Below are 72089 nucleotides of genomic sequence, written 5' to 3'. Positions count from 1 at the left end.
AAATGCCATTGAGATGCTTTGTGACAACACTGGTGCCATTGCTATCACAAAAGACCCGATGGTTACCAACAAGACTAGACACATTCAATGAAAATTCAATTTCATTCGTCAGGAATTAGAATTGGGAAATGTACGCATTGAAAAGATTCATACAGATGATAATCTAGCAAATCCGTTCACAAAGGCTCTACCTGAAAGCAAGTTTCAGAGTAATGCAAAAGGAATCGGTCTACGATTAGCTAGTGATTGGATTTAAATCTGTACTTGACTAATATCTGGATATTTAGAACTATGTATCAATAATATGTAATATCCTCTGAATATGAGACATCACTTTTGTGTTGAATATTAGTGTGCTCTATATTAGCATGTTATTCAATCCTTGAATAATGTAATTATTCAAAATTTGTCCATAGTCAGTCACAGTTACGGGAGCAACAGTGAATTAAGACAAATATAAATCGGCTTGGTTGATTTCAAGAGGTGAAATAGCAAAGTGTTGCATCCATATTCATATGTGCTTGTTAGAGAACAACAATTGGATATGACCCACATCAAGAATCACTTCATGGATCGATATCATAAGTGAATCTTGATCACAAGTAAATATCTTTATGTCTTTCAACTTAGATGCATATAAGAGAACTCAAGTATGGGGATTATTATACTTTGACATGGTTAAACGTTGTTCGTAACCGTGCAGTTATAAAACCCTTCGTGAGGTACATCATGAACTATATGAGAGTATGTATGTGGTCAAGATGAGATTTGTTCCTCTTATGTGTTGAGAGTTAGACATCTAAGGCGCCTTTCTTAAAAGTTGGATGTCAAATAAGAATGATCACGTTCTATGTCTCATATCCAACATGATGTCTGTAACAAAGAGAATATTGATACGCTTACCTTATACTTTAATTGTAGCTGGTGAGCTCCTGGAATTGGATGTTGATTGATGGCACCCCTTCGTGTGTTATTAGGGGCAGTAGCCCGTTGCTAGACGTCAGCTACTGTTTATGTCAGTCTTTAATTGAATCTTGTGCAAGTGGGAGATTGTTGGATCTATATACCCAATAATCATTATTAAGTGACATTGCTAATGACATATGATCCTATAGGGTCACACCTTAATCAAGTTGGTACTTATTGAATAATGCTAGTTATAGGTTTCATGCATTGGATATTTTTTATTCCATGTATAACTAGAGAAAACTTAGATCCAAAGCATTAGGGTTGTATGTGCACCATAGGGATGTTAGAGTACATAAAACCCAACAGTGGTATCAGATCCATGGGTTGTTTTCTGTTATATAGATGCATTAGTTAATTTTCAAAGCTGAAAATTTTCAATTTTTGTTGTCTGACTGCTGGACTCGACGAGTCCCATGAGTGGAGTCGCCGAGTTGGATCATCTGGGGATGAACTCGTCAAGTCCATTCCCTGACTCGACGAGTTGGGTAATCTGTTGGCAGAATTTTTCGAGTTTTTGGCCTTTTTTGGATTAGGATCATTACCACAAACTGTTTTGGTTCATAAAATTTAATTTTGTTGGTATGGTAATGAGTATCCCCATCCAATAACATGACGATTGCCAAATTTTAAGATAATTAATTGATTTTGTGAAAAACTAATTATTTGTAAAATTTGAATCATTTTGCTACAAGAGTTGAATTAGATCAATTTAGTAAAAGATAAAATGATATGATTATTTTATTAGTTTAAAGTTTGATCCAAATCTTTCTTGAAGAGTTTCATAACTTGTCCTCAAGTTATGGAACTTGAAAAGTCTCATTCATGAAACAAATTAACTCCTTAAGTTATGGAATTCAAGAGTCTTGAAAGGTTACAAAACTTGCCATCAAGTTTAGGAATCTAAAAGGTTTTGAAGAGTTTAAAACTTGCCCTCAAGTTTTGGAATTTAGAATTTGATTAAAAGTTTTAATTGTGAAATATTAAATTCTAAACCTTTTGGCCTCATAACTTAAATTTAAACTTAAAAGTTTAATTATGGCTTTGTTGATAATTAATTAAAAGATTAATTAAAAGAGTATTAATAAATCCATAATTATATGGTTTGAGTTTAAATAAATTAAAAGTCTAGTTTAATTAATAGATTAAACCACCTAGTATTTTAAAAGTATAAAATACACCCTTATACTATATAAAATTAAAAGTTTAATATATTATATATGTATAAGTAAAATGCCAGTCTTACCCTTAGTAGGCCTCATTCACGAAGCTGGTCTATAAGGGCTGTTTAAGGAAGCGGCCTGTGAAATGACCGTCATTGGGTATACACTCTTACCCACCGCACCCTTGACCAGTGGAGGGTCGTTAGCCGAACGTGTTTGATAGGACACTTAAATCCTCATTAAAAGTATAATGAAATACAAAGTAACTAAACACTTTATAAATTCCCAATCTTAGTTACTTGATGCTAACCCATGAAATTGCACATTGCACCTTATTGGTCAGTTAGTGGAGTGTGTGTGATTAACCGACACACTAATGTGCACAAATGAAGGATGGAAATGGGTTTTTCGTAAATTATCATTGATCAATGGAGCGTGTGTGGTTAACCGGCACATTGATTAGGTGATTAATGTCATCGAGAGTACCAAACTAATTTGCATGGTTATTCACACCTTGTTTGTGATCCTCAGTATCCCAGTCACAAACTTGAAGGGCATAATCGAGATTAAACATGCCATTGAAAAGTTTAATGAATCTCAAAAGAATCTAGGAATTTCAATTCATTTAAAACCTAATATTCATTTTCGTTTTTCATGGTGGAAATTGGTAAATCATCATTTACCTACCTTCAAATATTTTGCAATTGGATTACGACATCCCTCTTCCGAATTGCAGAATATTGTGTTGGATCCTAGCCTTAATATTACATTTTGGGTGTTATATTAAGGACTTTAATCAACTAACTTGAATTTCTCCCTTGTAGATGTCTAGTTCTGACAACTATGATCTTCCTGAATCTTTTAGAAATAGCTTTCCTCATGAAGATGATGTTTCACGATTCGATCATGAAAATAGAAGTCATACTTCACTTCCTCCACCTCCTCCAATTATTCTCTCTGACCCACATATTCGTCGACTTGAAAAGTTCAAGGTCACTCAAACCTTATTGGCTAGCAAACACAAAGATGGAAAGTCTATGTGTGCACACGTCTTGGAGATGAAGTCACACATTGACAAGCTGGGAATGTTAGGTGTCGTTGTCACGAGAAAGTTGGTTGTTGACTTGGTTCTTCAATCACTTCCTAAGTCATATAGTGAGTTCATTAGAGATTACTATATGACAGACCGCGACATGACCCTTATTGATCTTACATGTTTGCTAATTGCTGCTGAATCAGAAATGATTTGGCGCACTGGTAATGCAAATTTGATTGGAAGATCTACTTCCAAAACTTCCATGGACATTAACAATTGACACATTGGAAGTCCAGAAAAGTCTTCTTTTCCCAATGGAAAGGGATCGACCATGGTCGAACCATTAGACCAAATAGTGAAGAGAAAGGCTAAGTCTGAGATTGTCCCGTGTGCCATTCTGAAAGAATCGGTTTGCTTCTACTGCCAAGAGAAGTGGCATTGGTTGCGAAGCTGCCTTATTTACCTGAAGGATCACAAGGATGGTAAATTCAAAGTGTTTGACTCATCTTCAGGTAAGTCCACTATCTAACTCTATTAAGTTCCTATTTGTAGATTCTTAATACATGATGTGATAAGATCACATTTTGATGTTTTGTAGGATCGAAGAAGAAAAAGGAAGCTTAAAGGAAGAGTAAGCTGAGTCTGATCGCAAAGAGATGGATTTCGATCACAAGGTTCGATGATCGGATTTTTGAGCTGCTACTTAAGAGTTATGATAGATTGCTTAGAAATATATAGTAACATAGTTTTCATTTGTAATTGCATTGTAAGGACAAGTTTTTTTCCGCAATTTTATAAATAAAGAAAATTTTGATTTTATCTTATTTTATATTTCCTTACAATAGCATTTGTTAAATTTGATGTTTGTATGTATCTACTTTTAGCAAAATGGATTTGATTCTTTCGTTTGTGGTAGTGTCAAAAAATTTACCAAATAAGGAAAGATTATCATCACCCAAGTTTCAATTGGATAGAAACTTGGAATCATGCGACTTGTATTATGTGATGAATGAGAACCTTCATCTTTGGGAAATTAATACTAATTCCTTGTTCACATGTATATGTGAGTTAAGTGAAGGACTAGGGGATTGGGTACACTTGGTTGTGCACTGGTCAGGTCCATCACAAAGAACAATAAGACTATTCGTCATGATTTACTAAAAGTTTAGTGAATATGATTATGCTTACAATATTAAGTATAATTCTGAATCATTGAAAAGGTTTCAATGTATAGCAGAACGAATAAGAAGAATCAATTAGACAGAAAGATAAAAGTTTCTCCAATCTGAAAGGAAAGGATAGTACTTTAGTATCGTGTTTTATGATCATCTTAATGATTATAAAAACCATATCACAATTGATCCTCAAAGGACACCTTAGTGCACTTGTATGGCTAAAAAGAGGAATGGGGAATTGTTGAAATGGTTAAATCAATTAAGGTGAGTCATACTTCGTTCCAATATCAAGTCTTAGAGTCATACTCCAAGATTATGCCTTGAGTGACATATCTTAAGTAGGTTTATAGCACATTTGTAATTGGTAGTTGTGATAAAACAAAGACCAACTAAGACCAATTGTGTGAAGTGTTTGTCTTGATAGGAATCCACACTAACTCTTGGATATTAGTTAGTCAAGGAATGTTTCTTGACAAGAGAAACTTATATGCCAAGTAGTGAGTGGGAGTCTTAAAGATCTTGAAAAGTTTCAGGAACTAATCAAGAATAAACCTATTATTCATCGCTCGCACACGACTTAAGGTTTGTAACCTATCGTGTTGACATATTCTTGTTTTTGTGCCCATTCCAGTTAAATTTGACTATGCATGTGAGTTCTATGAGTTCTCATCTCTTTGCATAAGGCAACGCATCTTGATCAGTGAAAGTTCATTGATGAGTAAGGGTGAGTTGCTGAACAACCTGGAAGCAATGGTAGGCTCTTGGGCTACTAAATGACAAGAAATTAAGATTGAACAAGTTTAGTCCATATGAGTTTGAATTTGTCATAGACCTTGTCTTATGATAATGGTTGGGAATGACAGATTCACACGGATAGGAACACATACACCATAAAATCTAAGTGTCATAAGGTTTCTCTCCAATTCATGAAAATGATTGTGAGGAAACGCTTTCATTAAGTAGATTTTAAGGAGATAGCAGTTGTCTTAATTGCGTTCTCAAATTCGATTATGATTACGGCATCCCTCTTCATAGTTCGAATTGTGAGAAATGGAAAATAGTTTGAACATTCGGGACTTACTGGCATAAGTTCTGAAATAGTTTAGACACACATATGAGCTTTCTTATAAAAAGTGTATGAACTTACATAAAGGATTATCGAAGCATCTCGTATCAGAAATCTGGACTATGGAAAGAAATTCAATAAATATTGATTTCTGGAAGTCCAGCTGATTTATGGATACATGTCAAAGCTAGTGGGAGCATAAATGTTATGCTAGTAACAAAATAATTGTTATGCTATTGGGAGCATAATTATTATGGTAAGTGTTGCGAGTTAGCAATGTTATTTATAAGAAACAAAGTTCTAATTTGCAAAGTTGCAAAGGTTGAAAAGTTGTTTCGCTATAGTAAAGGAGAGGATACTTATACTTTATTTCAAATCTAAAAGCTTAGATTGAAGTATTAATCAAACTTAGTCATGAGTATATATGAATATCTGAAAATTCTATATATGGAAATGTTATAGCAAGAGACTGGTCAAGCATCATGTCTTTATGTAAGACATTATGAATCATATCCCATATGCTACGGGTATAGGATCGATTACATATTCTATAATATTCATGTGTTCTAATTTTCCAAATGCCTAGGGCATTAAGAGGGAAAAGGGACTAGAACCGGATATGACTAAAGTGGTTAAACAACAGTCAAGGACAATCTAAGGTTCGCTAAGGATCAGTTGCTGATGGACAGTTGGAAGTATAGTAATGGATGGACCATATTGACATTATTATGAATAGACAGAATTCTATTAATAATGCATTGTCATATGGCAAATATGGAAATGTTTTCATAATGGGAGTTGGATATTAAGAATCTATGTGTAGGTTAGAAACCTTTATGCAAGAAGGATGTTCAAAGGAATGTACTTTGCATTTGAGACTTTGCTTCCTTGGAATTGTTTTGTTATCAATCTCCAGTGGAAAGTTTTGTAATCTCGTTGGCAAAGTCTCTGGGACTTTGGTACCTCGACATTACAAAAGATACATTGCATGATAGCTTAGAATCTAACAAATTCTTATAGTGGCAAGAATTAGGTATTCTTACACTAAGTAATAAAGATTTGGAATTGTGAAATGAGCATCATTGAAATGTTTTCAATTGATCTATTTCATAAAGTAAGGACCATATATAAACATAGTGTGCATTCTTGGAGCATGGGATAACTATTGTTTTAATTCAAGTATTAAGTTTATTAATCGAAACATTATACAATGAATAATGTGTAATCAATATGGTGATTAAATAAAAGGTGTTTTATTTATATTCAAAAGTTTTGAGACCATATTGAATTCGATTATTCTTGTGTTTCACTTTGCATGTTTTGACTTCCCAAGTAATAAGATTATTCAAACTATCCACAGTCGATCATACTTTGGAAGTAGGTATTGAGGTAAGACTGTCATGAATCCGTCTGTAGATTGTCTAAAGTGTTTAGACATAGCACACGTTTGCTGCAGTGTTCATGAGTAATCCTGTAATAAGATTTGAGTATTGGAGTAAACCCACGCTCATCTGAATCTCTTCATGGATTTCATCACGAGTGGTTGTGAGACAATAATATCTTATATTCTTGAAACGGAGACATATAGTTGCAGTTTACAAGTCGGTTGCACATTGATGATATGTAAACGCACCAGTAACTTGGTGTTATAAAACATATTGTTGTGTGTGATTTGATAGTAAATAGAGCAAGCATATGAGTCGAAGTTTATCCGTTCCTTTTACCCTAAGAGGGATAAAAGCGATATCTGTGGGCCCCTCGATGATGTAGTGATGACACCCTGAGCGCTTGGCCAAGTCTGGACTGATTTGATTTGTTCAATTAGTCAGTTGCCATAAATCGGAAATCGGGAAACAACACATGGACAGAGAGAATCATTATAATTCATGTCTCATGTCCATACGATATCTAGAATGGAGGAATATATGATCCCTTATCTAAAGGATGTGTCGGAGTTCGTCAGCGGCTTTTAAGAGCTACGATTGCTAGTCGGGTTTTGAAGTCGTACTTGCAGTTATAGTTATTAGACTTATCCAAGTGGGAGACTGTTGGATTAGGTGTCTAAGCCCATAACTATAATTGTTATGTACTTGAGCCGAGAGTCGCATGGTCCTTTTGGGTTGCATTCACTAGGGCAATTTGATAGGATGGATATTTGAGAAAGAAGTTATTTGTGATTTATTAATATATTATAAGTATAATATATTAATTGAGGAATCATATTATTTAATTAGTATTGATCAAGAATTAATTTGGAATTAATTTAGTGATCAAAAGAGACTAATTAAATTAATGGGGACTGATTATGTAAATCAGTGATACATATGGTTTTTGCAATTGATCCATGATGGACTAAGTTTATGTGAGAGTCCATGAAGAGTTAGTCCATATGAGTTATTGGATCATAAGCCTAAGTGTAAGAATTAGGGTTTACATATGACTCTTAGAATTTTACACTATATATGTATTCCTTAAACCCTAAAATTGTGACTTGTATATTCCATGAAGAGTATCGCCGATTTTTGGTGTGTCTAACCTCTCTCTCAACGTCCTCCATTTGTTCATGGTGTGTTGTGACTCCATTAGAGGTGCAACATTTGGGGCACTAAGCTCTTGAAAGGCCAAAACTCTACAAGCTACAACAAAGAGGTAATTGTCTAACTTGTTTTTATGTTTCAAATATCAAGTTGTATGCTAGTTATAGGTTTCATGCTTTGGATATTTTTTTGTTGCATGTATAACTAGAGAAAACTTAGATCCAAAGCAATTGGGTTGTATGTGCACCATAGGGATGTTAAAGTACATAAAACCCAACAGTAACTTCAGATCTAGACTCCCCTGGGTCCCTATAGCCATAAAGTTATGAGATTTGGCATGCTTGGGCCTTTCCCTTTAAGTTAACCTTTCCCTTAGTCTAGTTTTGGCATTTAGGACCATGCATGTACGTAAAGTTTGCAACTTTACATGGAAATCATGCCGTAGGAGTTTGGATCTGCAATATGGAGCTTTGGGGTGGCTTAAAAACATCTGTATAAGAAATGGACTGCATGAACTCGACGAGTTGCTTATCTGACTCGACGATTCGCATGAAGGTTGTCCGTATTTGATTATGCATGAACTCGGCGAGTCAGTAAGAGGACTCGATGAGTCAGTTACGGTTTTCGGCGACATCTGGACACACATGGACTCGACGAGTTGATTGAAAACTCGGCGAGTCAGTCAGGGTTTTATGACTTTCCTGAGTTCTTGAATAAGTTGACGAGTTGCTAGATGCACTCGACGAGTCGGGTCAACATGGACCGTTGACTTTGACCCTTGACTTTGACTTTGACCAAGGGATGACCAATTGGACTTTCGAGGGTATTTTGGTAATTTGGGAATTTATGGAAGTTGATCATTGGTGGATATAGGTGTTGGACATGGAGCTGCATTTGGTGGAGTTTGACTTTATCACTTCGAGCTACTCGTGAGGTGAGTTTTCCTCACTATATCAACAGGGTCTAAGGCAACAATGTCGGCCCTTTTCGGATTTGTATCCGGGTTATTACATGATATGCTTATTGATTTACATCCTGGTAGTTAGGATGGTGATATGCTTAGTGACCTGGTTAGGTCGGTATCCTGGTATATAGGATGATGTTATGTTAGTGACCGGTTTGGTCTGTATCCTGGTTATAGGATGTTGCTATGATGGTGATATGTTAGATCGGTTTGACTGTTATATATGCTAGCGTATGATATTTATGTGCACATGTTTGTTTGATTGGGGGTTGGGTTGAGGCGGTCCTGCTTTGTGCTGAAGGCCAACATACCCAGGGCGGTCCGGATAGACTATAGGCCCGGGAGGGCATACTAGTCAGGCCGAAGGCCCGAAGAGCGGTCCGGATAGGCTGTAGCCCCTGCGAGGTGGTCCAGACGTGCCGAAGGCTCGGAGAGCGATCCAGATAGGCTGAAGGCCTACGAGGCGGTCCAGTCAGGCTGAAGGCTCATTATGCATGGTGTTTGCTTATATGGTACTGATATGTTTTATGGGGTTGGTATTTTGGGGGTAACTCACTAAGCCTTAGAGCTTACATTTATCGATTATTGTTTCAGGTACTTCTGATGATCGCGGGAAGGCGAAGGCGTGATCGTGCACCTCAATATGTTTTATGATTTTATTCTAGGAAAACTCCGACATTAAACCATTTTGAAAACATGTTTGTAATAATTATTGGTTTTTGAATGACTTAAAAAGTTTTAAATTGGCTTGAATTTTATGGATGTTACACCGAATCTGATTTTTCAGACAATGAACTTACCAAAGAAGAATATGCTTTGATGGTGTCTAATCCCAAAAAGTTCATCAAAAAGAATTTTGGTCGATGCAAGAACAGGAACAGGCAGGGAAGCTTTAGTTTAAAAAAGACAAGAGAAGAGAGCTTCAAGAATTCTCAAAAGGATGAGGACAAGCAGAGAAAAAGCTTCTGGGAGATTTAGGCTATGACTGCAATTTCTGTCATGGCAAGAATCATTTTGCCAAAGAATGTATGCTGAGAAGGATGAATGAAAAGAAAGAAAAATAGAAGGACGAAGCTTACTATCTTCAAAAGATAGAGGAGCTTAGGAAGAAGAGTGATGTGAACGCAAAGCCAGCTTTGATTGTGCAGGAAGGTGGTGATGAATCTGGACATGTTGAAGTATGGTCCACAGATTCAGAAGATGAGGAGGTTCAAAAACCCACACATGGTGGGTGTTTTGTGGCAAAGTCTGAAGTGCAGGAGTACGAAGGAAGATGTTTGATGGTTCAGAGTAGGATTTTGGAACAGAAGGGCTATGCGACCGATGGCGGCCAGGTGAAAGAATGTGAGAAGGTCATCAATAAGGAACACTCCATACTCCAATATCTTAATATTCCTGTTACTCGTTATGAAACCGAACTAGACGATTTGAATTATATTGTTTCTAATATTAGCGATATTTTAAATCAAACTCGTCTTAGTAATGCTAATTTAACTGATCAAATCAGCAGGGTAACAAATAAAAGTGAAGAAAGAAGAATGTGGATAGAGAAGTTGGAATTAGAGCTCACTAGGTCAAAGGATGATGTCACTTATCTTAAGAGAGTCAATTTAGCTCTTTTGAAATAAAGAAATAGTTTATGTTTAATTGCTAAGAGTTTATATTTCAATATCACTCAACTGCATCTTGATTGTGAAATAGGTAAAAGCGTACACAAAATGATTTTACCATTTCTTGAGTTGAAAGAGGTTGAAATCAATGCAGAACGCTATAAGTGTGAATCTATTTTTTCTTCTGATGATGTTTCCGATTCGTACAAAATTGGGATTGACAAAATAGAAGCATACATTCAGTCCAAAGAACATAAGAATGTGTTGAAACAAATGTTGAATGATAAGGATAAAGCACAAATTAAATATAATACTGTGCAAAAATTTTACTCGTTGTGCTCAAAATTAAGTTCAGAAAATACTTTTGATACTGAAAACGTTTCTGAATTTGATGAAAGCGACATGAGTGAAATTTGTGTAGAGGATGAAATAGATTGTTCTGAGTTTGTACAAAATGAGGTTGAACCAAAGAAAAAGTTGGTTTCTAAAAATTCAATTGAATACGTTCGTGTTGTTTAAAATAAAGGTTCAGAATTTTTAAAAGCAAAAGCCACAGTTTTTCCGAAAGTAAAAACAGTTCCGAATCAAGTTTTCGTAAAAACAGGACTGAACAAAAAATGACACTTCATAACTAACGTCCCTAGTAGATAATGATAATGGAGAAGGGTGCGATGAATTCTTTTGGTCAGGACCTATTGACAATGCAGATGAAACCAAATGTCTTTCTGAAATGACCTCATGGAAAACGAAAGTGAGATATGTTGCAGAACCTCTGAATCATGTGAATCATTGTTACGATAAGGCAGAGCCATGTGGCACGAAGGATATTCCTAATGAGATCTCTTCGGAACAAACTGACACTCCAGTCACAAAAGAGAAACCTAAAACAAACATCCATAAGTCAGTGAGGAATTGATTGCTAAGAAACGACAACTGAATGCTAGATATAGGAAGAACTTGCAAGAAAGAAAACGTTTCTGGAAAAATAAGAATTCCAATCAAAATTCTGTTAATTCAAAAAGATCTTCAACTCAAAATACAAATTCTTCTCCAATTCAGAAACCGAAATCAAAACCTTTTTCCAAACCTCAGGTTTCAAAACCACAAGTTTCTAGACCAATTGAAAATCCTAAATCCAATTGTCCTCCTAAAACACATATTTCAAAATCTTTCAACACATCAAAAGATTTTAAGGGAAAAAGTAAAATGGTTTCGGAACCTGAGATTTCTCTCGAGGAATACGAAGCTAACTTGAAAAAGGAGGAAAAGGCATTTGCGAAAAAAGATGGCTAAGAAAACCAAAGAATTTATTCAATGAAAAGCTAATATAGTTGAAACTAATCTTGGTGCGCATAAAATGAAGGTTTTTAAAATATTTAAATCGGAGAATAAAGTTTTGCTAAAAATATCTTTTTGGGTTGATAAGAATAAAATTTTTCCTGTACTTAAGAAATCCTCACAAGGACCCAAGAAGGTTTGGGTTCCTAAATCTCTCTGAATTTTATAGGTAATACGTGACGAATAGTACGACTCTGAATGGTACATCGACAGTGGCTGTTCGCGTCACATGACAGGAAAGAGAGAAGAATTGAGAGAATTTTGATCGTTGAAGGATGGTGGCAGAGTAAAGTTTGGAAGGAACACTACAAGAGAAATCAAAGGCTATGGGATGATTACGAATGGAGAATTCTCCATTTGGAAGGTGGCATATGTAGAAGGCCTACAATATAACTTAGTAAGTGTTTCTCAATTGGTTGTAGGTACTGGGCTGAAAGTGTCATTCGATGATGAAGGGTCAGAGAGAATAGAGAAGAAATCAAAAGCAGTGCTTCTGAAATCCAAAAGAAAGGGATAGATGTATCCTTTGAACTTGAAACCTATCACAGGGAAGCCAACCATTTTCCTTCTTACGAAAGCATCTACAGATGATAGTTGGTTATGGCATCGAAGGCTCTCACATCTGAATTTCAAGGATATCAACAAAATAGTACTTGGCGATCTTGTGCGAGGACTCTTTCTTCTAAAGTTCGAGAAGGAACATTTGTGTGCTGCTTGTGAGCTAGGAAAGAAAAGTAGAAAGAGTCACTTGACAATCATCAATACCAAAATAATCGAGCCACTGGAACTTTTACATATTGATCTTTGTGGCCCATCTGCCATCAAAAGCATTGGTGGTAATAAGTATATTCTGGTTATTGTTGATGACTTTTCAAGATTTACGTGGGTTTTTTTTCTTATACAAAAATCAGATGCCACTTCGAAGCTGAAGGATTTCATCAAGCAGATCGAGCTTCAATTGCGAAAGTCCGTTCGGAAAGTTCGCAGTGATAACAGTTCTAAATTCCAAAACCAAGTGTTTGAAGAATTCTTGATTGAAAAAGGGGTTGCTCATAACTTCTCTGCTCCTTACACTCCACAGCAGAACAATGTTGTTGAAAGAAGAAACCGCTCTCTTTGCAAAGCTGCTAGGACAATGTTATCCTTTGCGAATCTTCCGCTTTACTTTCGGGCTGATGCTATCGGAACTGCATGTTTCACTCAGAATCGCTCTCTGATCAATAAAAGATTCCTAATCACACCTTATGAGATTCTAAATAAACAAAAACCTAATGTTAAGTTCTTTCATGTCTTTGGTTCCAAGTGTTTTATATTCAATTCCAAAGAGCATAGGAACAAATTCGATGTGAAAGCAGACGAAGGAATCTTTTTAGGGTACTCTTTTACTTCGAAGGCATTTAGGGTTCTGAACAAGAAATCCAAAAAGATTGAGGAAACCTATTATGTCACCTTTGACGATAATTATCAGAAGAAGTATCAGAATGCTGGTTGCCAATCTAACGAAATATTTCCATCAACTCCGTCTCCGACGGTTCCTCTGATGAACTTATATGAGGAATTCAAGAATTTGTTTGATGAGCTAGAAAAAGCTATTTCTTCATAATCAAATAGAAAAGAGCCACCAATTCATGAGGCTTCTGAAATTCTACCTCAACCACAAGCTACTAATGCTCCAGTTTAGGGGGAGGGTTCCACTTCAACCTTCACAATGGATACACCTATTCCGGGGGAGAATTCAGACCCAGAAGTCAACACTGATATTCCATTCCAGGGGGAGGATCCAACTCCGAACATAGAGTCCCATGCATACTTCCAGGGGGAGGATCCGATTCCGATTGATGATTCTGATCCGATTTTGAATGAAGATTCTGATGTACAATCGCAATTTGAGGAAGTTGTTTCGGAACTCAATCCATCATATGATGCGAACTATCCACCTATGTCCAGTTGGACTAAAGATCATCCAAAAAGTCAAGTTATTAGAGACTCATCCTCAGGTGTTCTTACGAGAGCTCAACAAAAAGACAAACAAACTGCATTATTCTCCAAAATGGAATTTTGCATGTTTAATTCATTTATTTCCAAGATAGATCCTAAAACTGTGAAGATTGCTCTTGATAATTCAGATTGGGTGCAAGCTATACACGAAGAACTCCATGAGTTTGAGCGCGACAAAGTTTGGCGATTGATCCCAACTCCAAAGGATGCATCAATGGTAGGATTAAAATGGGTATTTCGGAATAAGCTTGACAAGGACGGAAACGTGATTCGGAACAAGGCACGATTAGTTATTAAAGATTATTTCCAAGAGGAAGGTATAGACTATGAAGAAACATTTTCACCGGTTGCAAGGCTGGAATCTGTTTAGATTTTCCTTGCCTATACAACTCACAAGAATTTCGAAGTCTATCAAATGGACGTGAAATGTGTGTTTCTAAATGGTGAACTATAAGAAACAGTTTATGTGGAACAGCCACCAGGTTCGTAAATGAGAAATATCCAAATCATTGCTACGTTTTAGATAAGGCTGTGTATAGGGCTGTAAATGAACCGAACGAACACGAACGTGGCTTGTTCATGTTCGTTCGTTTAAGTTAACCGAACAAATGAAAGAACATGAATGGTTAAACGAATGGGTCTTCTTGTTCATGTTCGTTCGTTTAACAAATTACATTGTTCATGTTCGTTCGTTTATGTTCGTGAACATGCTAAACGAACAAAAACAAACGAACAAAGATAAACGAACATATATGAACATAAATGAACATATAATATAGTAATGTAATCAAACACAATTAAACATATATGAAGATAAAAGGAACTTATATGAACGAACATATACAAACATAAACGAACAACATAAACGAACGTTTATGAACATAATTGAACGAACGAGACCATTGTTCATGTTCGTTCGTTTAACTAAACGAACGAGAATTTGTGTTCATGTTCGTTCGTTTATTAAATAAACGAACTTCCCGCCTAACGGTTCACGAACAGTTCGTTGAACGTTCAATTCGTTTACAGCCCTAGCTGTGTATTGTCTAAAGCAAGCACCTTGTGCATGGTATGAAAACCTAACTCGTTTTTTAAAACAATTTAAATTTAAACAAGGATCAATTGACCCAACCTTCTTTTGTAAGAAAGATGGTGACCATTTAATGATCGTCCAAATTTACGTTGATGATATCATTTTCGGATCTACTAATCCTATATTAACAGCTGAATTCCAAAAACTGATGAAAACTAGATTTGAGATGAGCTCAATGGGTCCTATTAACTTTTTCCTTGGTTTAAACATTAGACAAAGTTCAGAGGGCATTTTCATTAACCAAGAAGCCTATACGAAGACCTTGCTTGCGAAATTTGGCATGGTGGATGATTAAAAGGTCAAGGTTCCAATGGCGTTCAGAACGAAGCTAAACCCATCCTTGGACAAGCCATTAGCTGATATGACTCTTTATCAACAGATGATTGGATCCTTAATGTATCTAACATCAAGTCGTCCTGATATAATGTTTGTTGTTTGTTATTGTGCTAGGTTTCAGGCGAATCCCTGTGAACCACATATGATTGCTGTGAAAAACATCTTCCGATACCTCAAAAGAACAACCTCTCTCAGAATTTGGTACCCTTCCAACTCAGGATTCTTTATGCAAGTGTACTCTGATGCTGATCTTGGTGGATGTGGTCTCCATCATAAAATCACTTTTGGGGGATATCAGTTTCTAGATAGCAAACTTGTCAGTTGGCAATCAAATAAGCAGACATGTGTATCCCTATCTACTGTAGAAGTCGAATACATCGCAGCTTCATCAGGCACTTCACAAGTTGTATGGATTCAAAATCAACTCAGGGATTATGGGATTAATATGAAGAGAATCCCTCTGTGTTGTGATTCAAAAAGTGCGATAAGGATATGTAATAATCCAATGCAACACTCAAAGACCAAACATATTGCACTAAGATATCATTTCATTAAGGATCACGTTGAAGATGGAAATGTTGAAGTACACTTTGCTAGATCCTCTGATCAACTAGCAACTTTCAGTTCCGAAATCCCTCTCTTAATCGGAATTTACTGTTCACGTTTCAAATGGTTCCGAGCTTCGGAATGATTCAGAATTCATTTTCAAATTCCGATTGGTTCCGAGCTTCAGAATTATTCGGAATCTACTGTTCATCAAGGGTTTCGGAATTAGTTGTATCCTTTGTACACTAAATGTCTTCCGATTGATTGTGAGCTTCGGAATAGTTCGGAAGATACTATTCACTTGTGTTTCTATTTTATCTATTTCTGTTTTTATTCTTTTTTAGAAAATCCAAAAATCACAAAACTTTTTATTTTATTTTATTTCTGCTTGTGTTTATTTTTCAGAAAAATCCAAAATTACAAAAATATTTTCTTTTTCTTTGTTTTGTTTTCTTTTTTTAGAAAATCGAAAGTACCAAAAAAACAATTTTCTTGTAAGAGCTAACATTAGTTTCAGGTACACCGTCATTGTAACATACCGAGTTCCAGGTATGAAATTTTAAGGATTTTGAACAACACATAAGACCTACTCGACGAGTTGGAGGGCCCCACTCGTCGTGTAGAAACTAATTAGGCCGCGTGGTTTATGGAACCTACTCGATGAGTTGGAGGACCCCAACTCGACGAGTTGAAGCTGTGCATGAAAACCCTAATTTTAGGGTTTGCACCCTATTTAAAGGACCTTAAGTCCCCTCACCAGCCTCCTTTACCACCTTATCGTCCAGAGAGAAACCCTAGCTGTTTTTTGTTACTTTCTTGAGTGTTTGTGAGCTTAAAGAGTGTGATTTGCTGCATTTCTTGAAGAAGCTTGAAGAGACTAGTACATAGCCAAAGGAGGAGGATGTAGATCCGACATTTACACTTAGTTAGCAACCATTTGGAGTTAAAAAGTCTTTACCTTGGCTTTCCATTTCTGAGATCTTCTCCTATGGAAGTTTAGTGTCTTTTGGCTCATTTTGGATCCACTTATGGAAGATGATCATGATTCGAAGTTGTAACTTCAGATCTGGACACCTCTAGGCCCCCTAGGCCTAAAAACTCAAGCTTTATCAAGATTTGGCCATCCTCCATGTCCTAAACCTCTTATTAAGCCTAGTTTTAGTGTTTTAATCCTTTTGATGCCTTGCATACACGTAAAATTAGCAACTTTACGTGGTATCTCAGTCCTAAGAGGCTAGATCTATAGTTTGGGGCTTTGGATTCGACTCGAAAGGACTGAATATGAAAAGGCTGAAGGAACTCGACGAGTGGCTTAGCCAAATCGACGAGTTGGGTTGGGTTTTCCCGCTTTCTGGATTTTGAATAAAGTCGACGAGTCGATGAGATAACTCGACGAGTTAGTTAGGGTTTTTCCCGATTTCCTGAGTTCTTAAGGAACTCGACGAGTTGCTAGCTACACTCGACGAGTTGGGTCAACATGGACCGTTGACCTTGACTGTTGACTGTTGACTGTGACAATGGTTGACCAAGTTTGACTTTAAGGGTATTTTGGTAATTTGGGTCTTAATGGAATTGGTCCTATGGTGGTTGTAGGTGTTTGAGTTTGGAGTTGTGATTCGAGAGCTTGATCTTTTCATTTCAGTTCGACATTGTGAGGTGAGTTCTTCTCACTATATCAATAGGGACTAAGGCACCAAGGTCGGCCCTTTTTGGATTGTATCCTGGTTATAGGATGATGCTATGTTAGTGATCTGTTAGATTGGTATCCTGGTTATAGGATGATGCTATGTTACTGATCTGTTAGATTGGTATCCTGGTATACAGAATGATGCTATGATTAGCGATCTGTTAGATCTGTATGAAAATCTATACATGCTAGCTAGCGTATGATATTTATGTGTTTATTGTATGATTGGGGGTGGGTTGAGGCGGTCCTGCTTTGTCCTCTAGTCCAACATACCCAGGGTGGCCCGGATAGACTACAGACCCACCAGTGTGTACTAGTTAGCCCGAAGGCCTAGAGAACGGTCCAGACAGGCTGAAGGCCCAGGAGAGCGGACCAGACACGCTGAAGGTTCTGAGAGTGGTTCAGATGGACTAAAGGCCCGGTGCGGGCGGTCCAGTCATACTGAATACTCTATATGCATGTTGTTTGTTATGATATTGTTCTGATTTGTATGGCGTTGGTATTTTGGGGGAACTCACTTAGCTTCGGGATTATAGTTTTGGTTTTTGTTTCAGGTACTTCGGATGATCCCGGGAGGCGAAGGCTTGATCATGCACCTCCTCGCATTTTACGATTTTGATTTCTGGGATTCTCTGATATGAAACTATTTTGAAAACATTTTGTAATAAGAAATGGTTTTTGAATTCTTGAAAAAGTTTTAAATTTTTATGAATTTTATGGATGTTACAAGTTGGTATTAGAACCTTGGTTTGAGTGAATTGGAGGAAAATTCGTGTGAATCCAGTCTCAAACTAAGGAAAAGATTTTCAAAATGATTTTCAAATGGTTTTCAAAATACTTAAGGAGGACGCAAAATGTACGATCAGCCGGAGCCAGTAAGTAGACCCCAAAATACCATACAGTTATTTATATTGTGATATGTTAGAACAACATGCTAGTGATAGGCTAGGGATCTTCAGGAGTTGCATGATAGAATTGTCTGATTATATGATGCCTGATAGCCTAGGGTTCCTCTTATATGAAATTGACATCATTATTGTAGTTGCTTCGTGTATGCATCACGGTTGTATATAACTTAGATCTTATAGCCTGAGAATGTTTGGTTTGGCCTTATTTCCTGTTCTTATTTGATGAAGGGCTTAGGGTAGGATCATGTATTCGAAAGTCTATAGGGTCCAGCGTTATGTATGGCTAGCATACACTAGTGTTGCAGGGTTGGTGGAAGTTTCATGGATGAGTTGTGCGGGGTCAGTCGGCCAGTTATGAGATATTTTGTCTTCCTCTAGGAGTGAGGATTGAGCGCTCGCCTATGTTTATGTATATTGTTAGGGCATTGTGATGATACTTGAGACAAATATGGGTAGGTGTGGAAGGTAGTATGGGCCCGTACTACTGAAAGCACAGGACCTATATCCGTAGCAAGGAAGTCACAACCCGTAGGGATTTGTTGGGAGTTGGTTCCCCATTATTATATGGAATGTATGATATCTTCCTGGTATATTTTTCAACATGGTGGTTACGAGGCGATTTGTGATCGTATCCGGTTCAGGATCAGGAGATGGCAGTCAGGGGGGACCAGCAGTGCCTGAGACCATTAGTCAGATGAGACCATATGATTTGGATGCCAGGATTAGGGAGATCTTGCATGATGGGGTTGCTACACTGTTCCGGGCTCACTTGTCGGAGATGTTTAGGTCTATTAATACCGCTATGGTCGAGTACTTTGATGAGCGTTATGAAACCATTGCTAAGATGGCTGCTACTGCAGCTTCCGCAGCCATAGCAGCTGCAGGTGGTGGGGCCAGTCGGGTTTCCAGTACCAGGACTTCGATAACACGAAGCCCCCGCCTTTCGATCGGATTCAGGACCCGATGATAGCCATGAGGTGGCTATCTGACGTGGAGGGATGTTTCTTCACATGCTCATGTCCTCCTGACCAGAAGGTCAGGTGTGCTCTGAACCTGCTAAGGTCCAGAGCAAAGGACTGGTGGAGACTGATGACGGGGTCATATTCTGATGAGCAGTGAGCGACGGTTACTTGGGATCAGTTCAGGGAGATGTTCCATGCTCGCTACATTCCACGGGTTGAGCGAGAGCAGTTGGCACAGGAGTTTTTGGATTTGAGACAGGGATTGGAGTCGGTGACGGAGATCACCCGTATGTTTACTGAGAGGGTGATGTTTTGCCCGGAGTTTACTTCAAAGCAAGCTCAGATGACACGTTATCTGAGCATGCTTAAGACTGACATCAGAGTGTTTGTTGCTACCCAGCACTATGATACATTACTAGAGTTATAAGAGGCCGTTTGGCGGCATGATCTTGAGATTGAGCTGCAGTTGAGAGAGCATAGGCAGGCCCTGGCGCAGTCATAGCCGGCGCCGAAGCAGTCCAAGACCGTTGATTCAAGGTCTGGAGGTCAGCGCGACCACACTTGTGGAAAGTGCAGGAAGGGTCATTCGGGAGTTTGTCGATCAGGTAGTGGGTGCCACAAATGTTGCAAGTAAGGGCACTTTGTGAGGGATTGTCGCCAGTTAGCCCCGGTTCAGGATATGAGGATTTTCTACCACTGCAATGAGGTTGGTCACGTGAAGACCAACTGTCCATTGCTCACTGCAGGCCGGCCCAGGCTCCAGCACTGGCTACACTGAGGATTACTGACTGGAGTCAGGGTGTAGCAGAGCCCCCGAGGGCTCGAGGATGCGCCTTCCAGCTTACAGCCGAGGAGGTCAGGACAGCACCAGATGTGGTGACTGGTATGCTTCTATCCTTTCTCTTATTTATTATATCTGTTATATGCTTATGTGTTTGTACCTATGTTAGGTACGTTCTTAGTAAACTCCTTACCTGCTATGGTATTGTTTGATTCAGGGGCGAGCCGGTCTTTTATCTCGCAATCTTTTAGTAGGGAGTTTGGTTTTCCCTTAGGAGAGCTAGAGTGTCCGTTGCGAGTCTCCATAGCCAACTAACACGATATTTCTGCTTCTTCCGTCTATCGGGGTTGCGTTCTGGAGATCTTCGGGGTATCTTTTCTGATTGACTTGATTCCGATTCTCATGGGGGTGTTTGTGTGATAGTGGGTATGGACTGGCTGAGTCGTTTCGGTGCCATGATCGACTGCGAGGGTCAGCATGTGGTAGTTTGAACCCCAAGTGGGGGAGAACTGGTTATCTACAGTGAGGGCACCAGATTAGGTTCAGGGTTCTGTTCAGCCTCCAGGGCTCGGCAGTATATTCAACACGGGTGTGCGGGTTATTTGGCGTATGTGGTGGATACGCGGGTCGAGGATCAGGTCACGGTTTTAGAGTTCCCGGTTGTCAGAGAGTTCGCCGATGTATTCCCGGAGGAGTTACCTGGAGTGCATCCAGAGAGGCAGGTCGAGTTCAGGATCGACCTTGTGCCAGGTGTGGCCCCTATTGCTAAGGCGTCGTACCGATTGGCACCACCAGAGATGCAGGAGCTGTCATCTCAGCTACAGGAGCTGCTAGGCAAGTAGTTCATCCGTCCGAGCAGTTCTCCGTGGGGAGCACCGATTCTCTTCATGAAGAAGAAGGATGGTTCACACCAGATGCGCATTGATTACCGGGAGCTGAACAAGTTGACGGTGAAGAACCGTTATCCACTTCCCCGGTTTGACGATCTCTTTGATTTGCTACAGGGAGCATCTTGATTCTCCAAGATAGACTTGAGGTCCGGTTATCATCAGGTCAGGGTGAGGGAGGAGGACATGGAGAAGACCGCGTTCCGGACTGGTTACGGACATTACGAGTTCGTGGTGATGCCGTTTGGGCTCACCAATGCGCCGGCAGTGTTTATGGACCTGATGAATCGGGTATGCAGATCGATGCTCGATCGCTCGGTCATCGTGTTTATAGATGACATCTTGGTGTATTCCAAGACCAGAGAGCAGCATGAAGAGCATCTCCGCGAGCCACTGGGAGTTTTGAGGCGAGAACGGCTTTATGCCAAGTTCTCAAAGTGCGAGTTTTGGTTACGAGAGGTTCAGTTCCTTGGGCACGTCATTAACCAGGAGAGGATTTTGTTCGATCCGGCTAAGATCGAGGCGGTTATGTAGTGGGAGGTTCTGAAATATCCCTCGGATATCAGAAGCTTCTTGGGATTGGCAGGGTACTACCGGAGATTCATTCAGGATTTCTCCAAGATTGTATTACCCCTCACTCGTCTGACGAGGAAGGGGGTGGATTTTCGGTGGGGCCCTGAGCAGCAGACGAGATTTGAGACCCACAGACAGCAACTTTGTGAGGCTCCAGTCTTGACCCTCCCTGAGGGAGTGGAGGATTTTGTGGTTTTCTGTGATGCATCTATCACAGGACTGGGAGCGGTCCTCATGTAGAGAGGACGAGTTATATCCTATGCGTCGCGGCAGTTGAAGTCGCATGAGACGAGATATCCCATGCACGATCTGGAATTGGGAGCGGTGGTATTCGCTCTCAAGATTTGGAGACATTATCTCTACGGGGTCCGTTGTACCATTACACAGACCACACGAGTTTGAGACACATCATGGATCAGACGAACCTGAACATGAGGCAGCGCAGGTGGCTGGACGTGGTCAAGGATTATGACTGCGAGATCCTTTACCATCCGGGTAAAGAGAATGTTGTGGCGGATGCCCTGAGCCGCAAGTCGGCTGGATCTTCTAATCCAGTGACATGTATGAGGATATCGGTGGATTCTCCACTTGTGAGCTTGATTAGGGAAGCTCAGGTCGAGGGTGTACGACAGGAGAATTGGAACCTGGAGAGAATTAGGGGTGAGATTGATGGGTTTTGAGCATTCTAACACTTCCTAAGTCTACATGCAACCCTAATAACCTTGGATCTATGTTTGTCTAATTATCATGCAAAGTTGAATTCCAAGGTTATATTCCTATCTAGCATACATGGGGAACATTTTTAACTTGAATGGAAGATAGAATAACATACCTTGTTGTTGATTATGATCCTTGAAACCTTGTGAGCCTAGCACCCCAAGTGTGATGCCTCAAATGCTTCATACAACACCAAATGCAAAGGAGTAAACTTTGAGAGAATCTTACACTTGCAAAATCGGCTCTAGTCCTCTTGTTTCTTAGTGTCACCGATTTTGGGGAGAACACATTTGTTTATATAGTGTGTTGCATTAGGCAAACCCTAATGTAACATGACTCTTCATTTCATGATCCATGGGTTAACTCCATGGAGCATCCATGGAACATCCTATGGGTGGAACCCAACTTGATAATCCATGGAGCCTCTTAGCCCACTATATAAGATATGGAAGATTTACATAATCTACCCATATATTTAATTAGTTATCTTTTGATCACTTAATTAATTCTAAATTAATTCATGATCAAACTAATTAAATAATATTATTAATATATTAGAACTTATAATATATTAATAAACCATAAGTGTTATTTCTCTCATTTTAGTTTATCCAATTGCATGGTGCCATGCAACCCAAATGGACCATGTCGGGTCGGGTCAAGTACATACCAGAAATAGTTATGGACTTAGACACCTTATCCAACAGTCTCCCACTTGGATAAGTCTAATAACTATAACTGCAATACTTCAGGAACCGATCGGCAATCGTAGCTCTTTCAAGGTATCTCGGAACTGAGAAGATGATGATATGCCATTTAAGATAAGTGATCATATAATCCTCTGTTCTAGATATCAGCCGGACAAATACATGGAACAATGTCTTACTTATTGTCCAACAGTTTGTTTCCCGATTTCCGATTTGTTTGACAAAGAACTTAATTGAACACATCAACTTAGTTCTGACCGGGCCCGGTACGTAGGTCAAAACAAAATCATCGAGGGTCCCATATATCAGCTTCTAATCCAAGAAGGAACAGATAAACTTCGACTCATATGTTTGTTCTACTACTCATTGGATTATACACAAGAGCACGTTTTATAACATCGAGTTACCAATGCGTTTTCGTACAATCAATGCATAACCAACTCATAAGTAACAAATCATATATCTAGGTTTGAAGACGTATATGATATTACCGTCTCATGATCACTCGAGATAAATTCCATGAAGTGATTCCAGTGAGCGTGGGTTGAGTCCAATGCTCAGAACTTATGAGCACTCATGAATGTTGTAGCCATGTCCAACAACTTAGACCTCTGCAACCAATCATGACAGTCTTGATTCATACCTACTTCCGACATATGACCGACTGTGGAGGTTCGAATAATATGATATACCAAACATAATTATTCTGGAAGTCAAAACATGCAAAAGAAATATAGTAAACGATCGACAAGAGATAGCAACACTTTACTCATAAATAAAACACCTTTTATTCATCATCTAATGTCAATTACACTTTACAAATTTCAAGGTTATCTAACTACTAAATCTAATATCATCCTTCAGCCCTATGCTCCGAGCATGCTGGAGATGCTTAACCCGAGTCAGTCCCTTCGTGAGGTGATCTGCTGGATTCTCATCCGATGATACCCTCTTTTCCATGAGGAGTCTTTTTTCTACTCGATGTCTAATGAAATGGTATTTTCTGTCGATGTGTCTGGATCACCCGTGATCCCTTGGTTCCTTGGCTAAGGCAACTGCACTTTCACTATCACACAAAATTTCCATTGGCTCTTTAATAGCTGGTACAAATCCAAGGTCTCCAATGAAGTTCTTCAGCCATATCGCCTCCTTTGCTGCCTCGCTAGCTGCTATATACTCTGATTCGCAAGTTGAATCAGCCACTATCTCTTGCTTGGAACTCTTCCAAGAAATTGCTCCTCCGTTCAAGGTAAAGACCCAGCCTGACTGAGAGCGGAAATTATCCCTATCAGTCTGAAAGCTAGCATCACTATACCATACAACTCTCAAGTCTTCACTCCCACCGAGGGTAAGGACCCAGTCCTTAGTCCTCCGTAGGTACTTGAGGATATTCTTTACCGCAGTCCAGTGTGCCTTGCCAGGGTTCCCCTGATACCTGCTAACCATGCTCAAAGCAAAGGCTACATCAGGTCGAGTACACGTCATAGCATACATGATCGATCCTACAGCCGAAGCATAAGGTATTCGACTCATTTCTGCTATCTCAGCCTCAGTACTAGGGCTTTGTGTCTTACTCAATCCGGCGTTACTCTGGATGGGTAAGTCTCCTTTCTTGGAGTCCTGCATGCCGAATCTCTTCAGCACCTTATCCAAGTAGGTACTCTGACTAAGTCCAATTAGTCTTTTACTCCGGTCTCTCAAGATCCTTATCCCTAGAATATAGGCAGCTTCTCCTAGGTCCTTCATAGAGAAACACTTCCCAAGCCAGGACTTAACTTCCTGCAGAGTTGGGATGTCATTTCCTATGAGTAGTATGTCATCCACATACAATACCAAAAAGCTAACTATACTCCCACTAGCCTTGACATATACACAAGATTCATCTTCACTCCTAGAAAAGCCAAATTCTTTGACTTTCTCATCAAAGCAAAGATTCCATCTGCGAGGTGCTTGCTTTAACCCATAAATGGATTTCTCAAGCTTACACACTCTATTAGGGTACTCTGTATTGACAAAACCCTCTGGCTGACTCATGTAAACATCCTCAGCCAACTTTCCATTAAGGAAAGCGGTTTTGACATCCATTTGCCATATTTCATAGTCATGAAATGCAGCTATGGCTAACAGAACCCTAATAGACTTAATCTTGGCCACTGGAGAAAAGGTCTCATCATAATCAACTCCCAGAGTTTGTGAGAAACCCTTTGCAACCAGTCGTGCCTTATAAGTGTGTACATTACCATCCATGTCGGTCTTCTTCTTGAAGATCCATTTGCACCCTACAGTCTTACGACCTGGTACATTCTCAACCAAGTTCCAAACTTGATTGTCATACATGGACTGTATCTCGCTGTCCATTGCCTCTTTCCACTTGGCTGACTCAGGGCCTGCCATGGCTTCCGCGTAACTGTTAGGTTCATCCAGACCTATCAGTGTTTCATCACTGATAAGTGTATCACCTTCCGCAGTAATATGGAATCCATAGTAATGCTCAGGTGCATTCCTAACCCTTGTGGAACGCCTCAGAGGTACAGACTTGTCAATTGGCTCAACAGGAGTTTCCTCCTCAAGTTGAGTGTTAGGGTTTGAAGTTCCTTCACCACTTGACTCTTGAATTTCTTCAAGGTCAACTTGCTTCCCACTGTCTCCTTGGCTTATGAACTCTCTCTCTCGAAAGAAAGCCCTCCTAGCTACAAAGACCACATTTTCACTAGGTCTGTAGAAGAGGTAACCAAAGGATTTCTGTGGGTAGCCGATGAAAATACACCTCTCACTTCGGGGTTCGAGCTTATCATGAGTCTCGCGTCTCACGAAAGCCTCGCAACCCCAAATCTTAATGTGGTCTAGTTTGGGTACTTTACCAGTCCACATCTCATGAGGAGTTTTGGCAACTTTCTTTGTGGGGACTAGATTAAGGATATGGGCGGCAGTCTCTAAGGCATACCCCCAAAATGAGATTGGTAGCGAAGCTCGACTCATCATGGAACGAACCATATCCAACAAGGTTTGATTACGCCTCTCAGCTACACCATTCAACTGCGGTGTCCTGGGAGGTGTCAATTGTGAGACAATCCCACATTCCCTAAGATAGTCGAGGAACTCTAAACTAAGATACTCACCACCTCGATCGGATCGAAGCATCTTAATGTTCCTACCCAATTGATTCTCGACTTCCTGTTTAAACTCTTTAAACCTCTCAAAAGTCTCTGACTTATGCTTGATTAAGTAGACATATCCATATCTACTGTAATCATAAGTAAAAGTCAAATAATAACGATTAGCATCCCTTGTGGCATGTTTGAAGGGCCCACACACATCCGTGTGTATGAGATCCAACAAACCTTCACCCCTCTCACAAGAACCTGTGAAGGGTGACTTTGTCATTTTTCCAAGTAAGCATGATTCGCAACTATCATTTGACTTTAGGTCAGATGACTCCAAGACTCCATCCTTTTGGAGTTAGCCTATGCGTTTCTTGCTTATATGTCCAAGACGACAATACCATAATGATGCTTTATCCAAGTTATTATCATTAACAGAATCAATACACAATACATTATTTCCTAAGTTATCAACCACAGATACAGTTTCATACACACCATCACAAGGTAATGCTTTAAAATAAAGAACATTATTAAAGAAAGCATTAATCGAACCAACTTCATTATCAAATGAAAAGGTGAAACCTTGTTTATGCAATGCATGAAAGGAAATAGTATTTCTTGCCATTTCTGGCGAATAACAACATTTTTTCAAATCTAAACTAAACCCACTACTTAGCGATAAAGTATAAACTCCAATCTTGGTGACAGGTAAAGCTTTCCTATTCCCCATGATTAAGTTTATTCTTCCATGCTCCACATTCTCACTTCTTCTTAGTCCCTGCAAATCAGAACAGATATGAATACCACAATCGGTATCAAGGACCCAAGAGTTAGAATGGGGTGAGTTATTAGATAAGATAGTGTAAATACCTGCATGGTTGGGTTTAACTTTCCCATCCTTCACATCTTGCTGGTACTTTGGGCAGTTCCGCTTCCAATGTGACTTTTCATGGCAATAGAAGCATTCAGCCTCTTTTGGGTCAGAAGAAGGAGTGACGAAACCTTTCTTGGTTCCACTTGAAGAAGAGCCATCAAGGGTTCTAGCCTTGGTACCCTTCGAAGAGTTCCTCCTCTTCTTCCCTCAACCTTTCCCGATTGCCAAAACCGGGGCGGAGATTGGAGTAGGAGTGTTAACAACTGACTTACCCTTAAGACCTGTTTCTGCGGTCTTGAGGAGTCCTTGAAGTTTTCTGAGTGTGACCTCTTCCTTATTCATGTGATATGTCATGCGAAATTGATCATAGCACGATGGTAAGGAGTGCAAAATGATATCTATTGCAAGCTCCTCAGTGAAGTTCACATTAAGCTTCAGCAACCGATCCACATACCTTTGCATTTTCTGCATGTGGCTCGTGACGGATTCCCCGTCCTTCATCATGGTTGTTATGATAGAGCATATGATTTCATACCTCTCTTGTCGTGCACTTTGATGGTATCTTTCCATCAGATCTTGGTGCATTTCAAAAGGGTAGAAGTCCTCATAGGACTTTTGGAGTTCCGCTGTCATGGTGGCCAACATGATGCATGCCACTTTTGTAGCATCCCTTTCATGTGCCCGGAAGTCAGCGATCTCCTGGGGAGTTGTAGTGGTCTCATCAATCTCCTTAAGCTCCTTGTCAAGGACATATTCTTTGTCCTCGTAGCGGGTAATCATCCTGATGTTTCTGATCCATTCATTGAAGTTGGATCCATCAAAAATGACTTTCCCACACAAGTTCATAAGGGTAAAGGAGCCATTAGGATTAGAGCCAGAAGCAGCATTGTTTGAAGACATCTGAAAGAAGAGAACAAGATTAGTTTAGATATTAAGAGAGTCCTTAATAAAACACCCAAATGTAATATTAAGGCTAGGATCCAATCACAATATATTATAACTTAGAAGAGGTATGTCGTAATCCAAGCTATAACATATTTGAAAGGTAGGTGAATGACGATTCACCAATTTCCACCATGAAAAACGAAATATAGATATTAGGTTTTTAATTGGTTCTTAGAAATTCCTAGATTCTTTTGAGATTCAATGAACTTTTCAAAGGCATGTTTCAATCTCGAGTGTGCCCTCCAAGTTTTGTGACTGGGATACCGAGGATCACAAAACGAGGTGTGAAGTAACCATGCAAATCACTTGGTACACTCAATGTTTATTACTCAATCGATGTGCCGGTTAACCACACGAGCTCCACCGACATATAATAAACTTTAAGTCACCCTTTACCTACCTTGTTAAGTCCAAGTTAGTGTGCCGGTTAACCACACACTCTCCACCAACGACTTAAACAAAGTGTAAAGTGTAATTTCATGGATTAGCACCTTATTCACATTTTTCCTAAAGTAACTAAGATTGGGAATTTAATAAAAGCATTTAGTTACTTTATAATATTCATCATACTTTTAATGAGAATTTATAAGTCCTTGTCCTACCCGTTCGGCTAACGACCCTCCACCGATCAAGGAAGCGGTGGGTGAGAGTGGAAACCCATTAAGTTGCCATTTTATAGGCAACAACCTTATACCCCCCTTATAGACCGGCTTCGTGAATGAGGCGTACTAGCGGTAAGACGACTTGATCTTATACATATATATATTAGTAACTTATAATATTATAAAGTATAAGGGTTGAATTTTAACTTTTAAAATTCTAAGGGTTGGAACTAAAGTTTTAATCAAGACTTTACTTGTTCCAAAACTTAAGGGCAAGTTTCTGTAAACTTCCAAAACTTTTCATTTCTTATAACTTATGAATTAATTGAGTAATAAAAATGAAGACTCTTCATTTTATAACTCTTGTGTTCTTTTAATGGCTTTAATAAAAGTGAGACTTTTGGTTTTCCATAACTTGAGGACAAGTTATGGACTCCATTAAAACACATTATGATCATGAATTAAACTACCATGAAGGTTACAAACAATTCCTATGATCATCTAATCTTCATAAGTTCAAGAACATGAATATGAACACTTTCAAGAATCAAAAATTACACTTAAAAACTTGTAATTTTGATAATTGCCATTGTAAAGGGATTAGCATAAACATTACACCATCTAAAACAAGTTTTAAAACACCAAAACAGTTTAGGGTAATGTTTCTAGTCCATTTCCAGCAACAAATGTCGAAATTCTGAAAACTGCAGCCTCTACTCGTCGAGTGCAAGAACTGACTCGACGAGTAGTTTGCATTTGTTCATGGACTCGTCGAGTCCCCCCATGGACTCGGCGAGTTCATACGAGCAGAAAACAGAAAATCGATTTTTTTTCAAGCAGTTTGCACAAAAAATCAACAAACAAGCCTAGGCTCTGATACCACTGATGGGTTTTGAGCATTCTAACACTTCCTAAGTGTACATGCAACCCTAATAACCTTGGATCTATGTTTGTCTAATTATCATGCAAAGTTGAATTCCAAGGTTATATTCCTATCTAGCATACATGGGGAACATTTTTAACTTGAATGGAAGATAGAATAACATACCTTGTTGTTGATTATGATCCTTGAAACCTTGTGAGCCTAGCACCCCAAGTGTGATGCCTCAAATGCTTCACACAACACCAAATGCAAATGAGTAAACTTTGAGAGAATCTTACACTTACAAAATCGGCTCTAGCCCTCTTGTTTCTTAGTGTCACCGATTTTGGGGAGAACACTTTTGTTTATATAGTGTGTTGCATTAGGCAAACCCTAATGTAACATGACTCTTCATTTCATGATCCATGGGTTAACTCCATGGAGCATCCGTGGAGCATCCTATGGGTGGAACCCAACTTGATAATCCATAAGGCCTCTTAGCCCACTATATAAGATATGGAAGATTTACATAATCTACCCATATATTTAATTAGTTATCTTTTGATCACTTAATTAATTCTAAATTAATTCTTGATCAAACTAATTAAATAATATTATTAATATATTAGAACTTATAATATATTAATAAACCATAAGTGTTATTTCTCTCATTTTAGTTTATCCAATTGCATGGTGCCATGCAACCCAAATGGACCATGTCGGGTCGGGTCAAGTACATACCAGAAATAGTTATGGACTTAGACACCTTATCCAACAGAGATCACCAGATTCGTGCAGGATAGTCGGGGATTGTTGACCCGTTGTGGTCGGGTATAGGTTCCTATGTCTGGTGGGGCCAGACATATTGTACTGGAGGAGGCTCATAAGTCTCCTTTCTCTATTCACCCGGGGGCCACCAAGATGTACCGGGATATGAGTTTGAGTTACAGATGGCCGTGCATGAAGAGAGAGATCACTTGGTACATCGAGAGGTGCTTGACCTGCAGGATGGTCAAGGCCGAGCATCAGAGGCCGCATGGAAAGTTGCAGCCTCTAGAGATTCCGATGTGGAAATGGGAGCAGATCACGATGGACTTCATCACCAAATTGCCGAGAACGGCAAAGGGTTTCGACACTATTTGGGTCATCGTGGATCCATTGACCAAGAGTGCCCATTTTCCGCCTATACGAGCGAGCTCATCGGCCGAGAAGCTGGTCGATGTGTATATTCGCGAGATCGTTGCTCGCCATGGGGTTCCGGTCTCTATCGTTTCACACCGTGATGTTCGGTTCACCTCCCGTTTCTGGCAGAAGTTCCACGAGGAACTGGGCACGCGGCTGCATTTCAGTACAACTTTCAGATGGCCAGAGCGAACAGACCATTCACACCCTCAAGGATATGTTACGGGCCTACGTTATTGACTTCGGTGGGAGCTGGGACTCCGACTTACCCCTTGCAGAGTTCTCCGACAAAAAAATCTTCCATTTCAGTATCGGTGCTCCACCTTATGAGCAGTTGTATGGAAAGAGATGTCGTACCCCAGTCTGTTGGGGCGAGGTTGGTCACAGGGTGATGGGTTGGACCAAGGTAGTTCTCCAGACTACCAAGATGATTCAGCAGATCTGACAGCGGTTGCAGACCGCTCAGTGTCGGTAGAATAGTTACGCCGAACGGCACCGATCTGAATTGGAGTTTCAGGTTAGTGACATGGTGTTGCTGAAGGTCTCAACCAGGAAGGGTGTGGTCCGTTTCAGGAAGAGGGGAAAGTTGGGTCCCCAGTACATCGGTCCATTTAGGATTATTTCCAGCGTTTGCAAAGTGGCGTATAGACTGGACCTTCCAAAGGAGCTCAGTCAGATTCACAACACTTTCCACGTTTCACAGTTGCGGAAGTGCATATTAGACGAGGATGTGATCGTGTCGTTAGATGATATTCAGGTGGACGAGCGCCTGAACTATGTCGAGAGGCCCATAACTGTTGGTTTTGAGCATTCTAACACTCCTATGATGTACATGCAACCATATATACCTTGGATCTATGTTTTCTCTATTATAAATGCAAATATCAATTTTCCAAGGTATCATCCTAACTAGCATATTCTGGAGTATATACAATATGAAATACAGTTGAATGACATACCTTTTGTTGTAGCTTGATTCCTTGTACCTTTAAAGAGCTTAGTGCCCCAAATGTTGCACCTCAAATGGTTCACACAACACCACCAACAATTGGAATAACTTAAGAGAAGATCATTTACACTCAAAATCGGCTAGCCCTCATGTGTCTATCACTAGTCACTCCTTAGTGCCAATTTCATGAACTATGACGTTTCTTATATAGTGTGCACATTAGGGTTACACCATGTAACTCATGACTTTCCATATTCCTCATGATCCATGGGTTTTAACCTCCATGGAGTATCCATGGGTCACCACATGGGTTTAGCCCAACATGAAGAACTATGGATCATAAGCCCACTTTATAAGAATGAATGATTTACCAAATCAATCCCCATTTATTTAATTAGTCTCTTTTGATCACAAAATTAATTCCAAACTAATTCTTGATCAATACTAATTAAATAATATTAATATATTAGAACTTATAATATATTAATAAATCATAAATATCCTCTTCTCACAAAAGTCTATCCAAATTGTTCTGATGCCATGCAACCCAAATGGACCATGCTACTCTCGGGTCAAGTACATACCAATAATAATTATGCGCTTAGGCACCTAATCCAACAGTCTCTCACATGGATAAGTCTAATAACTATTCTTTCAAGCATGACTCCAACCCGACTACCAATCGTAGCTCTTAAAAGCCGGTGTCAAACTCTGATCTAGTCAATGACGTGTCCATTAGATAATGGATCATATATTCCTCCATTCTGGATATCATATGGACTGAGACATGGATTATAATTATTCTCTATGTCCATCTGTTGTTTCCCGATTTCCGATTTATGACGACCGACTAATTGAACAAATCAAATCAGTCAGGCTTGGCCAAGCACTTAGGAATGTCATCACTAAATCATCGAGGGGCCCACATATATCGCTTTTATCCACATGGGGTAAAAGGAACGGATAAACTTCGACCCAAATGCTTGCTTGTACTTACTCATCAAATTACACACAACGATATGTTTCATAACAACCAAGTTACTAGTGCGTTTACATATGTCAATGTGCAACCGACTTGCAACTATAACTCACATGTCTCCGTTTGAAGAATATAAGGTATTATTGTCTCATGATCACTCGTGATAATATCCATGAAGTGATTCAAATGAGCATGGGTTGAATCCAATACTCGAATCTTATTCCAGGAGCACTCATGAACACTGTAGTAAACTTGTGCTATGACCAAAACACACCTCTACAGACCCATTCATGACAGTCTTGTCTCAATACCTACTTCCAAAGTATGATCGATTGTGGATGGTTTGAATAACCTAGTTATTCGGGAAGTCAAAACATGAAAAGTGAAACACAAGAATAATACTAATCCTATGTGGTCCCAAAACTTTTGAGTCTCATATTGATTACTTTTATTGTATAATGTTTCGAATAATCAACTTAATACTTGAATTAAAACAATAGTCATGCCATGCTCCAAGCATGCACACTATGTTTGACTAAACAATAGTTATGCCATGCTCCAAGCATGCACACTATGTTTGTTTATGGTCCTTACTTTGTGAAATAGATCAATTGAAAAACATTTCAATGATGCTCATTTCACAATTTCAAATCCTTATTACAAGTGTAAGAATTCCAAATTCTTGTCACTGCTAGAAAGTGTTACATTCTAAACTATCATGCAATGATTCTTTTGTAATGTCTAGGTACCAAAAGTCATAGAGACTTGACCAAAGATATTACAAAATATTCCTTTGGAGATTGTTACAGGACAATTCCATGGAAATGAAGTCTCAAATTCAAAGTACATACCTTTGAACATCCTTCTTGCATAAAAGTTTCTAACTTTCTCATCTATTCTTCAACTCCCAATATGGAAACATTCCATATTTGCCATACGACAATTCATTATTAATAGACTCCTGTCTATTCATAATAATGTCAATATGATCCTTCCATTACTGTCCTTAAGCGACCAATCTTTGGCGAACCTTAGATTGTCCTTAACAGTTGTTTAACCACTTTAGTCAAATCCGGTTCTATTCCTTTTTCCCTCTTAATGTCCTAGGCATTTGGAAAATTAGAACACGAGAATATTATAGCATATGCAATCGATCCTATACCCGAAGCATATGAGACACGATTCATAATGTCTAACATGATACTTAATCAGTCTTTTGCTATAAATTTTTATATTTCCCATGTTCTCACAATTCGAATTATGAAAAGGGATGCCGTAATCATAATCAAATTTTAAGAACGCAATTAACATTTCCATATATAGAATTTCCTTATGTTGAACCATTCCAACATAACATTCATATATATTTGACTAAAATTGATTAAAAACTCAATCTAAGCTTTTAGAGTTAAAAATAAAGTATGAATTCCTCTCCCTTAAATATAGCAAAACAACTTTTCAAATCCTGCAACTTGTGATTTGAAACTTTGTTTTCTATAATTAACATTGCTAACTTGCAACACTTTCCATAATAATTATGCTCCCACTAGCATTATAATTATTATCTTACCAGCATAACACTTATGCTCCCACCAGCTTTGACATGTACCCAGAAATCAGCTGGACTTCTAGAAATCAATACTTATTGACTTTCTTACCAAAGTTCAGATTTCTGATACGAGATGCTTCGATAAGACTTCATCTAGGCTTCTCAAAATCATACACTTTTTCTTAGACAGATCACATGTATGTCTAACCAATTTTAGAACTTACAACCATAAGTCTGAAATGATTAGACCTTTGCCATTTCTCACAATTCGAATTATGAAAAGGGATGTCGTAATCATAATCGAATTTGAGAATGCAAATATCACAATTCTATCTCCTTAAAATCTACTTTGTGAAAGCGTTTCCTCACCATCATTTTCATGAATCGGAGAGAAACCTTATGACACTTAGATTTTATGGTGTATGTGTTCCTATCGATGTGAATTTGTCAAAACCATAATCACAAGACAAGGTTAGTGACAAATCCAAACTCATATGGACTGAACTTGTTCATTCTTAATTTCTTGCCACCTGGCAGCACAAGGGCCTACTATTGCTTCCAGGTTGTTATGCAATCAAATGAGAACTCTCAGAACTCATATGCATAGTCAACTTTAACTGGAATGGGTACATAAACAAGAATATGTCAACACAATAGGTCACAAACCTCAAGTCGTGTGCTAGTGTTTAACAATAGGTTTTTTCTGAATTAGTTCTTGAAACTTGTCAAGATCTTTAAGACTCCCACTGACCTCTTGACACATAAGATTCACTTTGCCAAGGAACATTACTTGACAAACAAATATTCAAGAGTTAGTTGGGTTTCTTATCAATACAAACACTTCACACAATCGGCCTTAGTTGGTCTTTGTTTTATCCAAAACATCACAACTTACCAATTTCAAATGTACAAGAGTAGAAAAACATTTTACTCTACATTTGATAAGTGTTATAAACCTTTCTTAAGATTATGTCACTCGAGGCTCGATCTTGGAGTGTTACTCTAAGACTCGACTTTGGAACGAAGTATGATTTATCTTCTTGATTTAACCATTTCAACAATTCACGATTCCTCTTCTTATCCATACAAATGCACTAAGATATCCTTAGAGGATCAATTGTGACATGGTTTTCATAATCATTAAGATGATCATAAAACACGATACTAAAGTACTCTCCCATCTTTTCAGATTGGAGAAACTTTTATCTTTCTGCCTAATTTAATTCTTCTCATTCGTTCTGCCATACATTGAACTTTTCCAATGATTCAGAATTATACTTAAACTTGTAAGCATAACCATATTTACTAAACTTTAGTAAATCATGACGAATAGTCTTATCGTTCTCTGTGGTGGACCTGACCAGCGCACACCCAGTGTACCCGATCCCCTAGTCCTTCACTTGACTCTCATATACATGTGAAAAAAGGAATTAGTCTTAATTTCCCAAGGACAAAGGTTCTCATTCATCACACAATACAAGTTGCATGATTCCAAGGTTCTATCCAACTGAAACTTGGGTGATGAGAATCTTTCCTTACTGGGAAAATTATGACACTACCACAAACGAAAGAATCAAATCCATTTTTCAAATATTGTTATCAATGGAAACATATAAGCAACAATTTTCACAAATGCCATTGTAAGGAAACTTAAAATAAAATAAATTTAAAAAAAAAATTATTTATAAAAAATTGAGGAAAGCTTATCCTTACAATGCAAATACATATGAAAACTATGATGTTATCTATTCCTAAGCAATCTATCATAACTCTTTAAGCAGCAGCTCAAGAATCTGATCATCGAACCATGCGATTGAAATCCATCTTCGCGACCAGATTCAACATACTCTTCCTTTTAGCTTCCTTTAACTTCTTCGATTCTTCAAAACATCAAAATGTAATTACATTACGTCATGTTTTAAGAATCTCCAAATAGGAACTTAATAGAGTTAGACAGTGGACTTTACCTGAAGTAGAGTAAAAAAAAATTTGACTTTACCATCCTTGCGATCTTTCAGGTAAATCTGGCAGCTTCTCAACCAGTGCCCCTTCTCTTGGAAATAGAAACATATGGACTCTTTGGGAATGGTACACGGGACTATCTCAGACTTAGTATTTCTCTTTACCATTTGGTCAAATGACTTCACCATGTCCAATCCAATTCCATTAGGAAGAGGAAGCTTTTCTAGACTTCCGATGTTACCATTGTCAATGTCCATGGAAGTTTGGGGAGTAGATCTTCCCATCAAAATTGTTGTTCCAGTGCGCCACATCATTGCTGATTCAGCAGCAACAAGCAAATAAGTAAGACCAATAAGGGTCATGTCGTGGTCTGTCACGTAGTAGTCCTTAATGAACTCACTATATGACTCAGGAAGTGATTGAAGAACCCAGTCAACCGCCAACTTCCTCGAGACTACGACACCCAATACTCTCAGCCTGTCAATATGTGACTTTACCTCCAAGACGTGAGTACACACATACTTTCCTTCCTGCCAATAGGGCTTTGAGTGACCTAGAACTTGTGGGTTAGGGAGAATTATTGGAGGAGGTGGAGGAAGTGAAGTATGACTTCCACGATCCAACCGCGGGACATCATCTTCAAGAGGACAAATTGCTCCAAAGGATTTGGGAAGACCACGGTTGTCTGAACTAGACATCTACAATGGGAGAAATTCAAGTTAGTTGATTTAAGTCCTTAATATAACACCCAAATGAAATATTAAGGCTAGGACCCAACACAATATTTTACAATTTGGAAGAGGGATACCGTAATCCAAACTGCAAAATATTTGAAGGTAGGTAAATGACGATTTACCAATTTCCACCATGAAAAACGAAAAAGAATTTTAGGTTTTAAGCGAATTGAAACTCCTAGATCCTTTGATATTCATTGAACAATTCAATGGCACGTTTAAATCTCGATTGTGCCCTTCAAGTTTGTGACTGGGATGCCGAGGATCACAAACAAGGTGTGAATAACCATGCAAATTAGTTTGGTACACCCAATGTTACAAATCACCTAATCAATGTGCCGGTTAACCACACACATTCCATTGATCTATGATTAACATCAAGTTACCCTTTTCCACACATTGTCAGTCCCGATTAGTGTGCCGGTTGACCACACACGATCCACTAACGGCTTAACAAGGTGCAAAGTGAAATTTCATGGGTTAGCACCATATTCACATTTTCCTAAGTAACTAAGATTGGGAATTTATAAGTGTTTAGTTACTTTATATTTATCATTATACTTTTAATGAAGGGAGAATTAGAGTCCTATCCTACCCGTTCGGCTAACGACCCTCCACCAGTCAAGGAAGCGGTGGGTGAGAGTGGACACCCATTAAACTGCCATTTTATAGGCAGTAACCTTATACCCCCCTTATAGACCGGCTTCGTGAATGAGGACTACTAACGGTAAGACTGACTTTGTTCTTATACATATATATAAATATTAATCTTATAATATTATAATAGTATAAGGGTAGAATTTTAAACTTTAAAATTCCAGGGTTTGGAACTAAAGTATACACGAGGGGTAACTTTACAAATTCCAAAACTTGAGGGCAAGTTTTGAACAATTCAAAAAAACTTTTGGAATCCATAACATATGAGTTTAATATAGCTTTAATGGAGAGACTCTTGATAATCCATAACTTGAGGACAAGTTATGGAGTTCATAAAACTATTTATGGGAAAAGACTCTTCAAGTTTATAACCTATGGCTTTAATAACTTTTTATAGGAAAAACTTTTGGTTTTCCATAACTTGAGGACAAGTTATGGAATCCATTAAAGGTCATTTAAATCACCAAATAAACTAACAAACATATCTAGCAATATTCATGATCAAGATTAAACTCATATGAACAAGACAATTCAAATCAAACAATTTTCATGTAATTAGCCTAACCATTAAACTAATACAAAACATGAAACTTTGACAATTATCTTTTGAATTGGATTAGCATGATCATTACCACATCAAAAACAGGTTTATAAGTTCAAAAACAGGTTAGGGTAATGATCCTAGACCAATTCCAGCTTTAAAACTCAAAAATATGCTGTCAGGGGCTCCAACTCGTCGAGTGCATGAACAAACTCGACGATTTGGATGAGTTTGTGAGTGGACTCGGCGAGTCCATCAGTGGACTCGGCGAGTTCACTGTCCAGAATGCACAAAGCCTAGTTTTTCAGCCTTTTCAAAGTATAATTGAAAACAAGCCTAGGCTCTGATACCACTGTTGGGTTTGAGCATTCTAACACTCCTATGATGTACATGCAACCCTATATACCTTGGATCTATGTTTTTTCTATTATACATGCAAATATCAATTTTCCAAGGTATCATCCTAACTAGCATATTATGGAGTATATACAATATGAAATACAGTTGAATGACATACCTTTTGTTGTAGCTTGTTTCCTTGTACCTTTAAAGAGCTTAGTGCCCCAAGTGTTGCACCTCAAATGGTTCACACAACACCACCAACAATTGGAATAACTTGAGAGAAGATCATTTGCACTCAAAATCGGCTAGCCCTCATGTGTCTATCACTAGTCACTCCTTAGTGCCAATTTGATGAACTATGAGGCTTCTTATATAGTGTGCACATTAGGGTTACACCATGTAACTCATGACTTTCCATATTCCTCATGATCCATGGGTTTTAACCTCCATGGAGTATCCATGGGTCACCACATGGGTTTAGCCCAACATGAAGAACTATGGATCATAAGCCCACTTTATAAGAATGAATGATTTACCAAATCAATCCCCATTTATTTGATTAGTCTCTTTTGATCACAAAATTAATTCCAAACTAATTCTTGATCAATACTAATTAAATAATATTAATATATTAGAACTTATAATATATTAATAAATCATAAATATCCTCTTCTCACAAAAGTCTATCCAAATTGTTCCGATGTCATGCAACCCAAATGGACCATGCTACTCTCGGGTCAAGTACATACCAATAATAGTTATGGGCTTAGACACCTAATCCAACAATAGGTATATTGGAGAGAAAGATAAATGTCTTGAGGAACAAGGAAGTACATTTCGTAAAGGCATAGTGGCAGCATCGGAGAGGATCCGAGTGGACTTGGGATCCGGAGGACGAGTTGTGGGAGCATTATCCGGAGTTGTTCGCCGCAGAAGACTTCGAGGACGAAGTCTAGTTCAAGTGGGGGAGAATTGTAACATCCCGACTTCTAGGTATGAAATTTTAAGGAATTTGGACAACACATAATACCTACTCGACGAGTTGGAGGCCCCAACTCGTCGTGTAGAAACTAATTAGGTCGTGTGGTTTATGGAACCTACTCGACGAGTTAGAGGACCCCAACTCGACGAGTTGAGGTTGTGCATGAAAACCCTAATTTTAGGGTTTGCACCCTATTTAAAGGACCTTAAGTCCCCTCACCAGCCTCCCTTACCACCTTATCATCCAGAGAGAAACCCTAGTTGTGCTTTGTTGCTTTCTTGAGTGTTTGTGAGCTTAAAGAGTGTGATTTGGTGCATTTCTTGAAGAAGCTTAAAGAGACTAGTGCATAGCCAAAGGAGGAGGCTGTAGATCCGGCATTTACACTTAGTTAGCAACCATTTGGAGGTAAAAAGTCTTTACCTTGGCTTTCCATTTCTTACATCTTCTCCTATGGAAGTTTAGTGTCTTTTGTCCCATTTTGGATCCACTTTTGGAAGATGAGCATGATTCGAAGTTGTAACTTCATATTTGGACACCTCTAGGCCCTTTAGGCCTAAAGACTCAAGCTTTATCAAGATTTAGCCATCCTCCATGTCCTAAACCTCTTATTAAGCCTAGTTTTAGTGTTTTAATCTCTTTGATGCCTTGCATACACGTAAATTTAGCAACTTTACGTGGTATCTCAGTCCTAAGAGGCTAGATCTGTAGTTTGGGGCTTTAGATTCGACTGGAAAGGACTGATTATTAAAAGGCTGAAGGAACTCGATGAGTTGGGTCGGGTTTTCCCGCTTTCTGGATTTTGAATAAACTCAGCGATTCGATGAGATAACTCGACGATTTAGTTAGGGTTTTTCCCCGTTTCCTGAGTTCTTAAGGAACTCGATGAGTTTCTAGCTGCACTCGACGAGTTGGGTCAACATGGACTGTTGACTTTGACTGTTGACTGTTGACTTTAACCATGGTTGACCAAGTTTGACTTTAAGGGTATTTTGGTAATTTGGGTCTTGATGGAATTGGTCCTATGGTGGTTGTAGGTGTTTGAGTTTGGAGCTGTGATTCGAGAGCTTGATCTTTTCAGTTCAGTTCGACATTGTCAGGTGAGTTCTTCTCCCTATATCAACAGGGTCTAAGGCACCGAGGCCGGCCCTTTTTGGATTGTATCCTGGTTATAGGATGATGTTATGTTAGTGATCTGTTAGATTGGTATCCTGGTTATAGGATGATGCTATGTTAGTGATCTGTTAGATCGGTATCTTGGTATATAGAATGATGCTATGATTACTGATCTGTTAGATCTGTATGACTATCTGTACTTGATAGCTAGCGTATGATATTTATGTTTTTATTGTATGATTGGGGGTGGGTTTAGGCGACCGTGCTTTGTGCTCTAGGCCAACATACCCATGGCGTCCTGGATACACTGCAGACCCATCAGGGCGTACTAGTCATGCCGAAGGCTCAGAGAACGGTCCAGACAGGCGGAAGGCCCGAGAGGGCGGACCAGACATGCTGAAGGTTCTGAGAATGGGCCAGATAAACTGAAGGCCCGGTGCGGGCGGTCCAGTCATACTGAAGACTCTATATGCATGTTGTTTGTTATGATATTGTTTTGATTTGTATGGCGTTGGTATTTTTGGGGAACTCACTAAGCTTCGGGCTTACAGTTTTTGGATTTTGTTTCAGGTACTTCAGATGATCACGGGAAGGCGAAGGCTTAATCGTGCACCTCCTCGCATTTTATGATTTTAATTTCTGGGATTCTCTGATATGAAACTATTTTGAAAACATTTTGTAATAAGTAATGGTTTTTGAATGCTTGAAAAAGTTTTAAATTTTTATGAATTTTATGGATGTTACAGTCATTATAACCTCAATTCAGAAAGATGGGACAGGTATATAATTTTGTATCTATGCACTAGTTAGGTGTCCCTAGAAGCATGTTGCTGCATGTTGACCCAAGCCTCTTCGACTCTATGTTTGAAGCCTAAATGACACTGTCATTCCGATTGTTTCTTCCCAAGCTATCTATTGACATAAGTCATCGAGCTACCTTATTCTTCTCATATTGAGTTAAGGGTTGACTGCTTTGTCATTTGTTTATAGCAGAGGTACACCTTCTTCGGAACCAATCTCAAATTTCTCCATCACCTTCACATTCATAATCGTAACCCTTGAGACTCTCCGCAATTACCACTGAGGTTTATGGTTACACAACATCTGTGTTGATGATCTTCAAATCGTTATTACCACGATCTTGAGTGAGAACCAAAATCCAAAACCAACTTCTGAATTGACGGTGAACAATAAAATGTTCAAGATATTTCCACCAATGAACTGATGACTAAAAACCTTTATGGTTTGTACCTTTTACACATTTGGAATCTCAACTTTTATTTTTGAGTGATCTTAATGAAATGTTCTCAACCCAAGACATTTCTTCCAAAGAGATCCAGTTTTTATTTATTTTTCTTGAGATTTCCATTTTATCTAATCACTTATAAATTATACCAAGCCTACTTGTTCTTATGGCTACACTGGTCATACAGGTACTTCATTCCGCTTTTCGAACTTATGTTGAGTTTCAGAATTTGGTTGAAGCTAAAGCTACCTTTGAAGCTTACTTAAAAGAAGCCTTTCACTATTTCTTAACAAATAGATGATCGTAATTCAACGGGATGCCACACAAGCACTTGTGAATCTCTCTTGATTCGGAAGAAAGAGATCGTTGCCCAGGATCCATCTGATTTCATATCAATTTTATTTTGACATCACAGAATCCCACAAATTTAATTTGTTTTATTTCTTTATCTTTGGCACACTCTTGCACAAAAATCTTTATGATTTTTCAAAAGTCTGGTTTTAATTATGAATGGTTGCTTTCATTCTGAGAACAGGTTATGGTGACTTGGCTAATCATTCCGAAAGGATGAAAACTGAAATGACGTTATTTGCAGATAAGGATCAAAATTGGGCGCGTTCTTTTCAAATTCCTGACATCACGCGTGTCAGTTACAAGGCTGCCTGACATCTACAGTTGTCACATCTATCAAGGATAGTTTACCGGCGTATGGAAACGCCAAGCGTGATTTTCTCTCACCTATCATGACATATAAAAGGGATTTTGACGGTTTATTTTCTCTCACCGCTCTCAACGAATTCAAACTCTGTCAAAGCAAAACCCCTTTCTACTGTTCATCATCGTCTTCACTGCAACAATGGCCAGTTCTTATGAAACTACATCGATTGTGGATCAATCAGCCTCCGTGATGATGTTGAACGTGAAGCCACACCAAAAGCTTGCCCTCGATCTTGATTCGTCTCGAGACCCTGAAGCTCTAAGGCCAATGATCGAGTGCCTGCGTTTCTCGCCACTGGTTCAAGCATTGACCATGGCAAAATCTGTTCCCTTGGTTCATCTATCCAAGGCGTATTCCACTGCAAACTACAGTCAGGCTGAAGGGATTATTACATTCGAGGTTGCTTCACACAAGACTTCGATTTCAGAAGCCCGTTTCTGCAGACGCTTAGGGTTTACTTCTACTGAAGGGCTTGTTGATCCTGACTCGATTTCTTCTTCTGCCCTCATTGAGATGTTCTACCAGATGGCGTATATTGGGGATATTTCTCTTTTATCAAAGTTCAGGAAGCCCAATCTTCCTCCAATGTGGAATGGGTTGTTTACTCTCTTGTTCAAAAGTTTATCTGAGAGGGTTGTTGGTTCTGATAGTGCACGTAAGTTATTCTGTACTATAATCTGTGGTCTCTACACTAGAGTAAACTTGGATTATGGGGCTATTCTCTGGACGCAGCTTATTCAAAGCACAGTCTCAACTACTCGACATTCTGAGATCTCTTGTGCTAGGTTTTGGTATGTTATCGTCAAGCGAGCTCTAACTCACTTCCAGGTTCCTTTGATCGAAGATTCGGTTATGGCTGCAACTCCGTTCCTATAAACGTCATATTTCATGATGCTTGATCCAACTAAGTTGAGTTTCGTGGATTCTATTCCAGAAGCAATGTTATTGAATGTTCCAAATGACAATGTCATAGTGAACGAGTATCGAAATCTCCTTGCATCTGGTGTTCGACCCATGACAGAAGAGCCAAGGAAGGCAATAGAAGAGGGTACCAAAACCAAAAGGGGAGGAAAGAGAAAACAAAAGGTTGCTCCTTCGGAAGTTGTGCCAAAACCGAAGAAGATCAAGAAGCAAGCTCGTAAATTGATATCACCTTCTCCGATTGCTCAGGAACCTTCGGAATCAAGGACTCAATCGGATGTTCGGAAAAATGATTCAGTTCAACATGAAGTTGAAGATACATCAGCAAATTCGAAACCATTGGTCTCAGAACCAACTCCTACCGAACCTATTATGAAGGTATCATCTTCGATTTCAACTTTTGTTGCTTTACAAGATAAATTCTTTCAGGTGCCTACTCCACCAACTTCACCTTTTACTACAACCATTCCGATCACCATTGCTCCTCTACCACCAAAGATCTATGTGGGTGTTTCTCTTCCACAGATTTATGTTCCACTCTCTACTCCAATCTTTTCAGATTCTACTACTACAACAACAACAACTGCTATGAGTACACCTGAAGTCACTGTCAACGTATCTGATACGGGGGCAGGTGTCACTTTTAGTGTTACTATTGGTCCTAGTTGTTGGATTAGTGTCTAAGTCCATAACTATAATTGGTATGTACTTGACCCGACTCGGCATGGTCCATTTGGGTTGCATGGCATCGGAACATTTGGATAGACCGTTTATGAGGAAAAGACATTTTGTGACATATTAATATATTATAAGTTCTAATATATTAATATGAAATCATGTTATTTAATTAGTATTGATCAAGAATTAATTTGGACTTAATTTAGTGATCAAAAAGAGACTAATTAAATATATGGGGATTGATTGTGTAAATCATTCATTCTTATATATGTGGGCTTATGATCCAAGATTCCTTTATGTTGGGTTTAACCCATGTGGTGATCCATGGATACTCCATGGAGGTTAAAACCCATGGAGCATAAGGAATGGGTAAAGTCATGAGTTACATGGTGTAACCCTAATAGCCACACTATATAAGAACCCCTTTAGTTCAAGAAATTGGCACTAGTGATACATATTTTGAGGGCTAGCCAATTTGAACATGTATGTCTTCTTCTCATGGTTATTCCAAGAGTTCATGATGTTGTGTGAACCATTTGAGGTGTCACACTTGGGGCACTAGGTTCTCAAGCTTTATGGAGTCAAGCAACAACAACAAGGTATGTATTCTATCTATTTTATTATCCTAGTATCAATGTTTTGGTATGCTAGTTAGGATAATACCTTGGATAATCATATTTGCATGTATAATAGAGAAAACATAGATCCAAGGTATTTAGGGTTGCATGTACACTTAGGAGTGTTAGAGTGCTCAAAACCCAACACTAGTACCTCTACAGCTTTGCCTTTAAGAGATGATGATCCAGATGTTATGTTTGGGGATGATCAGGACGACTTTCAAGATTTTGTTTTTAGCCCCTTCACAGTCCATCAAGCTAGTGATGATGAAGATGCACCGATGACAAAAGGGCAGTTTAAGTCCCTCAATGAAAAATTGGATACTCTTTTGGAGTCTTCCAAATCTTTGTTAGACTATGAGTATATGCTGAAGGCTCATCAAGCAACGGTTGAGATGCTGACAAAGTCGAACGAAAAAGTCCTTGAAGACTCAACCAAGGCAATCCAGGCTTCAGAGAAGTCCATTACTGAAACGACCGAAAAAGTCAAAAAACTACATGCTGAAGTCACCAAGTTTATGGCTGATTTCCGAAGCTCTGTTGATCGGAACACTGAAGCAACAAACAAAGTAATTATGAGTCGGCACAACTTTAAAAACCGAGAGAGAAGCCATTTCTCGTGTTCGTGGTGAACCCAAGGTTGACAACTTCGAAATGAGTGCATCCGTTGTTTCAAAGATTGAAAAGCTTCAACAAGATCTTGGTGCCGAAACCAAAATAATGGATAAATTGGCTGCGAAAGCTGAAAAAGTCAAGGTTCTTTCTCTCAAGATCGATTATGAGAATAAACACTTGGACGATCTGAAGACTGAGAAAGCAGTTATCAAAAGTTGTGTGTCGGAAATTAATCAATACCTACAACGTCTGGTGCAAACTCGGGATTCTATGCTTACTGTCTGTTCGCCAGCATCTCTCTGAAAAGCTCAAGCCGGACTTTGCAATGCTAAACCGGATTAAAGGTGTTTCGGAAGGTGATGCTCTTCCGAAACAAGGGGGAGAGAAAGCAAAAGAAAAACCTCAACCTCAGGGCAAGAAACCCACTGAAGAACAACATGAGGAAAAACCGAAAAATGATCCGCAGGTTAGTGAAGCTTTTGGATCTAAAGGGAAATAAAATATAATTGACGATGACGAAGAAGAAGAAGTTCTTTCGGAAGGAGAAAAACTTGTTAGGAAGAAAAGAGACTGTGAACTTGACAACTTGTTGTATCTTCGGAAAGAGCTAGAAGCACAGGAGGCAGAAGCTAGAGTTGCGAAAGTTACACTTGAAACCCAGATATCACTTTTTCCTCCTTGGTCCTTAGAAAGAATTCAGAAGGAAGCTATCGATGATCCGAGCATTCAATGGTTGGAGCCTTCGTAATCTTTCGAACTGGATAATACTGCTGTCTCTCGGCTCGACTTTCCACTCACTTCGAGAGCCTTCCTATTCCGATGCTTCGAGCATATTGAGAGAGAGCACCACTTTCAGACTAAGATGTTAACAATATGCTTTTCTCTTTTTATCTCAAGCATTGACAGCCTCAGTTCGAGACATGGAGCCTAAAGAAAATTATTGTTTTGAAGGTTTATGCTCCTTTTCCAACTGAACACTTCACAAACGTCAAATTCAAAGGGTTTAGAGGAGCAAGTTGCATTGAAGATGTCTTCACCCTTGCTGATCTGCCATGCATGAATCCGAATGTTTGGATTTCCTTGTTTCTGATTTTGTCGAAAGATGAACAAAAGTATGAGCCAATTGTTGCTCATAAGGAGAATGTTGGTTTGCAACATTCGTGAAATTGCAAAAATGGATGTGGAAATAGCAGCAGTTTTAAAGAAAAAGCCAGTTGTGAAACCTGAAGAAGAATCGAAGAACTTCTAAAAGATGAGGCTGGGTAAGATTAAGAAAGCAAATTGGAGTGTGGTGTATTAGAGAAAGGATGGTGAAAAAGTTCAGAAGAGTTTGTTCTATTTATTAGACAAACATTTATACTCTACTGTTGCACTGAAAAACATCATGGGCTTAACTGAAGCGTGCAAAGCAAACTATGATGCGGATCTGACATGCTTCAATGATATGATCAAATGGTATCTTGTGATCAGATATACCCTTCCGAATTTGATGAAAAAGTTGTTCAAGGTTCAGAAGAAACAACAATGAAGAATCTCCTTCTCAATTTGACACAAAGGGGGAGATTGTTAGGCTTATTAAGTGTTGTGTCAATTGTATTTATAGTCTTATATACACTGTATTTGGCCGGTCCATCTGTGTTTATGCTTTGCTAGGGTTAGACTATTTAATGTGCATGCATGTATCCTTCTAGGGTTAACGATTGTATTGCCCTACCTAGCTTTACAGAAAATTTCACGTTGAACTCTTCTAAAGCTATTCAATCTAAGCATTCGGCACTATTTGATATTCATTGTTCTTGTTGATTATTCCCTAACGGTTATAGAATCTATCGATCTAAGTTTTTATTGTTTCTACACCAGCGTACTTCTGGTACGCCTGACGTACTCCCTTAAGGCTCCGCCATCCATCTGCTTAATACGCCCAACGTACACCAAAGTACGCCCCGCATACTAGACTTAGCTCTAGTACGCCCTGCGTACACTTGTGTACGCCCCGTGTACTCAGTTTCACCCTAAAACCATTAAACTTCCGAAGGCCATAACTTCTTCGTTCTAAGTCTGTTTCCGACGATCCTTATATCCATGGAAAGGTGACGAGAAGATCTATGCCTCTATCAACTCATCCTTTCATTAAAACTTCCTGAAAAAAATTCAATATTCATAAAATCCCGAGCTGACACTTTACCGATATACCCCTTGGCACCAAAACACAAACCGAACTCCCAAACTACCTAAATTACATTACCCACACCCAAATGGGTCTAACTCTCTCTTATCCAAAGGCCCTAAGACTTATGATCAGTGTTGTAAATATCGGCCTAGGCGGTCTGCAACTGATTACGATTAGGGTTGCTTGGCGGAAATTGGTCAATATCGGTCAAACTCGGGCTAGGCGGTCCTCGGCGGTCCTTGTCGGTCCTTGGCGGGAAGATTTTAAAAAATTCAAAATTTCAAATATTACACCAAAATTTACAAAACTTCAAAATTTTAAATTTTTAAATATTCAAATTTTCAAATATTATACCAAATATTTCAAAATTTAAAAATTTAAAATTTTCAAATACTATTTTTTCTTAGGATATATTAAGTTTTAAAATAGTTTTATTAGTAATTTATGGTCACCGATTAATCCCACCAAACTGATTAATCGCTTGACCCCAGTCGACCGCCGAGCTACCGTCAAGCGATTTTTACAACATTGTTTATGATACCTGATCTTCGGGTCACCGCCCCACATTAGGAAAGGATTTGGAACAGGGCGTTACATCATAATCATAGAAGGCAGCTATGGCAAGCATTATCCTAATAGACTTGATCTTAGCCACTGGTGAAAAGGTCTCATCATAGTCAACCCAAAGGTTTGAGTAAATCCCTTTGCAACCAGTCATGCCTTGAACGTGTTTACTTTCCCATCCATGTCGGTCTTCTTCTTGAAGATTCATTTGTAACCCAACGTCTTTCGACAAGGTTCTCAATCAACCAAATTCCAAACTTGGTTGTAATACATGGATTGAATCTCTTTTTCCATTGCCTCTTTCTAATTGGCAGCCTCAGGGCCCGCCATCGCTTCCTTGTAGTTAGCTGGCTCATCCAAATTTACCAGTGTACCATCAATGATAAACATGTCACCATCAGACGTTATATGGAAACCATATAATATTTGTGGCATACTAACTCTATCTGATTGGCGAAGAGGTAATGAATTGTCAATAGGCTCAATAGGAGTCTCATTCTTTGTTTAAGAGCTAGTGTCTTCTAAGGCTCCTTCATTGGATGATTCTGGAATTTCTTCCAAATCAATAGAACTCCCACTATCGTCTTTGAATATGAGCTCTCTCTCACGAAAGACTCCTCTTTGAGCTACGAAAACCACATACTCACAAGGTCTGTAGAACAAGTATACAAAAGACTGTTATGGGTAACCAATGAAAATACATCTCTTACTTCTAGGTTCTAGCTTGTCGTGAGTCTCTCGTCTAATGAAAACTTCATAGCCCCAAATCTTGATATGGCCTATCAACGGAACTTTCCCTATCCACATCTCGTGAGGTCTTTTGGTAACCTTTTTAGTAGGGACTACATTAAGAATATGAGCGGTTGTCTCTAAGGCATACCCACAGAAAGAAATAGGAAGTGAAGCTTGACTCATCATGGAATAAACCATGTATAACAAAGTTCGATTTCTCCTCTCATCCACACCATTAAGTTGTGGTGTCCTAGGAGGATTCAATTGTGAAACTATTTCACATTCCTTGAGATAGTAGAGGAACTCGATACTATGATACTCTCCACCTCTATCAGATCGAAACATCTTTATCTTCCTGCTCAATTGATTCTCAACCTCATGTTTAAACTCTTTGAACTGTTCAAATGTTTCTGATTTAAATTTAATTAAGTAGATATATCCATATCTGCTATAATCATCCGTAAATGCCACGTAGAATCGATTGCCATCCCTTGTGGTCGATCAGAAGGGCCCACACACATCCGTGTGTATGAGGTCCAACAAACCTTCACCTCTTTCACAAGATCCAGTGAAAGGTGAGTTTGTTATCTCACCCAAAAGACATGATTTTCACTCATTATCTAACCTTTAGTCAAATGATTCCAAAACTCCATCCTTTTAGAGTTGGGCGATGCGTTTCTTGTTAATGTGTCCAAGACGAAAATTCCAAAAGCATGATTTGTCTACACCATTAGAAGAATCAATATCTAATACACTATTGCCTAAACTATCAACACAAATCACATTTTCATACAGACCATTATAAGGTAAAGCTTTAAACATAAAAACACCATTTTTACATGCTAAAATCGAACCATTCATATCATTAAAAGAATATCGAAATCCTTGACTAAACAATACATGAAAAGAAATATTGTTTCGTATCATTTCTGACGAGTAGCAATAATTAATTAAATCTATCCTAACATCACTACTAAGCATAAGACAATAAGTTCCAATCTTGGTAAGAGGAGAAGTTCGCCTATTTCGCATGATTATATTTATTCTTCCATGCTCCACCTTCTCACTTTATCATATCCCCTGTAAATCAAACAAATGTGAAATCCACATCATGTATCAAGGACCCAAGAATGAGGAAGTTGTGAGTTATTAACTTGAATAGTGTATATACCTGCTGACGATGGATTGACGTTGCCATCCTTAATGTCTTGCAATTATTTAGGGCAACTTCTTTTCCAATGGCCCTTATCATTAAAGTAGTAACAAGTGGCCTCTTTGGGATCACTAACAGGAGGAATATTTGAATTAGGCTTTGTTTTTGACCTATTGCTAGACGTCCAGCTTGGGCCTTGCCATTCTAGTTAGATTGAGTTTTACCCTTCCTCTTATTTCCTCTGTTTTGCCCAATGGCAATGACATGAGCACTTATAGCAAAAGGGACTTGATTCTTCTTCATCCCTGATTCAGCTGTCTGCAACAAGTTATGGTGTTGGGCCAATGTGGTCTCTATATTGTTTAAATGATAAGTCGGGATGAAATGATCATAACAAGATGGCAAATAGTTAAGGACCATGTCAATAACCAACTCCTCGTCAAAGTTCACATTGAGCCTTTCAAGACGCTCAATATATCTCTACATTCTCTGCACATGATTGTAGACAGATTCTACCTCCTTCAACTTGCAGGCCATTAACGCTTTGATGACCTCATACTTTTCTTGACGTTCTCTCTTGTGGAACTTTTCGGTAAGATCTAAGCTCATCTCGTACGACCAATAGTCCTCATATAACATTTGCAACTCAGGTACCATGGTTTCAACCATGATGCAAGAGACCTTTATTGCATCATCATAGTGTTTCTTATAGGAAACAATCTCTTATGGAGTAGCTGTTGACTCATCGATCTCAACAAGAGATTTTTCGAGGACATATTCTTTTCCCTCGTATCAAAGAGTCATCTTGAGATTACGCATCCACTCCATGTAGTTTGGACCAGATAGCTTCTCTTTAGAGAGGATTTATAGTAGAGTGAAGTTGATGTTGGTGGATGATTGAGTTGCAGAGGCATCTCCTAAAGTAGACATCTAGATAAAGGAAGTAGTTTTAGTTAGTTGATACAATTCCTAAATATTTTAACCCATAATTAATATGTAAGGCTAGGATCCAATATAACAATTCACAACTAAGAAGAGGGATGCCATAATCTTATTATGAATTTATGACGGAAGGTAAAAACAATTCACCAATTTCGAACTCTGAAACTCCTAGATCTTTTGAGATTCATTGAATCTTATCAATGGCATGTTTTATCTCAGATTATGTTCTTCTATTTGTGACTAGGATGTCGAGGATCACAAACAAGATTTGAAGGCTAGGAGGTTAGGGTTTCAAGAATCGTAGCAAATTTCAAAAACCTAAGGGTGGAGGCTAGGGTTTCAAGAACCCTAGCAATTTTCGAAAAATGCCTCCTTAGGGTTTAATTTCAATAAACCCTAATTTTGATCTAATTAACTTTGTGCAAGATCAATGAAAACAATGGCTCTGATACCACTGATAGGTTTTATAGTTTACAAAAAAAATATGTGGCGGAAAAACTTAACCCTAAGTTCACATGCAACCTAAAGGATCTATGTTTTCACTATTAAGTTACAACAAACAACTGAACATCAAGAACCATTTGAATACTCTACTATTTTCGATATTCATAAAGGGTTAAAGGGCTTACATACCTTTTGATTATTGTTGTAAATAATCAACAATTCCTACTTGATCAAGCTTTAGAAAGAGAGCACCAGAAATCTCGTGCCTCTAATGGTTTGTACCCAATCCCTAGCAAGAGAAGACTTTTAGATGAGAGATGAGAGGGTAGGTAATTTCGGCTCTAAGGCTCTTAGAATGGGATGGACAAAATTATGAACCCATAAGGGGTTTATATTGGTGAGTAAGGAGGCTAGGATAAGGCAGGTTTCCTTGGATAACCCTTATCCTTTTTCTTGCTCCCTAAGGCTTCTTAAGGCTTCTAAGAAACCCCATGACCCTCCTCCAAAACCATCCCCGCCCCCCTAAGGGAAGGTTCTGGAATTCTTCAATGCTTAACTTTTGAACATTGTCACATTTAGTCATTCTACTTTTAATTAATCCAATCAATTCCAATTAATTTCTTATTAATTATTAATTAAATAATACTATTTTTTATTAGTATATTAATCTCATAATATGTTAATAAATTATTTATTACTATTTATTAATCTTATAATAAACAAATAAATCATCCCCTTTCTCCAAAAGGTCATGCTATCAATTACTAGTTTTGAGGGCAACCCAAAACGGCTCTGCTATTAATTCAAGTATATACTAATTTAGTTATTGGATTAGACACCTAATCCAACACATAGATGTCTGTGGTTCCCTCAGAACTGCCACAAGAGATGTTGAACGATAATTTGTGACTTTTAATGATGATTTTAGTAGATATGTCTATATCTATTTAATCAAACACAACTCGAAAACCTTTGAATTGTTCAAAGAATTTCAAAACGAAGTAGAGAATCAACTAGGCAGACAGATCAAGATGATCTGATCCGATACGGGGGAAAATATTTAAGTCTTGAACTCATTAATCATCTAAAGGATTATGAAATAGTTTCACAATTTTCTCCACCAAGAATTCCACAACTTAATGGTGTTTCTTGAGAGAAGAAATCAAACACTATTAGATGTGGTTTGATTTATGATCAGTCAAGCTACACCTCCAATAAGTTTTTGGGGTTATGCCCTAGAGACAGTAACCCACATACATAACCTTTTACCAACTAATAAGGTTGCCAAGACACCATCTAAAATATGTAGTGGGAAACCTCCATCTCTTTCACATTTAAAAGTTTAGGGCTACAAAATTTTCATTCATTCCGAGACCAATGATAAACTAGAACCTAGATCAGAGAAATATTACTCTATAGGTTATCAACAAAAGTCTATTGGATACTTATTATACAAACCTCCCAAGAACAACGTGTTTGTACCTCAAAGGGGCTTCTTCCTTAAGAGGGAGCTAATTTCCGACAAAGCTAGTGGGAGCCCGGTAGATCATGAAGAAATTCAAGATTCAAATGAAGATGAACCTATAATTGACATTCTCACTCAAATTAAGGTATAACAACCTATTGAGGAGAATGATGTAACTCTAACTCCTCCTCTTCACACATCTAATAGAGTCTTCTTCATCCTGAAATTTATGGTTTCCATATTACTACAGAAGGAGACGTAATGACTAGTGGTAGCACACTGGTTACCATGGATGAGTCATCAAACTATAAGGAAGCGATGACTGGCCCATAGGCTTCCAAATGGAAGGAGAGTATGGATATAAAGATTCAATCCATGTATGATAACCAAGTTTGGAATTTGGTTCATCTTACAACTGTCCTTAAAAGTGTTGGGTGTAAGTGGATATTCAAGAAGAAAACTAGCATAAATAAGAATATGCATAAGTTCAAGGATTGGTTGGTTGCAAAGGGTTATACTCAAACTCGTGGAAATGATTATGAGGAAACCTTTTCACCGGTAGCCAATATCAAGTCTATTAGGATATTACTTGCCATAACTGCCTTCTATGATTATAAAGTATGGAAAATGGGTGTGAAAATCACCTTCCTTAATGGAAACATCATAGAGGATGTGTATATGTCACAACCTGAGGTTATCATAGATCTTAAATATCCAAATAAAGTGTGTAAGCTTGAAAGGTCCATCTATGGACTCAAACAAGCGTCTCGTAGCTAGAATCTTTGATTTCTTGAAAAGGTCAAAGAGTTTGGATTTTCTAGAAGTGAAGATGAGTCATGTGTGTGTGCCAAAGCTACTGGGAGATGTTTTGCTATGAAGGACATCCGAAAGTTGCAAAGTGTAAAGACTTGTCTTGGAAAATGTTTCGCTATGAAGGACCTAGGAGATGGAACATATATTGGGTATAAGGATCTATAGGGATAGATTAAAACGTCTAATAAGACTTAGCCAAAGTAGATAATTGGATAAGATCTTAAAGAGGTTTAAAATGCAAGATTCTAAGAAACGGTTTCTACCCATGCAACTGTTGGAAATGGTGTATAGGGTCATTAACTGTTTTGGCAATATTTTCAATAATAATAGGGTCCTTTTGGGTTGGCGTCATGATCCAAATATCATAATGAAATGGAGATTAATAATGTTTTAATTTATTAAGGAATTAATAAATTAATTAGAAATTATTTGATAGACTAATTAAAAGGATTTAAGAAATTAAACATGTTGATTATTAATTAATGCAAGGGATTAATTGGAATATTACAGAACCCTCTCGAGAGAGGGGTAGACGGTTTTTCATGTCCTTATTAAAGGGATATGGAAAGTTTGAAATAAGTAAAGGATTAGGATAAAACCCTAGAGTTTGTATCCTTCTAGAATACTCTTTGCCTGTCTATATAAAGACTGCGAGGGTTAAACCCTAGAGTCTAATCATAGCCTCCAGAAATTCGTCCCCTTTCTCTCTCCATTCTCGTTGGATGAAAATCAAACCCCTCTCCTAGGGTTTTGGTGATTTTCATTTAAACCCTAGATTGGTTTAATTCGTTCTTGCTTTTGGTGTTGTTGGTATGATTCCATTAGAGGGGTTCTCCTTTGGATCCTTCATCTTGCAACCAAACTGGCATGTATGAGATTACAAGGGAATCATCAAGATGTTAGTAAATTCCTCTATATGTCATTTTTCAAAGTAGGAAGCTATAATAGTAAACACATATCCTTATGTTGCATGTGCATTTAGGTATACAAGTTTTGATATTTTTTGCTACCTATGTAATGTGCACTTGATGTCAACAATCCCCAATAGTGATACATAACCTAATTGTTTTAGTTATGGTACAAATCTTTGTGAAGAACGGAAATCGAAAGAAACCTGTCAATCGCAGGCGCGGCACGCCTACTGGGTTTTAAGGTTTTCTGGGATTTTTAGTAATTTCGAAAAAATCTAGGGATAAACCTCAATTTAAAATATTATTTTAACTGTTAAATTTTGAATATTTAAATATGATAATTAATTTGAAATATTTATTTAATTGGAATTTAAATTTGAATATTAATTAATTATATTTGAATTGGAATTAAAATTTGAATATTGTCATGAATTTTATTTAATAAGAAAATTAAATTAGAAAAGTCAAGAACAAAAATTTAAAAGATTAAATTTATTATATGGTATTATTTACTATACGTAAAACGTTAATACCACATGTGTCCTCACATGTTAATAATAAAAGACATTGTCGTTTAATCATGACTAGGCTCACCCGTTCTAATACTCGGTTTAAGGAGGTCTCTTTGATTCCTAATATGGTCGGTTTTTAATATGTTTCGTGCTTACTCCCTCATCGCCTATAATATTTTGAGAGTGGAGTTACCGAAAGGGTTCACTTTTATTTTGTCTTTCAAGATTAAAAGTATTAAATAAGTAATAAAACAAAATATTCCCGTTTTATATAACTCAAAAATGTGAGTCTTGCTTTTAGTGAAAACGTATATTTTGGTTATACTCTAATGATAGAGTGTGTGTGGTTAACCGGCATCTCATTTGTGAGAATAAAATTTTTAAACGATGAGTCGCTCGTGAAATTATTTTGTCGATGGCGCGTGTGTGGAAAACCGGCCCCTCAATAAGAAAACAATTTTATGTTGAGGTTCAAGCGGTTTTGCATGGTTGATTCACCATCTATTTAATGGTTTGTGGCAAACTCACATTAAGTTTGAGATGAGCACTATCGAGATTAACATGACATTAAATGTCAATGAATCCCAAATGACCTAGGAGTTTCAAAAGTTTAAATATGGCAAGTTGCTTTGTCTACCTAAATAACCTTTGTTATGTATTTACAACATCCCTTTACACATTGCAAAGTGAAATATGGATCCTAGCCTTGTTAATAGTTCATTTAGGGTTGAAAATTATTTTAAGGATAAACTCGAACTAACTACATTCATTTCATCAAGAGATGTTTGATGAAAACAATCTTCCTCCTCCTCATCCTCATCCCAAACCTAACTCAAACTTTTTGCTTTTCTCAATTTTACACAAAGAGAAACTCACCAGTTAAAATTATTTGGATTGGATTCATAACATAAGGATTGCTTTAAGTTACGAGGGCAAAGATTATGTCCTTGATGAGGATCTCCCTTTTATGGATGATAACGCTTCACTGGAAGGTCTGGCTTCTTACAACAAACACGACGAAGAATTTACCAAAGTTGCTTGCATCATGTTGGCAACCATGTCACCAAAGCTTCAAAAGAGCTTTGAGAACTATAGGACGTTTGAAATTAATGAGCATCTCAAGGAAATGTTCCAAAGGCAAGCTCGACAAGAAAGATTCGATATCGTCAAATCCTTGATGACATGCAAACATCAAGATGGGAATTTTTGGTGTGAGCATGTTCAGAAAATGAAGTCATACATTGACAGACTGAGGAACTTGGGTGTCGAGTTTCCAAAGGAGTTGGCCATTGACATGGTCTTGAACTTGTTTTCTAGTTCGTATCATCAGTTCGTCATGAACTATAATATGACTAATCTTGACAAGCCCTTATGTAGCTTCATGGGATGTTAAAAGCAGCTGAAGCAAGTATGATCAAGAAAAAAAGCTCCAACCCTAGTGCTCATGTCTTGGCATTGGGATTGGTAGTAAAGACAAGAAGAAGAAGTTTTGTCATGGTAAAGGTAAGGCCAAGGTTGGTCCTCATAATCAAGGTCTTAAGAGAAAAACCGAATATGAGATTGCACCTAATACTGAACCAAAGGAGGCCATTAGTTTCTATTGCCAAGAGAAAGGTCACTAGAGACGTAGAAGCCCGAAATACCTCGAGGACGTAAGAAGAACACAAATAAAGGAGCTATCATGTTAGGTATTTTCATAATTGAACTTCTTAGAGTGTCAACTTCTAATTCTTGGGTTCTTGATATGGGATTTGGTATTCATATTTGCTCAGATTTACAGTGACTAAAGGAAAGTAGAAGATTGAAGGTTGGAGAGTTGAACCTGATCATGGGTAACCGAGGGACTGCACCTGTTACAAAGATTAGGGAATACATTCTCTCGTTAAGTGATGAATTTTCTATTAGAGTAGTTAATTCTTGATATTCTCCTTCATGGCAAGAAACATTCTTTCATTTCACGCTTTGTTATTGGATGGATTTCATTATGCTTTTGATAATAATAATGGTGATATTTTAGTTTACAAAAATGGTTATTTTGTTTTTAAATTTAGTCCATGCAAAGTGTTTATGGAAGTGTTGCTTGTGTTCGCAACACTAATAATCTAATGTTGAATGTTGACTGCTCCAATTCAAATGTTTTGGACAAATTATGTCTATGGAATTTTCGACTTGGCCATATAAACAAGAAACACATCGCCAAGCTCCAAAAGGAAGGGATCTTGGAATCATTTGACCTAGAGTCGAATGATGTATGCGATTCTTGCTTACTTGGAAAGAAGAAGAAGGTGCCTTTCACATGAAACTTTATTGGTGATCATGGTGTCATTCCTAGCATCAAGGATCCCATGGAAATTTTATGTGATAATAGGGTCCTGTCATGTTGACTAGATAACCTAAGGATCATGGGAAGTCGATACATATACTCAGGAAGTACCACTATGTTCGAAATCGAGTTGAGGATGGAGACATCGTCGTGAATAGAGTATCATCAGAAGAGAATCATGCTGATTCGTTCACAAAGACATTATCGGGGACCAAGCATGGCAATCATACTATGTCAATAGGCATGATATTTTCTAGTGATATGGTTTAAATGTTTAGTTTATAGTTTGATTATTTTGAAACATATAACAATATGAATTTTAACCAGTTTGGTGTTTATTTTGTGGTGACTAAATAAAAAGCTGGGGATGCTACCATTTTTGTTCGTTTATTTATATGTTTCACTTTTGCATGCTTAGAACCCAATTTTGAGTATTAATTTATTCAAACATCCACAATCGGTCATACTCATGGAAGTAAGTATTGAGCGTTGGTAGATTGTCTATAGAGATTGGACAGATTGCACTACCACTCATGAGTAATTAATAGAGATATAAGTATTGGAACAAACCACATTTAGAAATTACTTCATGGATCAAGTCACGAGTAATTCTAAGATGATAATATCTTTTATTCGTCAAACTGAGATGCATATGGGGTTTTTGATTTACAAATCTATTGTGCATTGGTCGGCTCCAACACTATCTGTAACTAGTAGTAATAATGGGTATGTTCATCCAAGGTATAGTGAGTAGAAAAAAACTATGAGATCAACGTTCATTTGTTCTTTCTACCTTAATAGGAGAAGCGATATATATGGGCCCCTCGATGATTTGGTGCTGATATCTAAAGTGCTTGGTAGAGCCCTGACGAAAATTGATGTGTTCAATTTAGTAGTTTGATGTAGTCGTCTCAAATATTTCTCATAATCTTGAACACTGAGATTGATCCCTATCCATATATCAGGTTTATACAAATATCTAGAATAAAGGAATAACTGATCACTTATCTAAGTTGTCGAATCTTGATTAGATCAGAGTTCGGCAGTTGCATTGGATGACATACTCTATGTTGATTTTTAGAGAAGTATTGGACATCATATAGTTGATGACTTGTTCAAGTGGGAGACAGTTGGATTGAATGTCCAAGATCATTAACTATTGGTAATATTTTTAATAATAGCATAGTCCTTTTGGGTTGCCTTCATGATCAATTCGAGCAATAAGGAATTAGGAGAAAATGAGTATATTAATTTATTATGATTTAATAAATTAATTGGAAATTATATTGGAATTAATTAAATAGTTTTAATTAATTAAATGGCTTGAACATTTAATAATTTATTGGTAATTCGTTGGAATATTCCAGAACCCTATAGGAATTAATAGGGGATGATTTCAAGATAAGGATAGGTATCATCCTTAGGTTATTGAATTGTTTAAGGATTAAGTAGGAGACTATAAATAGGATGCTAGAGATCAAACCCTGATACTCCTTACCTCTTCTAAAATCGTCCACCCCCTATTTCTCTTGCCTTTAATGAAAATTATTACCCTTCTCTAGGGTTATAGAATTTTTTGAAAATCCTCTTTCTCCGATGGTTTCTCTTTCTTTCTATTTGGTGTATTGGGTGTGAAGAAAAAGAGGGATTCCTACGTTGGTTCCTTTCATCCTTACAAGGTGGTTGTTACAAGATCCTAATCAAGAAATCAAGAAGATCAAGATCAAGAAGTTAGTAATTTTACAAGTTTTAAATTAGGTTGCTATAATAGTAAAAACCTAGATCCATAGGTTGCATGTACACATAGGGTTGATTTTATGTTTCCGATGCATAAACTAGTGTGTATAAAATGCAATAAAACATATCATGTGTTACATAGCACAATCGTTTATAAATAGATTTCTCAACTCACTAAACTAGAAATACCACTAGAGACTCATTGAAGACCTCATCTTCTTTGTTTTATGAAATCTATTCATTGAAATGATTCATGCAGAAACACCAATCTGTAATTGTCGTCGGAAGTTGACTCCATTTTGAGACCTTACTATGGTCACCAAACATCCCTCTCTCTTGTTGGAGAAACATTCGATCATCTCGGTTCACCAGATATATAACCGATTTGGACTATACTGTTTTCTTGATAACATAATCCAAACACACCATTAGAAGTATTGAAGCAATCTCACACATTCCCCATGCTTGAAATCATCCTATAAGAAAGGGATTTGAGGGAAGAGATGATACTGAAAAACAGAGAAGAATGTGGGAGATGGAACGCAAAGGGGACTGTACTTGGGGTTTTATTAAGGTTTTAATGGTATTCAAATATAAGTAATATTTATTAATAATAAATAATTTAATAAAATTTTGAAGGAGGGTAGAATGGGCATTTGAGCACATTTAGCAACCTAAAGCAAAAAAGTGTTTAACTCATGGACCAAAACCACAATAAAACTTTATCAAACAAACATTTTCAATGTTGGAATCTTTCTAGACTACATAAAGAAAATTGCAAACCATGGGGACCATTTTAGTAGTTTACTAAAAAAATCAATTTAAAGATTGTTTTTTTTTGTTCAAGCATTTGAACCATTTTAGCTGTCTACAAATTTTCATCTTTCTTTTAGTTAATATTAATCAATGACTACAACTCAAAAGTTTTAAAACCTATGATACTTATGATCATGTTTTGCCTATATAAGACAATTATTTCTACCATTGGTTATCCCTATTTGTGTATATTATATTTCTATTATTATTTGAATTCTCTACTAACATAATTTTAATTGTCCTTATTTGTGGTTTTATTGATTTATTTATTGGTGCATTATGTTATTTGGTGTTTCAGCTACGAGTAAATTCGAGAAGGGTGTGGAGAAGGTAGAAGCAATATGGGAAAATTTATTCTAAGTGGTGACATGGGTGAGTTATTTCTAAATGTTGATTTCTAATTAAAAATCTCAATTCTTCTTATAATTCGTATTATTCTTTACAACATTACTCTTAAGGTGTAATTCAATTTGGGTTTTAGGATGATAATACTTATAATATAACAAATGGTAAGTGATTAATATAACTTCAATTTATATCATACGCCAACGTATTATGTTTTATTATATAGTTTATTTTATGGTATGAACTATTTAGTATTATAACATCACTTCCAAATTGCACATATAGTATAAGAACCTGATAAATTTATTTATAAACTTTTTTTTCGTAAATTAGACATAATCAATGGATTTATTATTTTATTATTTTAAGCCGTAATAAGTAGATTTTTTTCCGTACAAATCTAATATATATATATATATATATATATATATATATATCAGGTAACTAATGGATTTAATCAATTGTTGAAAAAATTCATCGAACTCTCTAATTAAGAACGATGGTGGTTGAAAAACTAATGAAATAGATTCCATCGAATTATCTAATAATTTATTTAATCAATTGTTGCGATATACCTAAATAATTTAAACACTATTTTTCATCTTTTCTAGAACACATAATTAACCTTCAAACCTTCAATCTTAACTTTTAAATTCATTCATTCAAATATGTGCTTACTTTTAGTATCTAAAAATTATATAGCTAATGTGCTAACTTTGTATGACAAGGCATTGATATTTTTATGCAGTTTTAGTCTTAATGTATATCGTTGGATTTTATTAATATAATTATAAAGTTATGAGCAAGAATTATAGTGTCGTTTATTTAATTATGTACTTGAAAAACTAATAAAATAGATTCCATCTAATTATCTAATTATTGGATTTAATCAATTGTTGAGATATACCTAAATAATTTAAACTCAATTTTTCACCTTTTTCAGAACACCGAATTAACCTTCAAAACTTCAATCTTCAACTATTTATTTACTTTTAAATTCATGCATTCAAATATTCAAATATGTGTGCTTACTTTTAGTATCTAAAAATGATATAGCTAATATGCTAATTTTGTATGATAGTGCATTGATTTTTTATGCAATTGTAGGCTTAATGTATGTCGTTGAATTTTATTAATATAGTTATAAAGGTACGAGCAAGAATTATAGTGTCCTTTATTTAATTATGTAGTTATATTTTTGACAAGATATATAATTATAAAATAAATAATAATTTATGAAAATCAACAAGGATAGTTAAGTCATTTACCAATATTGACACTCCGAATTTAATTTTATATTCCAATATCTAATCTTCTGTATTTGTATCTATCTATATCTATATCTATAATCTATATCATACATACTTATAAAGCTAGCATTTTTTCTTGAATCTCATGCATTTGAAACCCCCATAAAAATTTGTCAACACCTCATGCATTTGAAACCCCCACACCCTTTCACCTTCAAAGTAATTAATCACACATAATCTCATTCCAAGAAAATCACACACTCTATAAGTTCAACACCTCATGCATTTGAAACCGCACACCCTTTCACCTTCATTATATATGTAGTTATATTAGTACATTTTTCTTAGAAAAAGTCGTCATTTGGTTGAAGATATTATGATTCAAAAGTTTTCATATAGTTAAAGCATTCACGATCCAAATATGATGACTTGAAGAAATGGATTATGTCGCATCGATGGTAATTATAATATGATTTTTTCTTTCAACCAAAACAAATGAAGCTTTTCTATTCTTTCTTTATATTCAATTTCTCATTTGATCTTTATATGTGATTTGTATGTATTACTCAATCTTGAATGTGACTCTCCAAACATCAATGTTTTGCTTGGAATATATTTCTCATTCTTCTTTTTCAAGAAAAACATTTTGATTGCAGGTTAGTGAAGAATTGTCATCAAATTTCTATGGTTGAATGTTTTAAATAAAGAAAGAAGATTCAGAAAATGGATATAGGTTTTTTTTTTTTGTTTGAGCAAAGTAGACGAATGTTAGTTTTTTCTGTTGATTTAAACGTATATTTATATAACATTTTTATTTATATATTCAACCACCCAATGTTCTTATTTATTTGATTGTAGTTTTTTATTTTGATTATGTTTATTTTCTATTATTTTTTTATTAGGTTATCCTACACAACATATTTACAAGACAGTATTTAAAAGATAACATAATTTTTAACATTTGATATGTAATTATGATGACTTATCATGATATGTTCTTCATATGAAAGTAATTTATCCATATTACTACGACAAGAATTACATATGACATTTACGAAAAAATATATTATATGTGATTTGTTTAACATATATATGCACCTATGTATGTTATAAATTTATAATTAAATATCTTTATTTTTAATAATTGAAGGGATTAAAATGATGCATCAAAACCAATTATTTAGACGAATATAATAATAATAATAATAATAATAATAATAATAAATACAAATTTCCAAGTACCGTATTCATTTGAAACTCACACTACAATTCAAGAGTTTTCTAATTTATGTATATTTATTAGTTACAACTCAAGAGTTTTTAACTTATGATTATTAATTAGTAATCACTAATAACTTTTTATTTTCCTTTCTTTTATAAGGTTGTAAAGTTTTGCTCCTTAAAAACATTAATGTATTTGAAGAGATTTGTGATTTAAATATGAAAAGTTAATATAAATGTTATAATAAATGTTTTAGTGTTTTATTGTTATTAAAAGTTGTAGTGTTTATTTTTCATTTTTTTATTATTCGCTGTATATATATCTTTTTTTAATACAAATGTTATAATAGACGTTTTTGTATTTTTATGTTACTAAAAGTCGTAGTTCATATTTTTGTTCATACATTTTGTTACCCGTTATATATAGATTATAATACGTTTGATATATAATTTACACAATTTTAAACGGTTTATAAAATTATCAAATAATTGTATATATCACAATGACTTAAAAATTAAAACTATAATCCTCATACTATATTATAAAGGAAACATTTTTTCTTTCACCATATTCATTTGAAATTCCCAACTTTTCATATTTCCATACAATATGCTTAATTTATTAACTTAAATATGCTTTTAGTTGTAAACATAATCATAAATGGAAGAATTTGTGACTTATCAATATGATATACTTAATTTGTTAACTTCAATATATAGTTAAATAAATAACCTACATTAATATATCAAATAAGCTTAAAAATTTAGTGTAAAATTTAAAACCTAAAGTAAAATATCAAATAATGTTTTAAAAAAATTCAATATATATTTTTTAACATATTTAAAAGGAAAACATTAAATATAATAATAATAAAAGAACCTAAATTGATGAATCGAATGAACTAAAAGGTGTCTGAAAACTATATATTCTAACAATATATTTTTAACCTGCGTCGCGCAACGCGCGAGAATTCGTCTAGTATCTTATAATAGAAATATTTTTCTAAGCACCACATTGATTTGAAACTCATTTGTCTTTTCATATTCTCAAATGACTATTTTTCTAAGCATCACATTGATTTGAAACTCCTTTGTCTTTTCATATTCTTAAATGACTTTTTAAATGTCTTCTAAGTAATTGATTTAGCATTAAACAACAAACATGATATATAAACTCTTACATGTAAGAAGGATGTCATAAGAAAATGAAAAGAAAAAAATTTTCAATAGGCACAAGTCTTTTAGAACGTATTAGCAGTGATGGAGTCCCTAAAAGAGCTCTACAAGTCAAGGTTGTGGATGAATGTATCATTTTTTTCTCATAGTTTGATCGTGTTATATTTTTTTTTCAGTAGTGGTGTGCAATTCGAGTTGTGGTTTGCAATTTTCGAAGTAACATGTGCGAACATCATCATTAGCCTATTTGTTTTGTCTCTTCGTTTTTGTTATGAATATTTCAATATGCTTTTTTTTTCTTAGATTTTTGTTTCCTTTTATATTTACATTTGTACATGTATAAAAGGTTGTTTAAACCACATATTGTAATTGATTAAAACAATACATGTTAAGTATATTGATAGGCCATAATTTGTATCATAAAAGCTTAATTTCAATTCCACTGTTATAACAAGTTGTACAAATCGTATATGAAGTGACCTAAAATGAGAAGTTTACAAGCTTAACAAAGTTTCTTTCATAATTAGTTTAATGTTATTAATAATTTTTTATTATATGCCTTAAAAGGCAGCAAACATGTCATAGTTAATTTTTATATCAACTTCGTATAAATATAATTATTTCAAAATTAATAATAGTGATATGATTATTTTAATAGTGTATATATGTATGTGTCTCTATGTGTGTCTATATATATATATATATATATATATATATATATATATATATATATAATATATATATATATATATATATATATATATATATATATATATTTATATATATATATATATATATATATATATATATATATATATTTATACATAAATCAAATTTATTTGAAATTTTCACAACAACAAAAGAGTTTCTAATTTGTGTATACTTGTGATTTCAAATATAAAGTTATTAATCACTACAACTCAAAAGTTTTTGTAACTTATGGTTAATAATTGGTAGTGATTTTTTATTTTCCTCTCATTTATATACATTGTATCCATATTAGTAATATATAAATAATTTTTCTCACAAAGAATCACGTGTTTTAAGATATTTTTAATTAAAATATGAAGAGTTGAAAAAAAAGTGTTTTGTCGCATCATGGTTATTACTATGCGGATTTTTCATGGAACAATAAGTATTCTTTCACAATTAGTTTAATGTTATTAATATTTTTTGTTGTATGCCTTAAAGGCATCAAACATGCTATAATGAGTTTTTATATCAACTTCGTATAAATATAATTATTTCAAAGTTAATAATAGCGATATGATTATTTGAATAGCGTGTATGTATGTATGTATGTGTGTGTATATATATATATATATATATATATATATATATATATATATATATATATATGTATATATATATATATATATATATATATATATATAGGGAGATGATCAAATGAGAACACCTAAAAGGTTGAGAACGCGAGAACAGTTCTTGATCAATCAATATATAATGGCATATTAGTAACTGTATATTTTAATTAAATTAAAATTAAATCAAATTCAATCAAATTCCCTTAAATTTAGGATCGGTTACCAAAAAACAAAGAAATATTCAATTTTTTATTTTTTTATTAATGGAATATAAAAAACGTTTTTAGTCAAATTTATTTAAAATCTTAAAAAAAAATCTTAAAAAAATCATTTTAGTCTCCTATTTCACGTTTTTGTTTTTCAAAAAAAATGAATAGAAATCCAATTTCAAATCATTACACTTGTATTCACAAACGAAATGTTTCTTCAAAAAACCAAATACTACTTCAATCACAAATGAATACACATCAAATTACAAATAATTCAATGTCTTTTTCATCAATTGAAATGAATACACTACTATTCATAAATAAATACAATCATTTATACATTAATACATTTCTATTCACAAATGAATGCACTGTTATTCATAAATTAATACACATTCTATCATAAAATGCATACCTCTAATCATAAATAAATACACTCATTCACATGAATACACTAAAATTCATAAATACGTACAACCATTCACACATGAATACATTGCTATTCATAAATAAATACACTGCTATTCATAAATAAATACACATTCTATCATAAACAAGTACAATACCCTTATTTAACAGAACATGCAAAAATCTTCATAAATCTGAATTTGAAACCTTTCATCAAACAATCCCTTCACATCTTCAGAAAAACATTTCTCTCTTTCTTCCTTATAAACCTCACCATCTTTTGAAATTAAAGGAAGCCTCAGTCTCAGAGCAGCTTGAAATGTATTCCGATTGAAGGAAGAACAATTTCATTTTCCTGTGTCGTTTAAGATGGATGTCCGATTGCAATCTTAAGAGAAATGTGGAATGATTTCATCTTCGGAAATGATGAATCTGAGTTCTGGAAACAATAATGTGGGTGTGAGATTATAACTTAAGAACTTTAGATTATTTGACAATAAAATAAGTGAACAAAAGGTTAATACAACCTTTATTTAATTGTCTTTCAGAAGTACAGGATGTCCAAATTCATCCATGAATCATCCAAAGGCAAGTTTAATTGGTTAAACCACTCCAGCCATCAAACTAAACCAAACGACCAACAATTGATGCTACAATTGAAAAGAAATAAGCGAATAAAAGAAGGAAGGATTTCACCTGTCTTCAGCAATGATGAATCTAGGTCCCAAATCTGGAAACAATAGCTAGTTTGAAAGAGAAAGGCAGAATGATTTCATCTTCTTGTGTGTTTCAAGACGGATATCCGATTGCGATCTGAACCAGGTACACACCTCCCTCTCGGTTTTCCATGAATCGATTGGAGGTCCGATTGAGATTGAATTACAGGAGGCCGATTGGAAATCTACTTGCGGGTCTGATTAGGGCTACGAAAATCGAAGGTGTGATGGAGGTAGGCTAAGAGATGAAGATATCTTGAAAATTGATGGGTTTCTCATCTTGAATCGAAGATGATGATGGAGGTTGATGGTTAAACCCGATGCTAGCGATGGTGGTGGATAAATGATGTAGGGCTGTGCAAAATTGGTGGCGTGGGGATGAGATGATGATGATGAACAGATGGAGACGGTGGAGGCGTACCTAGGTTTACAGATAGATAAAGAGAGAGACGGGAAATGGAAGGAAATAGGTGAGTGATTGAGGAATTATAGGAATTAACTAACGATGGTATAGGTCCAATTACTATAATACACTTATCACCATTTAAAGTTACACTTTAATACCTATAACTTTTAGAATTTTATATAAATTGCTCGTTTGATAATAGCCTTAGATTTAATTATTTAAATGGGCCAGATGTGTTCTCGCGTTCTCAACCTTTTAGGTGTTCTCATTTGATCCTACTCCTATATATATATATATATATATATATATATATATATATATATATATATATATATATATTCTGCGCAATGCGGGAAATTTACTTAATTCAAATTCATTTGAAATTCTCACAACAAAAGAGTTTTCTAATTTTTGTATACTTGTGATTTTTTTTATGTAATGATTTATATATATTAATTTAATTATCATCGTACAATGAATGAGATGGCAAACGGGCAACAAGCTGCGCCGCTAAGCCTTTTTGTATGGTAAAACTAATTCTTTTAAATATTACATCCATAGATCTAGGGGATGTAGCATTGTTATGCATGATCCGTTGTACTCTATTAAGAAGCTCTACCGCATCCGACGCGAGAAACCAAACGTATCAAATGCAAATGGTATGAACACGTGTTGATTTTCCATTCACGATTTCTCATGTTTGGTGACTTTGCCTGTAACAGCTTTTAAAGCAGCATGTCCCGCTGTGAAACCCCTAGCTCTCAAGCCCACTAGAGGGGATACCCATATAAGGTCCACACATGCGTGTTTCCCTCCGACCCATCCAAAAATTAAAATGTCAACCGGTCTGAGGGTTGACCTTCCTTCTGCCGGGTCAGTCACGAAATTAACAGGTGTCTCTTTCAAATGTAAAGTTATAAATCACTACAACTCCAAAGTTTTTTTTAACTTATGGTTATTAATTGGTAGTGATTTTTTATTTTCCTCTCATTTATATAGATTCTGTCTGTATTAGTAATATATAAATTATTTTTCTCACAAACAATCACATGTTTTAAGATATTTGTGATTAAAATATGAAGAGTTGAAAAAAAAAAGTTTTTTGCCGCATCATGGTTATTACTATGCGGATTTTTCTTGGAACAATAAGTATTCTCACTCTCTCTCTCTCTCTCTCTATATATATATATATATATATATATATATATATATATATATATACATATATAATGTGTGTCTTCTATATATTTTTTGTATGATTTATTAGTGTTTAATAAGGTTTTTTGTTAAAATGTTATAGTAGACATTGTAGTGTTTTTATGTTATTAAAAGTTGTAGTATTTATGTTTTTCATATATTTGTTATTCATTAAATACATAAATTAACATACAATTTATATACAATTTACAAACCTTAAAATGGTCAATAAAATCATCAAATATTTATTTTTTATACTATTTGTTATTCGTTATATATATAAATCAATATCTATTTTATATACATTTATTAACATTGTTTTTTTATTTATAAATATTAAATCACAATTTATAGAATTAAGAGAATGATTAAATAATTGTATAATTGTGTGTGTTTGCCGTTAAAAAAAACTTTATAAATATATTCTTGCGCATTAGGATTCGTCTAGTATACTATAAAAGTGAAAAAATTCATTGCACCTTATTAATTTGAAAGTGTCAACCTTTCAAATTTCTAATAATAAATAAATTGGTTAATTAATGTAAAATAAATAAAAAAACCATATACCTAAATTTTAGTTTTTTATAATCTTTTTATAACAATAAGTGGTTTAAAAATTAACTAATGATAATAATTTACCATAACATAAAATTATTAATTACATTACATTACCTTATAAACATTGATATTTTAAATAATAAGCAAAAATTGATAAAATAGTCAAATAAGTGATGTTAAATCATGTAATCATAACAAGAGTTAAAATTAACACTATATTAAGTATTATATTTAAATTTATTCATGAGTAAACCATGAGTAAATGTTGTTAAGCGATAACAGTTGTTTATTTTATCATATCGTTCATCTAAATAGTTACAATTTTACATATGAACATAGTGTCAAAAATATTATTTCATAGTTAGCGTCTCCGGCGACTTCGGACGCCTCCTTGCGTCTTCGTCATCGGCTCCGGCGGGGTCAAACGCCACTGATTCCTTCTTCTCGCCTAGACTTCTTCTGTCTTTCTTGCTGACTCTTGATGGTTGGTAATGAACGGGGGCACCAATCGCATACAGCCTCAATGAATCACAGAAGGCTCGAGAATGTTTCCAAGCCTTTCTTTGTGACTAACTTCCCTCCTGATGCAGACGTTAAGTCCTTATGGGAGGAGTGTGATAAGGTTGGGAATGTGGTTGATATCTACACTGCTAGGAAACTATCAAAAATCGGTAAGCGATTCGCATTCGTTCGATTTATCAAAGTTAAGGATGAATTACTGTTAGAACAAAAACTTAGAGACATTTGGATGTCATCATACCACTTATTTGCTTCTGTGGCTCGGTTTAGTCGAGATGTTAGTAACACGGGTGGATTGAATAAAAAGGAGAAGGCTGTCTCACATAATTCTGTTGAGAATAATGCAGTTAAGCAGGTGAAGAAAATGAATGCGCATGCTGTTGCAAACTATAGTTCGTATGCCAATGTCTTAAAGGGTCAGGAGGTTGAGAAAACTAATAATGGCCCAGTTCTTGAATGTATTTTACAAGGACAAGAGATTGATAATCCACTGTCATTGAAAGTATCAGTATTTGGCAAGCTTCGATTGATTCCTAAGTTGGGTATTCTTTTGAAAGAAGAAGGTTTTCCGGAAATCGCTATTAAGTATGTTTCTAGCGATTGGGTTTATATTTCTTTTGTATCGGAAGCTACTTGTACACGGTTTATGAAATCCGAGGCGGTTAAGGCTTATTTCTCAGTCTTTAGACCGGTTGTTAATGGTTTTTTCGTTAAAGAACGTGCTATTTGGTTGGAGATGGTGGGTTTACCATGTTGTGCTTGGAATGATGTTGCGGTTAAAAAGGTGGCTTCTATGTGGGGTGAGGTTTGTTTTATTGAAGAGGATGGGGACGCTCCTTTAGCGGTCAAACGTGTGTGTATTAAGACTGCGAAACCTTTTTTGATTCAAGATATGGTTAAGGTGGTTGCTAAAGGTGTTGAATATGGGGTGGGGGTGCGTGAAATTTCAAATTGGGAACCAAATATTATGGAGGAGGGAGAAATAGAGTCGGACATTCCGGACCTGTCAGGGGGAGAGGAAGAAGATGCGTGTTTTGAGGAAGATGTGAATGATTTTATTGATGTAGAGAATGGCGATAAGGCTGATCAGAGGCAAGAGAACTCTTTTAGCATGGAAAGTACACCTACTAACGGTGCCAGAGGAGCTGGATTTGTTGATAGAAAAGGAAGATTTTTCCAAACAAATGAAAAAGCAAAAGGTAATGGAGTTGTGGACGGGGGGGGGGGTCTTTTATGCCTAATGTTGCTGTCACAAGAGGTGTTGTTGAAAAAAAATGTAATCCGGTGGGGTCTCTTCCAGTTATGGAGGATGGTTGTGACATGAAGGGTGATTCAGCTTATTTGGTAACTAATGTGGAGGGGGAGGGGGCTGCCAAATCACCATCACAACCACCCGGTTATAGACGAGATCAATCCTCTACGTCTCATGGGTCTTCTAAAATTCTTAAAAAGAAAGTCCCGGTAGTTGTTGATGACATAGAAGATGTGTTGAAGCAGTATTTTGAGATGGGTGGCCTTCTCGTGTATGATATGGAGACTAATAAGGAAAGGGTTAAAAAGATTTTATCTAGTATTGGTGTGGTACAGGTGGACCAATGAAGTGCCTTTCTTTAAATATATGTGGTACCCGTTCTTTTTTAAAAAGAAATTGGGGTAAGGCACTTTGTTTGCAGTTTGAAGTTTCTTTTTTGGGTTTGCAAGAAACGAGAATGACGCAAATTGATCTTTTCAAGATCCGAAGTATGTGGGGTAATTATAGATTTGATTTTGCTAGTAGTAGTGCTCGGGGTAGATCGGGTGGTATTCTTTCTGTGTGGGACCCGAAAGTGTTTACTAAAAGCAGTGTCACTTGTACTAGTAACGTGGTTATTGTGGGAGGCTTGTGGGTTCCGTTTAATATTAACTGATTTATGGTTAATATTTATGCTCCTCAAGATTTAGTGGGAAAGCAACATCTTTGGGGGTATCTTTCGGCGTTCATGAGAAGGAATGGAGGAAATTATGTTTTTTTTGGAGACTTCAATGTTGTTAGGGAGGCGGGTGAAAGGTTCGGTTCTGTTTTTTGTCATACTTCTGCTCAGTTCTTTAACGAGTTCATTGATGATGCTGGTCTAATTGATGTGCCTATGGTTGGAAAGCGGTTTACTAGAGTTGACACCATAGGTGCTAAACTCAGCAAGTTTGATCGGTTCTTAGTCTCGAATGCGGTTTATGATTGTTTTGATAATCTTCAGGTATCGGTGTTGGATAGGAAATGGTCGGATCATTGCCATATTCTGCTTCATTCTAATACGATGGATTTTGGGCCTTCTCCTTTTAAATTCTTCAATTCTTGGCTTTCTCTGGAGGGTTTTGATGATGTGGTTAAAGGAGCTGTGGCTGATTTTGTTAGCGACTCGGATTGGAGTAAGTTTGTTGTTTTAAAAAACAAACTTAAATTTATTAAAGCAAGGATTCGATCTTGGAATGCGGAGACTAGGTCGTCTGCACATCTTTCTTCATCGCAGTTGTTGGGGCGATTAGTAGAGATTGATAATTTTATTGATGATGGACAATCTAGTGATGACCTTATTTGTGAAAGAAGAGGAATTCTTGGGGATTTAGCGAATTTAGAAAAAGTTAGATCGCTGGATGTTGCTCAAAAGGTTAAGGCTACGTGGGCTGTGGAGGGAGATGAGAATTCTGCGTTTTTTCATGCATTACTGAAAAAACGTAGAAGGCAGTTGATGATTAGAAGGGTTACTATTGATGGGGAGTGGATTTCGGACCCTGCTAGTATTAAGAAGGCTTTTTTCGATTTTTATGCATGCAAGTTTCAGCCTATTCTTGGTGTTAGTTTTGATCGTCGAAGTCCTAGATTCAAGTCGTTGGATCCTAGGGTTGCTTCTTCTATTGAGGTGGAATTCACGGCTGAAGAGATTAAGAATGCAGTTTGGGATTGTGGTGTAGATTGTG

At 36.6% G+C, this 72089-nt stretch overlaps 2 protein-coding genes across 2 annotated transcripts in view; both read left to right on the top strand.

The window, feature by feature from the left end:
- The first annotated feature begins 15256 nt into the window (after positions 1-15256).
- Positions 15257-42339, top strand: LOC145104989 (secreted RxLR effector protein 161-like). Its single transcript, XM_079042138.1, has 3 exons — positions 15257-15776; positions 41174-41206; positions 42209-42339. Exons 1-3 carry the CDS (start codon positions 15257-15259, stop codon positions 42337-42339), a joined length of 684 nt encoding a protein of 227 aa, XP_078898264.1.
- Positions 42340-71044: 28705 nt separating this feature from the next.
- LOC145104988 (uncharacterized) overlaps positions 71045-72089 on the top strand; it is a 1092-nt gene continuing 47 nt past the window's right edge. Inside the window, exon 1 of the mRNA XM_079042137.1 lies at positions 71045-72089. This exon is cut by the window's right edge and continues 47 nt beyond it. Coding sequence (XP_078898263.1) covers positions 71045-72089 — 1045 coding nt within the window.

The sequence above is a fragment of the Lactuca virosa genome, chromosome 4 (genome assembly GCF_052849685.1).
Source record: "Lactuca virosa cultivar CGN04683 chromosome 4, Lactuca_virosa_CGN04683_v6, whole genome shotgun sequence".
Lineage (NCBI taxonomy): Eukaryota > Viridiplantae > Streptophyta > Magnoliopsida > Asterales > Asteraceae > Lactuca > Lactuca virosa.
This window is presented reverse-complemented; position numbering and strand designations above follow the sequence as displayed.

Excerpts from the sequence above, each read along its gene's own strand:
- LOC145104989 (XM_079042138.1), top strand. The coding sequence starts at position 15,257 with ATGGCGTTCAGAACGAAGCTAAACCCATCCTTGGACAAGCCATTAGCT. Across the intron at positions 15,777-41,173 it reads AAAAAGTGCGATAAGGATAT|TCATTATAACCTCAATTCAG; the intron begins GTAATAATCCAA and ends TGGATGTTACAG. Across the intron at positions 41,207-42,208 it reads AATTCAGAAAGATGGGACAG|GTTATGGTGACTTGGCTAAT; the intron begins GTATATAATTTT and ends TTCTGAGAACAG.